We start from the raw sequence: 72,089 nt of genomic DNA, 5'->3' as shown, positions 1-72,089 counted from the left end.
GTGCCACTGGTGGCACAAAAGGAGGCTGAATATGCAGCACTCCCTTAACAAACGTCTGAACTTCAGGCGGTGAAGCCAGTTCTTTTTGAAAGAAAATGGATAGGGCCGAAATCTGGACCTTTATGGACCCTAATTTTAGGCCCATAGTCACACCTGACTGTAGGAAGTGCAGGAATCGACCCAGCTGGAATTCCTCTGTAGGGGCCTTCCTGGCCTCACACCAAGCAACATATTTTCGCCATATACGGTGATAATGTTTTGCTGTCACGTCCTTCCTAGCCTTTATCAGCGTAGGAATAACTGCTTCCGGAATGCCCTTTTCTGCTAGGATCCGGTGTTCAACCGCCATGCCGTCAAACGCAGCCGCGGTAAGTCTTGGAACAGACAGGGCCCTTGTTGTAACAGGTCCTGTCTGAGAGGCAGAGGCCATGGGTCCTCTGTGAGCATTTCTTGCAATTTCGGGTACCAAGTCCTTCTTGGCCAATCCGGAACAATGAGTATGGTTCTCACTCCTCTTGTTCTTACAATTCTCAGCACCTTTGGTATGAGAGGAAACACGTAGACCGACTGGAACACCTACGGTGTCACTAGTGCGTCCACAGCTATCGCCTGAGGGTCCCTTGACCTGGCGCAATATCTTTTTAGCTTTTTGTTGAGACGGGACGCCATCATGTCCACCTGTGGCAGTTCCCGTCGATTTGCAATCTGCGTGAAGACTTCTTGATGAAGTCCCCACTCTCCCGGGTGGAGGTCGTGTCTGCTGAGGAAGTCTGCTTCCCAGTTGTCCACTCCCGGAATGAACACTGCTGACAGTGCTAGTACGTGATTCTCCGCCCACCGAAGAATCCTGGTGGCTTCTGCCATTGCCACCCTGCTTCTTGTGCCGCCCTGGCGGTTTACATGGGCCACTGCCGTGATGTTGTCTGACTGAATCAGCACTGGTTGGTTTCGAAGCAGAGGCTCCACTTGACTCAGGGCGTTGTATATGGCCCTTAGTTCCAGGATATTGATGTGCAGACAAGTCTCCTGACTTGACCACAACCCTTGGAAGTTTCTTCCTTGAGTGACTGCCCCCCACCCTCGGAGGCTTGCATCCGTGGTCACCAGGACCCAGTCCTGTATGCCGAATCTGCGGCCCTCGAGGAGGTGAGCACCTTGTAGCCACCACAGAAGAGACGCCCTGGCCCTGGGGGACAGGGTGATCATCCGATGCATCTGAAGATGCGATCCGGACCACTTGTCCAGCAGATCCCACTGAAAGATCCTCGCATGGAACCTGCCGAAGGGAATGGCTTCGTATGACGCCACCATCTTTCCCAGGACTCGCGTGCAGTGATGCACCGACACCTGTTTTGGCTTTAGGAGGTCTCTGACCAGAGTCACGAGCTCCTCAGCCTTCTCCTCCGGGAGAAACACCATCTTCTGGTCTGTGTCCAGAATCATGCCCAGGAAGGGCAGACGCGTCGCAGGAATCAGCTGCGACTTTGGAATGTTCAGAATCCAGCCGTGCTGACTCAACACTTCCTGAGAGTGTGCTACGCTGATCAGCAACTGCTCCCTGGACCTCGCCTTTATGAGGAGATCGTCCAAGTATGGGATAATTGTAACCCCTTGCTTCCGAAGGAGCACCATCCTTTCCGCCATCACTTTGGTAAAAACTCTCGGTGCCGTGGACAGGCCAAACGGCAACGTCTGGAATTGGTAATGACAGACCCGTACCACAAACTTGAGGTACTCCTGATGAGGCGGATAAATGGGGACATGCAAGTAAGCATCCTTGATGTCCAGAGACACCATAAAATCCCCTTCCTCCAGGCTTGCAATGACCGCTCTGAGCGATTCCATTTTGAACTTGAATTTCTTCAGTTAAATGTTCAGGGATTTTAAATTTAGAATGGGTCTGACCGAACCGTCCGGTTTCGGTACCACAAACATAGTGGGATAGTAGCCCCTTCCCCGTTGAAGGGGGGGGACCACTACCACCACCTGCTGGAGAAAAAGTTTGTGAATTGCCTCCAACACTATCTCCCTTTCCATGGGGGAAGTTGGTAAGGCCGATTTTAGGTAACGGTGAGGGGGCATCACCTCGAATTCCAGCTTGTATCCCTGAGACACAATTTGTATAGCCCAAGGATCCACCTGTGAGCGAACCCACTGGTGGCTGAAAAGTCGGAGACGCGCCCCCACGGCTCCTGGCTCCGCCTGTGGAGCCCCAGCGTCATGCGGTGGATTTAGTGGAAGCCGGGGAAGACTTTTGTTCCTGGGAACTAACTGCATGGTGCAGCTTTTTTCCTCTACCCCTGCCTCTGGCAAGAAAGGACGCACCTCTGACCTTCTTGCTCCTCTGAGAACGAAAGGACTGCATTTGGTAATACGGTGCTTTCTTAGGTTGTGGAGGGACATAAGGCAAGAAATTTGACTTCCCAGCCGTAGCTGTGGAAACTAGGTCCGAGAGACCGTCCCCAAACAATTCCTCACCCTTATAAGGTAAAACCTCTATGTGTTTTTTAGAGTCGGTATTCCCTGTCCATTGCCGAGTCCATAAGACCCTTCTGGCAGAAATGGACATTGCGTTAACTCTAGAGCCCAGCAGGCAAATGTCCCTCTGGGCATCCCGCATATATAGGACCGCGTCCTTGATATATGCCAGGGTCAGTAGAACAGTGTCCCTGTCCAGGGTATCTAACTCCTCAGACAGAGAATCCGTCCATGCAGCTACCGCACTACACATCCAGGCCGAAGCAATTGCTGGCCTCAGCAGTGTGCCAGAATGTGTATAAACAGACTTCAGGATAGCTTCCTGCTTTGTATTTGCAGGATCCTTTAGGGCGGCCGTATCCGGAGACGGCAGGGCCACCTTCTTGGACAAGCGTGTCAACGCCTTGTCTACCCTAGGGGAGGATTCCCAGCGTAACCTGTCCGTTGGCGGGAAAGGATACGCCATAAGTAATCTCTTGGAAACTATCACCTTCCTGTCAGGGGAATCCCACGCTTTTTCACATAATTCATTTAATTCATGTGAAGGGGGAAAAGTCACTTCATGCTTTTTCTCCCCATACATATAAATGCTCTTGTCAGGGACAGGATTTTCCTCAGAAATGTGTAATACATCCTTCATTGCTACAATCATGTAGCGGATGGCTTTAGTCATTTTAGGCTGCAACTTTGCCTCATCGTCATCGACACTGGAGTCAGATTCCGTGTCGACATCTGTGTCAACTATCTGGGATAGTGTGCGCTTTTGAGACCCTGAAGGCCTCTGCGCTGTAGGATCAGGCATGGGTTGAGACCCTGACTGTCCCCCGGTTACAGTTTTATCCAATCTGTTATGCAAGGAGTTTACATTATCATTTAACACCTTCCACATATCCATCCAATCAGGTGTCGGCACCGTCGGCGACGACACCACACTCAGCTGCACTTGTTCTGCCTCCACGTATCCTTCCTCATCAAACATGTCGACACGGGCGTACCGACACACAGCACACACACAGGGAATGCTCTGACTGAGGACAGGACCCCACAAGGGCTTTTGGGGAGACAGAGAGAGAGTATGCCAGCACACACCCCAGCGCTATATAACCCAGGGATTACACTGTACCTTAGTGTTTAACCTGTAGCTGCTGTTAATAAATATACTGCGCCTAAATTTATGTGCCCCCCCCTCTCTTTTTTACCTTTTAATGCACCTGTATACTGCAGGGGAGAGCCTGGGGAGCGTCCTTCCAGCGGAGCTGTGAAGAGAAAATGGCGCTGGTGTGCTGACACTGCTGAGGAAGAAGGCCCCGCCCCCTCAGCGGCGGGCTTCTGTCCCGCTTTAATGTGTAAAAAATGGCGGGGGCTCGGGCATATATACAGTCCCAGACTGTATATATACCTCTTTTTGCCAAAAAGGTACTTAATTGCTGCCCAGGGCGCCCCCCCCTGCGCCCTGCACCCTACAGTGACCGGAGTGTGCGGTGTGCTGTGGGAGCAATGGCGCACAGCTGCAGTGCTGTGCGCTACCTTAAGTGAAGACAGGAGTCTTCAGCCGCCGATTTCGATGTCTTCTTGCTTCTGCTGCTTCTGTTCTTCTGGCTCTGCGAGGGGGACGGCGGCGCGGCTCCGGGAGCGGACGATCAAGGTTAGGTACCTGTGTTCGATCCCTCTGGAGCTAATGGTGTCCAGTAGCCTAAGAAGCGCTACCTAGCTGCCGTGAGTAGGTTTGCTTCTCTCCCCTCAGTCCCTCGTAGCAGAGAGTCTGTTGCCAGCAGAAGCTCTCTGAAAACAAAAAAACCTAACAAAATACTTTCTTTTCTAGCAAGCTCAGGAGAGCCCACTAGGAGCACCCAGCTCGGCCGGGCACAGATTCTAACTGAGGTCTGGAGGAGGGGCATAGAGGGAGGAGCCAGTGCACACCAGATAGTACTAAATCTTTCTTTAGAGTGCCCAGTCTCCTGCGGAGCCCGCTATTCCCCATGGTCCTTACGGAGTCCCCAGCATCCACTAGGATGTTAGAGAAATATAGGGGGTACAAGGTCAGAGGCAGATCCAGCTGTGGTGCTAGGGAACACCAGCCAAAATCTTGCCTAGGGCATCATATTAGTTAGGGCCGGCTCTGCACCAATCGTCTGTCACAGAGAAGATGTTAACTAATCCAGGCTCAGAAATTTTTAGTGAGCCACCTGTGTCTTATGCTAGCTCTGTGTATAGAGGGGTTTGGCACCTGTCCAGTGCAGTACTACAGGTTCCTAATATTGTCCTGCAACGCCAGTTTTGTCTGGTGTACAGTCCCTGATATTGATCCTCTGCATGGTAATACAGACGTTGTGCATTTGCCACTCTGCTACCTGTGACAATCACACCTCTTGAAGAGTACTGTGCCGCACAGATGCCCCAGAAGAACCTACCCCTCCCCCCTGCCCAAGGTAGGTCTATTTCAGAAGCTGTTTCCTTATATATAGGAGAGTAGCACAACAGCACGTTTTTCATTAATTAGTAAACAAACTCTTTCCCACCATAAACAAATTGCATATTATAGATCGTCAGTTGCCACATATTTCAGCCCTTTGAACACGGATATGGCAAAATACAGCGTAAAATTGCAGGGGAATTAAAATCCGCTATTACATGTACATGAAGCCATACTGTAGGAGGGCCCTACAGATGGGCATTTGCCTTGTAGCCCCATACTTTGGAGGTCATATTAGTGTAAGCTCTAACTTATTGTTACTGTTTTATATCTTAAACTGATTACGTTGTATATTTATACAATGAAATATTGGGTATGCGGTTAGCATACCGTTTGTCGGGATCCCAGCTGTCACAATACCCCCACCATGATCCCGATGGGGGTACCATACCGCCGCCGGAATACCGGCAAGGTAGTGATTCTCCCTCTATTGGTGTCCATGACTCCTATAGAAAGAGAATAAAACCTGTGGCGAACTTAGTTCGCCACAGAGCTCGCAGCGTGGTGAGCGCAGCGAGCCCGCAAGGGGCTTCGTTACGCTCGCCCCTCTGCCAGCATTCTGCCACTCCGGATGCCATGTTGGTATACTGACATTTGGCATCCCGGGCAGCGGTAAAACATACCAAACCCAAATATTGGAGGGCGTATACTTATTGTGACAAATTATTAATATTGTAATCACCCAAGCCTAGATAGAGGTGCAAACCAAGCAAACTTGGGTAACCTATCGAGCACCTCGCTAAGCCCTACAGATTTCTTGCAGTCACCTCTGACCGGCTGCTAGACAAGGGTACAAATGTGTCCTTTTTGCGGCACAAAACGCCTGGCGCGATTCCTGTGCTGTGCGCTTTTTATCCTCAATTCTACATCTTAAGGGGCATACACCCTGTGTGATACACTCCATGGGTGATACCGCACAGTGTGTTCCCTTCCCTGCCGGGCCGCCCGACATAGTACGTACACACTGAGCGATTACGCCCGTACATGCAGTTTTGGCAGACATAGCCAAATGTGAGCTGCATGCAAAGACGACAGGAGGGCTCGTTAACGACCCCGGGAACGCTAATCGGGTGTCATTTACAGTATACACACTGTACGATATTTTAGCCAATATCACTCAGAAGGTGGAAAATGAGCAATATTGACTAAAATATTGCAGTGTGTATACATCTTTAGCTAGCATATAGGCCCCGATTCAGGGGTAGAGGCAGAACACACACATTGTTCGCACAGTTGAGCGATTATTTGCTAGCGCGCATGCGTGAAATATTCCGGAAACCCCTTTGGTGCCTTCATTACCAGAACTGCACACACTAATGAGATGTGACATAGGGAGGTGCGGGCATCAAAAATTGGAGATGGCCTGAAGGGGGGCGCAAACAAATTTGCCACATTTGCATGTTATGGGAGTGTCACAGGCATGTCACTGCAAGTAGCCGCTTCCACAGAGGTCATGGTCACATGCAGACACCTCACCTGCCATAGGCATCTGCAAGTGTAGATGGTGGATGCAAAGGTGCACCGGTATAGGACTGTCCAGGACCACTGGCAGTGTTACAGCGTGCAGGGGTGCAGAAAGTGGGCATCTCATGGCTTGCACATTCCGGGGAAGGCAGAAAATAAGAATTTACTCACCGGTAATTCTATTTCTCGTAGTCCGTAGTGGATGCTGGGAACTCCGTAAGGACCATGGGGAATAGCGGCTCCGCAGGAGACTGGGCACAACTAAGACAGATTTAGGACTACCTGGTGTGCACTGGCTCCTCCCTCTATGCCCCTCCTCCAGACCTCAGTTAGGATACTGTGCCCGGAAGAGCGGACACAATAAGGAAGGATTTTGAATCCCGGGTAAGACTCATACCAGCCACACCAGCCACACCGTATAACTCGTGATACTATACCCAGTTAACAGTATGAAAAATAACTGAGCCTCTCAACAGATGGCTCTAAACAATAACCCTTTAGTTAGGCAATAACTATATACAAGTATTGCAGACAATCCGCACTTGGGATGGGCGCCCAGCATCCACTACGGACTACGAGAAATAGAATTACCGGTGAGTAAATTCTTATTTTCTCTGACGTCCTAGTGGATGCTGGGAACTCCGTAAGGACCATGGGGATTATACCAAAGCTCCCAAACGGGCGGGAGAGTGCGGATGACTCTGCAGCACCGAATGAGCAAAAGCAAGGTCCTCCTCAGCCAGGGTATCAACTTGTAGAACTTAGCAAACGTGTTTGAACCCGACCAAGTAGCAGCTCGGCAAAGTTGTAAAGCCGAGACCCCTCGGGCAGCCGCCCAAGAAGAGCCCACTTTCCTCGTGGAATGGGCTTTTACAGATTTAGGATGCGGCAGTCCAGCCGCAGAATGTGCAAGTTGAATCGTACTACAGATCCAGCGAGCAATAGACTGCTTTGAAGCAGGAGCACCCAGTTTGTTGGGCGCATACAGGATAAATAGCGAGTCAGTTTTCCTGACTCCAGCCGTCCTGGAAACATACATTTTCAGGGCCCTGACTACGTCCAGCAACTTGGAATCCTCTAAGTCCTTAGTAGCCGCAGGCACCACAATAGGTTGGTTCAAATGAACAGCAGATACCACCTTAGGAAGAAATTGGGGACGAGTCCTCAATTCTGCCCTATCCATATGGAAAATCAGATAAGGGCTTTTACATGACAAAGCCGCCAATTCTGACACACGCCTGGCCGAAGCCAAGGCCAACAGCATGACCACTTTCCACATGAGATATTTTAGTTCCACGGTTTTAAGTGGCTCAAACCAATGTGACTTAAGGAAATCCAACACCACGTTGAGATCCCAAGGTGCCACTGGAGGCACAAAAGGGGGCTGAATATGCAGCACTCCTTTAACAAACGTCTGAACTTCAGGCAGTGAAGCCAGTTCTTTTTGGAAGAAAATCGACAGGGCCGAAATCTGGACCTTAATGGAACTAATTTGAGGCCCATAGTCACCCCTGACTGTAGGAAGTGCAGAAATCGACCCAGCTGAAATTCCTCCGTTGGGGCCCTTCTGGCCTCACACCACGCAACATATTTTCGCCATATGCGGTGATAATGGTTTGCGGTCACCTCCTTCCTAGCTTTAATCAGCATAGGGATGACTTCCTCCGGAATGCCCTTTTCCTTCAGGATCCGGCGTTCAACCGCCATGCCGTCAAACGCAGTCACGGTAAGTCTTGGAACAGACAGGCTCCCTGCTGCAGCAGGTCCTGTCTGAGCGGCAGAGGCCATGGGTCCTCTGAGATCATTTCTTGAAGTTCTGGGTACCAAGCTCTTCTTGGCCAATCCGGAACCACAAGTATAGTTCGTACTCCTCTCCTTCTTATTATTCTCAGTACCTTGGGTATGAGAGGCAGAGGAGGGAACACATAAACCGACTGGTACACCCACGGTGTCACTAGAGCGTCCACAGCTATCGCCTGAGGGTCCCTTGACCTGGCGCAATATCTTTTTAGCTTTTTGTTGAGGCGGGACGCCATCATGTCCACCTGTGGCCTTTCCCAACGGTGTACAATCATTTGGAAGACTTCTGGATGAAGTCCCCACTCTCCCGGGTGGAGGTCGTGCCTGCTGAGGAAGTCTGCTTTCCAGTTGTCCACTCCCGGAATGAACACTGCTGACAGTGCTAACACATGATTTTCCGCCCATCGGATAATCCCTGTGGCTTCTGCCATCGCCATCCTGCTTCTTGTGCCGCCCTGACGATTTACATGGGCGACCGCCGTGATGTTGTCTGACTGTATCAGCACCGGCTGGTGTTGAAGCAGGGGTCTTGCCTGACTTAGGGCATTGTAAATGGCCCTTAGTTCCAGAAAATTTATGTGTAGGGAAGTCTCCTGACTTGTCCATAGTCCTTGGAAGTTTCTTCCCTGTGTGACTGCCCCCCAACCTCGAAGGCTGGCATCTGTGGTCACCAGGATCCAGTCTTGTATGCCGAATCTGCGGCCCTCTAGAAGATGAGCACTCTGCAGCCACCACAGTAGCGACACCCTGGCCCTTGGAGACAGGGTTATCAGCCGATGCATCTGAAGATGCGACCCGGACCACTTGTCCAACAGATCCCACTGAAAGAGCCTTGCATGGAACCTTCCGAATGGAATTGCTTCGTAAGAAGCCACCATCTTTCCCAGGACTCGTGTGCAGTGGTGCACCGACACCTGTTTTGGTTTTAGGAGGTCTCTGACTAGAGACGATAACTCCTTGGCCTTCTCCCTGGGAGAAACACTTTTTTCTGTTCTGTGTCCAGAACCATCCCCAGGAACAGTAGACGCGTTGTAGGAACCAGCTGCGACTTTGGAATATTCAGGATCCAGCCGTGCTGTTGTAGCACTTCCCGAGCTAGTGCTACTCCGATCAACAACTGTTCCCTGGACCTCGCCTTTATAAGGAGATCGTCCAAGTACGGGATAATTAAAACTCCCTTTTTCCGAAGGAGTATCATCATTTCGGCCATTACCTTGGTAAATACCCTCGGTGCTGTGGACAGACCAAACGGCAACGTCTGGAATTGGTAATGACAGTCCTGTACCACAAATCTGAGGTACTCCTGGTGAGGAGGGTAAATAGGGACATGCAGGTAAGCATCCTTGATGTCCAGTGACACCATGTAATCCCCCTCGTCCAGGCTTGCAATCACCGCTCTGAGCGATTCCATCTTGAACTTGAACCTTCTTATATAAGTGTTCAAAGATTTTAAATTTAAAATGGGTCTCACCGAACCGTCCGGTTTCGGTACCACAAACATTGTGGAATAGTAACCCCGTCCTTGTTGAAGGAGGGGTACCTTGATTATCACCTGCTGAGAATACAGCTTGTGAATCGCCTCCAGCACTGCCTCCCTGTCCGGGGGAGCTGTCGGCAAGGCAGATTTGAGGAAACGGCGAGGGGGAGACGTCTCGAATTCCAGCTTGTACCCCTGAGATACTACCTGTAGAATCCAGGGATCCACCCGTGAACGAGCCCACTGGTTGCTGAAGTTCTTGAGACGGGCCTCCACCGTACCTGGCTCCGCCTGTGGAGCCCCAGCGTCATGCAGTGGACTTAGAGGAAGCGGGGGAGGACTTTTGTTCCTGGGAACTGGCTGTATGTTGCAGCTTTTTCCCTCTACCTCTGCCTCTGGGCAGAAAGGACGCGCCTCTAACCCGCTTGCCTTTCTGGGGCCGAAAGGACTGTACCTGATAATACGGTGCTTTCTTTGGCTGTGAGGGAACATGGGGTAAAAATGCTGACTTCCCAGCTGTCTCTGTGGAAACTAGGTCCGAGAGACCATCCCCAAACAACTCCTCACCCTTGTAAGGCAAAACTTCCATGTGCCTTTTAGAATCCGCATCTCCTGTCCACTCCCGAGTCCACAATCCTCTCCTGGCAGAAATGGACATTGCGTTTATTTTAGATGCCAGCCGGCAAATATCCCTCTGTGCATCTCTCATGTATAAGACATCGTCTTTAATATGCTCTACGGTTAGCAATATAGTGTCCCTGTCTAGGGTATCAATGTTTTCCGACAAGGAATCTGACCACGCAGCTGCAGCACTGCACATCCATGCTGAAGCAATAGCCGGTCTCAGTATAATTCCTGAGTGTGTATATACAGACTTCAGGATAGCCTCCTGCTTCCTATCAGCAGGTTCCTTTAGGGCGGCCGTGTCCGGAGACGGTAGTGCCACCTTCTTTGACAGGCGTGTGAGCGCTTTATCCACCCTAGGGGATGTCTCCCAACGTGACCTATCCTCTGGCGGGAAAGGGTACGCCATTAGTAACTTTTCTTATCGGGGGAAGCCCACGCTTCTTCACATACTTCATTTAATTCATCAGAAGGGGGAAAAACCACTGGTAGTTTTTTCTCCCCAAACATAATACCCTTTTTCGTGGTACCTGGGGTAATATCTGAAATGTGCAACACATTTTTCATTGCCGTAATCATGTAACGGGTGGCTCTATTGGAATGTACACTAGTCTCATCATCGTCGACACTGGAGTCAGTATCCGTGTCGACATCTGTGTCTGCCATCTGAGGTAGCGGGCGTTTTAGAGCCCCTGATGGCTTTTGAGACGCCTGGGCAGGCACGAGCTGAGAAGCCGGCTGTCCCACATCTGCTATGTCGTCAAACCTTTTATGTAAGCAGTTGACACTGTCACGTAATTCCTTCCACATGTCCATCCATTCAGGTGTCGACCCCGCAGGGGGTGGCATCACATTTATCGGCCCCTGCTCCGCCTCCACATAAGCCTCCTCATCAAACATGTCGACACAGCCGTACCGACACACCGCACACACACAGGGAATGCTCTGAACGAGGACAGGACCCCACAAAGTCCTTTGGGGAGACAGAGAGAGAGTATGCCAGCACACACCAGAGCGCTATATAATGCAGGGATACACACTACACAAGTGATTTTTCCCTATAGCAGCTATATATATATATTATATGCGCCTAAATTTAGTGCCCCCCCTCTCTTTTTTACCCTATGTAGTCTGGAAACTGCAGGGGAGAGCCTTGGGAGCGTCCTTCCAGCGGAGCTGTGAGGGAAAATGGCGCCAGTGTGCTGAGGGAGATAGCCCCGCCCCTTTTCCGGCGGACTTCTCCCGCTTTTTAAATGTATATTTGGCAGGGGTATTTTACACATATATAGTCTTTATGACTATATTATGTGGTATTTGCCAGCAAGGTACTCTTATTGCAGCCCAGGGTGCCCCCCCCCCCCCCCCAGCGCCCTGCACCCATCAGTGACCGGAGTGTGTGGTGTGCATGGGGAGCAATGGCGCACAGCTGCAGTGCTGTGCACTACCTTGATGAAGACCGAAGTCTTCTGCCGCCGAATTCCAGGAACGTCTTCTTGCTTCTGGCTCTGTAAGGGGGACGGCGGCGCGGCTCCGGGACCGGACGACCGAGGCTGGGCCTGTGTTCGATCCCTCTGGAGCTAATGGTGTCCAGTAGCCTAGAAGCCCAAGCTAGCTGCAAGCAGGTAGGTTCGCTTCTCTCCCCTTAGTCCCATGTAGCAGTGAGTCTGTTGCCAGCAGATCTTACTGAAAATAAAAAACCTAAAATATACTTTCTTTTCTAGGAGCTCAGGAGAGCCCCTAGTGTGCATCCAGCTCGGCCGGGCACAAAATTCTAACTGAGGTCTGGAGGAGGGGCATAGAGGGAGGAGCCAGTGCACACCAGGTAGTCCTAAATCTTTCTTAGTTGTGCCCAGTCTCCTGCGGAGCCGCTATTCCCCATGGTCCTTACGGAGTTCCCAGCATCCACTAGGACGTCAGAGAAACTAGCATTTGCATATTATCAGAGCTGTGAGTCCGCCAATGGGCACTAGGGTGGACGTAGCCGCTTCTAACTCAGAATCAGGCCAACAGCGTACTAGTTACTTCGGGGTTATATTTTTGTTGCAAAGGAATTGGTATAAAGTCGCAGATAAAGCATAACGATGCAGGTCCTTTTTACAGACTTAGGAGTAAATTTACTAAGGTGGTGGTTTTTTTAGAACTGGTGATGTTGCCCATAGCAACCAATCAGATTCTATTATCTTCTAGAAGCAGCTAGATAAATGTTAAGTAGAATCTGATTGGTTGCTATGGGCACATAACCAGTTCTAAAAAAACTCCCACCTTAATAAATTTACGCCTTAGTGTATATTCTTGCACCCTAAACCGGTCACAAGCCGTACAGTTCCTCTTTCCTGCCTGGGGTATCACTCTCTGCTCTGGTGCTTCTAGCACACTCTGCTCTGAGGAAACTGAGGAAATAGTGCACAATCTGAGGTAAAAAGGCGTCAGCAGTGAGATACAGTCCAGAGTGTGCTAAAAGCACCAGAGCAGAGAGCGACACCCTAGTCAGGAAGGAGGAACTGCACGGGTTGTGACAGGGGCAGAATGCTAGAATAAACACTACACAGACTGCATACTTATTCCTCAGTTTTGCGTCTTAGTGTACATTGCTTACAGTGTGCTAGGTACTTAGGAATTAGTATTATTGTAAGAAAGGAGTTGGTACCAAGTCACAGAATAAACATAATGACGACTTTGTACCCCAGACTGTGCACTTTTTCCCTCAGTTTCGCCTCTTAGTTCGCTTATAGTGTACTAGGTACTTAGGATTAGTGTTTTGGTTCGGATAAGTCACAAAGTTCTGGCACGCTAATTGGGGCTATTTGGCACGAGTGGAAGATAAGTGTATGTGGACTTATCTGTAACCATGAAAATGCCACCTGGCCATGCTACACACACACAGTAGTTACCAAATAGACTTACCAGCTAATGGCCCTCATTCCGAGTCGTTCGCTCGGTAATTTTCATCGCATCGCAGTGAAATTTCGCTTAGTACGCATGCGCAATATTCGCACTGCGACTGCGCCAAGTAATTTTACAATGAAGATAGTATTTTTACTCACGGCTTTTTCTTCGCTCCGGCGATCGTAGTGTGATTGACAGGAAATGGGTGTTACTGGGCGGAAACACGGCGTTTTATGGGCGTGTGGATACAAACGCTACCGTTTCCGGAAAAAACGCAGGAGTGGCTGGAGAAACGGGGGAGTGTCTGGGCGAACGCTGGGTGTGTTTGTGACGTCAAACCAGGAACGACAAGCACTGAACTGATCGCAGATGCCGAGTAAGTCTGAAGCTACTCTGAAACTGCTAAGAAGTGTGTAATAGCATTATTGCGAATACATCGTTCGCAATTTTAAGAAGCTAAGATACACTCCCAGTAGGCGGCGGCTTAGCGTGAGCAACTCTGCTAAATTCGCCTTGCGAGCGATCAACTCGGAATGAGGGCCAATGAATTAACACACGTTATTCACAGGAACCATAAACAATACAGTGATTGTATTAATAACACAGTGTGCTATACAGAAAGACAATCACAGCTGGTGCAGCTAGTACGTGGGCTGCACACACAGAGAACGCAGCCTTTTGCTAGGAATTGCTTATATCACTGAAGAAATAGGGTATTTTGTGCTGGATACATACGCGTGACAGTAATGCACAACATTATTTTTTTTAATTATTAAAATAGATTGTTTGAAAACTTGACACAAATGTATTCACGCTTCTAGCTGCCAGCACCTTAGCATCCAAGCAACCCTGCAACAGTCAGTGAGAGATGCTGTACTACGTTGTATACGGCGAGACAGCAAATGTCACTCTTTACCGTAATATCTGTAGCTTTACTTTACCTTTTAGTCAATATAAGGCCTTCTATACTCGGACCCTACTCTCGAAGCATGCTGAGTGCTCGGCCGCGCCGATCGTACAGAGGCATTGTCAATGACACAAGCGTTCAATTTGCATAGATTTCTCTATTGTCTGCACTGAAAGGGTTAACGCCAAGTAAAAAAATACAAAGGGGCTCTGCGAGAGCGCTCTACAATATCATAGTACGCTCTGCTGCTGGGAAACTCAGAGATGTGTTAACGGATGTAGAAAGTGAGGACTATGGGGATTATTCAGTACCGGTTGCAGATTCTGCAATCCGTTCTTTCACGTTGGGGTCCGCCCATCGCAGGGAAAGGCTGCCCAGCATGCTGAATGGCCTGCCCAACTGCTGCGACCGCAATTGTGGACGACCCCCTGCAGCCGCAGCTAGGCGTGGAGTGATGTCATGCATCCCAGATAACCCGCCCCCGTGTTCCCCCATGCCGCCCCTGGAATGCTACGTCGCCACCCAGCGAACGCCTCTGCCTGTCAATCAGGCAGAGGCGTTTGCAGCCGTTGTGTTCACATAGCATTCCGCGGATGCGCAGTATGGTACCTGTGCGTGCGCAGTGCTGCCGTTGGGGTTATTGCGGTCGCATCGCTACCTGAATAACTCCCTATACCAGCAGCGGTTGTGGATATGTCGCACATGCAAATACCCAAATGTGCTGTTATTAGCTTTAATCGGTGTAAACTAGACTAATATGTGGCAAATATGTGGTTGAATCCTATTGGTTGTGGAACATTTTGGATAGAAATACTGTACTACGTTCTTAAAGCAGCAATCCCACAGAGGTTTGTTTATTTATTTTTATTTAAATAGCAAGTACCCTTTAAGCATGAATATGGCTTTCCGTCAACAAATCATTATCTCTTATTTCAAAACGTAACGGGAGATGACAAAATATGTCTGCCACAGACACATAGCTCTCAGCACGTCATGTGAAGGCAGAGGGTAAGAGAGGAAGGTGATGACTTTACACTAGACAGCACAGACAGAGGTTAGAGGGGCATCCCAAAGCCTCTCTGCTCACTACACCATGTGCCATGTGACTGTAGTCGTCATGGTAGTCCATGACACCGTGCAGAATTATGAATCAGTAATAGCAGCATTAAGAAACAAAGAAAGGAACATGGTAAATAGGATGATCCTTCTTATATTCTGCCAGAGTGATTTATATTATTAAAAAAAATAAGAATTTACTCACCGGTAATTCTATTTCTCGTAGTCCGTAGTGGATGCTGGGAACTCCGTAAGGACCATGGGGAATAGACGGGCTCCGCAGGAGACTGGGCACTCTAAAGAAAAGATTAGGTACTATCTGGTGTGCACTGGCTCCTCCCTCTATGCCCCTCCTCCAGACCTCAGTTAGGGAAACTGTGCCCGGAAGAGCTGACATTACAAGGAAAGGATATTTTGAATCCAGGGTAAGACTCATACCAGCCACACCAATCACACCGTACAACTTGTGATAACCTTACCCAGTTAACAGTATGAACAACAACTGAGCCCCACTCAACGGATGGCTCATAACAACAACCCTTATTTAAGCAATAACTATATACACGTATTGCAGAAAGTCCGCACTTGGGACGGGCGCCCAGCATCCACTACGGACTACGAGAAATAGAATTACCGGTGAGTAAATTCTTATTTTCTCTGACGTCCTAGTGGATGCTGGGAACTCCGTAAGGACCATGGGGATTATACCAAAGCTCCCAAACGGGCGGGAGAGTGCGGATGACTCTGCAGCACCGAATGAGCAAACACAAGGTCCTCCTCAGCCAGGGTATCAAACTTGTAGAACTTTGCAAAGGTGTTTGAACCCGACCAAGTAGCCGCTCGGCAAAGCTGTAAAGCCGAGACCCCTCGGGCAGCCGCCCAAGAAGAGCCCACCTTCCTTGTGGAATGGGCTTTTACTGATTTAGGACGCAGCAATCCAGCCGCAGAATGAGCCAGCTGAATCGTGCTACAGATCCAGCGAGCAATAGTTTGCTTTGAAGCAGGAGCACCCAGCTTGTTGGGTGCATGCAGGATAAACAGCGAGTCAGTCTTCCTGACTCCAGCCATTCTGGAAACATATATTTTCAAAGCCCTGACTACGTCCAGCAACTTGGAGTCCTCCAAGTCCCGAGTAGCCGCAGGCACCACATTAGGTTGGTTCAAATGAAACGATGATACCACCTTAGGGAGAAATTGGGGACGAGTCCTCAATTCTGCCCTGTCCATATGGAAGATCAGATATGGGCTTTTACATGACAAAGCCGCCAATTCCGACACACGCCTAGCCGATGCTAAGGCCAACAGCATGACCACTTTCCACGTGAGATACTTTAGTTCCACGGTCTTAAGTGGCTCAAGCCAGTGGGATTTCAGGAAATCCAACACAACGTTAAGATCCCAGGGGGCCACTGGTGGCACAAAAGGGGGCTGAATATGCAGCACTCCCTTAACAAACGTCTGAACCTCAGGCAGTGAAGCCAGTTCTTTTTGAAAGAAAATGGATAGGGCCGAAATCTGGACCCTTATGGACCCCAATTTTAGGCCCATAGTCACCCCTGACTGTAGGAAGTGCAGGAAACGACCCAGCTGGAATTCCTCTGTAGGGGCCTTCCTGGCCTCACACCAAGCAACATATTTTCGCCATACGGTGATAATGCTTTGCTGTCACGTCTTTCCTAGCCTTTATCAGCGTAGGAATAACTTCATCCGGAATGCCTTTTTCCGCTAGGATCCGGCGTTCAACCGCCATGCCGTTAAACGCAGCCGCGGTAAGTCTTGGAACAGACAGGGCCCTTGTTGCAGCAGGTCCTGTCTGAGAGACAGAGGCCATGGGTCCTCTGTGCGCATTTCTTGCAGTTCCGGGTACCAAGTCCTTCTTGGCCAATCCGGAACAATGAGTATTGTTCTTATTCCTCTCTTTCTTACTATTCTCAGTACCTTGGGTATGAGAGGAAGAGGAGGAAACACATATACCGACTGGTACACCCACGGTGTCACTAGGGCGTCCACAGCTATCGCCTGAGGGTCCCTTGACCTGGCGCAATATCTGTTTAGCTTTTTGTTGAGGCGGGACGCCATCATGTCCACCTGTGGCAGTTCCCATCGCTTTGCAATCTGTGTGAAGACTTCTTGATGAAGTCCCCACTCTCCCGGGTGGAGATCGTGTCTGCTGAGGAAGTCTGCTTCCCAGTTGTCCACTCCCGGAATGAACACTGCTGACAGTGCTTGCACGTGATTCTCCGCCCACCGAAGAATCTTTGTGGCTTCCGCCATTGCCATCCTGCTTCTTGTGCCGCCCTGGCGGTTTACATGGGCGACCGCCGTGATGTTGTCTGACTGAATCAGCACTGGCCGGTTTCGAAGCAGGGGCTCTGCTTGACTTAGGGCGTTGTAAATGGCCCTTTGTCCCAGTATATTTATGTGTAGAGAAGTCTCCAGACTTGACCACAGCCCTTGGAAGTTTCTTCCCTGAGTGACTGCCCCCCATCCTCGGAGGCTTGCATCCGTGGTCACCAGGACCCAGTCCTGTATGCCGAGCCAGCGGCCCTCGAGAAGGTGAGCACTCTGCAGCCACCACAGAAGAGACACCCTGGCCCTTGGGGACAGGGTGATCAGCCGATGCATCTGAAGATGCGATCCGGACCACTTGTCCAACAGATCCCACTGAAAGATCCTTGCATGGAACCTGCCGAAGGGAATGGCTTCGTATGAAGCCACCATCTTTCCCAGGACTCGCGTGCAGTGATGCACCGATACCTGTTTTGGTTTCAGGAGGTCCCTGACCAGAGATGCTAATTCCTGGGCCTTCTCCACCGGGAGAAACACCTTCTTCTGTTCTGTGTCCAGAATCATGCCCAGGAAAAGCAGACGCGTCGTAGGAATCAGCTGCGACTTTGGAACATTCAGAATCCAGCCGTGCTGTTGCAACACTACCTGAGAGAGTGCTACGCTGATCAACAACTGCTCCCTGGACCTCGCCTTTATGAGGAGATCGTCCAAGTACGGGATAATTATAACTCCCTTCTTCCGAAGGAGTATCATCATTTCGGCCATTACCTTGGTAAATATTCTCGGTGCCGTGGACAGACCAAACGGCAACGTCTGGAACTGGTAATGACAGTCCTGTACCACAAACCTGAGGTACTCCTGGTGAGGTGGGTAAATGGGGACATGCAAGTAAGCATCCTTGATGTCCAGCGACACCATAAAATCCCCCTCTTCCAGGCTTGCAATAACCACTCTGAGCGATTCCATTTTGAACTTGAATTTCTTTATATAAGTGTTCAAGGATTTTAAATTCAGAATGGGTCTCACCGAACCGTCCGGTTTCGGTACCACAAACATTGTGGAATAGTAACCCCTTCCCTGTTGAAGGAGGGGGACCCTGATAATCACTTGCTGGAGGTACAGCTTGTGAATTGCCACCAGTACTACCTCCCTTTCCATGGGGGAAGCTGGCAAGGCTGATTTGAGGTAACGGCGCGGTGGGGGAGTCGCTTCGAACTCCAGCTTGTATCCCTGAGATACAATTTGTACAGCCCAGAGATCCACCTGTGAGCGAACCCACTGGTTGCTGAAGTTTCGAAGACGCGCCCCCACCGTACCTGGCTCCGCCTGTGGAGCCCCAACGTCATGCGGTGGACTTAGTGGAAGCAGGGGAGGACTTTTGTTCCTGGGAACTGGCTGCATGGTGCAGCTTCTTACCTCTACCCCTGCCTCTGGCAAGAAAGGATGCACCCCTGACCCTCTTGCCTTTCTGAGAACGAAAGGACTGCATTTGATAATACGGTGCTTTCTTGGGCTGTGAGGAAACCTGAGGCAAGAAAGTCAATTTTCCAGCTGTCGCTGTGGACACGAGGTCCGATAGACCGTCCCCAAACAATTCCTCACCCTTATAAGGCAAAACCTCCATGTGTTTTTTAGAATCAGCATCTCCTGTCCATTGCAGAGTCCATAAGACCCTTCTGGCAGAAATGGACATAGCATTAATTCTAGAGCCCAGCAGGCAAATGTCCCTCTGAGCATCCCGCATATATAAGACGACGTCTTTTATATGGCCCAGGGTTAGCAAAACAGTATCCCTGTCGAGGGAATCTATGTCGTCTGACAGAGTATCAGTCCATGCTGCTACAAAACTACACATCCAGGCTGAAGCAATAGCAGGTCTCAGTAGAGTACCAGAGTGTGTATACACTGACTTCAGGATAGCTTCCTGCTTTCTATCCGCAGGCTCCTTTAGGGCGGCCGTATCCTGAGACGGCAGGGCCACCTTTTTAGATAAGCGTGTCAGCGCCTTGTCCACCCTAGGGGATGTTTCCCAACGTAACCTGTCCGTTGGCGGGAAAGGGTACGCCATCAGTAACCTCTTAGAAATCACTAGTTTCTTATCAGGGGAACTCCACGCTTCTTCACACAATTCATTTAATTCATCAGATGGGGGAAAAGTCACTGGCTGCTTTTTCTCCCCAAACATATAAACCATCTTGGTATTAACAGGGTTAATCTCAGAAATGTGTAATACATCTTTCATTGCAATAATCATGTATCGGATGGCCTTGGTCATTTTAGACTGTAAATGTGCCTCATCATCGTCGACACTGGAGTCGGACTCCGTGTCGACATCTGTGTCAACCATCTGAGATAGAGGGCGTTTATGAGCCCCTGACTGTTTCTGAGTCGCCTGGGCAGGCGCGGGCTGAGACCCCGGCTGTCCCAAGGCTGCAGCGTCATCAAACCTTTTATGTAAGGAGCTTACATTGTCATTTAAGACCTTCCACATATCCATCCAATCAGGTGTCGGCCCCGACGGGGGCGACACCACACTTATCTGCCCTTGCTCCGCCTCCATGTAACCCTCCTCATCAAACATGTCGACACAGCCGTACCGACACACCGCACACACACAGGGAATGCTCAGACTGAGGACAGGACCCCACAAAGTCCTTTGGGGAGACAGAGAGAGAGTATGCCAGCACACACCACAGCGCTATATAACACAGGGATTTTCACTAATAATAAGTGATTACCCAATAGCTGCTTTATATGTCTTATTTGCGCCTAAGTTTATGTGCCCCCCCCCTCTCTTTTTTACCCTTCTTGTACCTGGATACTGCAGGGGAGAGCCTGGGGAGCTGCTTCCAGCGGAGCTGTGAAGGGAAAATGGCGCTGGTGTGCTGAGGAAGAAGGCCCCGCCCCCTCAGTGGCGGGCTTCTGTCCCGCTTTCTGTGTAAAAAAAATGGCGGGGGTTTTTACATATATACAGTGCCAGACTGTATATATGCATTTTAATGCCAAAAGGTACTTCAATTGCTGCCCAGGGCGCCCCCCCCCCCCAGCGCCCTGCACCCTACAGTGACCGGAGTGTGTAAGTGTGCTGGGAGCAATGGCGCACAGCTGCGGTGCTGTGCGCTACCTTAAATGAAGACAGGAGTCTTCAGCCGCCGATTTCGTCGTCTTCAAGCTTCTGTTCTTCTGGCTCTGCAAGGGGGACGGCGGCGCGGCTCCGGGAACGGACGATCGAGGACAGGTGCCTGTGTTCGAACCCTCTGGAGCTAATGGTGTCCAGTAGCCTGAGAAGCACAAGCTAGCTGCAAGCAGGTAGGTTTGCTTCTCTCCCCTTAGTCCCACGTAGCAGTGAGTCTGTTGCCAGCAGAAGCTCACTGAAAGTAAAAAACCTAATAAATACTTTCTTTACTAGTAAGCTCAGGAGAGCCCACTAGGAGCACCCAGCTCTGGCCGGGCACAGATTCTAACTGAGGTCTGGAGGAGGGGCATAGAGGGAGGAGCCAGTGCACACCAGATAGTACCTAATCTTTTCTTTAGAGTGCCCAGTCTCCCGCGGAGCCCGCCTATTCCCCATGGTCCTTACGGAGTTCCCAGCATCCACTAGGACGTCAGAGAAACACTGTTTTAAATAAGTTGATGTATACCCCACAGATGACGGCACACATGGTACCTCAGCTGATACCTGCAACACAGACAAAATGGCTGCTCCATACATTTTAAGACTGATGATATAGTGTAAATACAAGTTTGCACCATTGTCTTAAAAAATAATTACGTGCAGTTGGGCAATGGTAAAAGGAAATTAAGAGCGATTTCATTTAGGGGTATAATGTTATTAAGAAACACTTTTTTCAACCTCATTCTTCTTTCCAGTTGTACATTGCAATGCCACACATTACTGTGGTGTCAGATAACTACGTCACTCAGCTCATGGGCTACTAGAGATCACTGATACTGAAGACTTTGTGACCCCAGACAGAGGAGAGATCTACAAAGCTGGATTTTAGTGTTTTGTATTGTTGTTTCAGGTAAAACAAGCCTAGACGCAATCCAGAAACCTAAGCATAGATATAGCAGCATATAACAAAGTCCAATGCTGTAGAGAACACTTAGCTGGCTGGTATAGTACACCAAGCCCACTGTATTAAGTGGATGGTCCCATCAATTTTTATTACAGAGCAGTTTGACCATTTTCTTCCGGCAACAGTAAGGTGGTGGGAGGTTCGCTGGCAAGACTAGGGTGTGCCAGGCCAAGGCATTCCATGTGTGGCAGCTCTTACATAGCAGAGTCAGCCTCACGCCAACAAGAACTGCAAGTTGGTAAGCAAGAAGCGAATCCCGCTGGTCACTGTCACCACAGAGGTGGCCGGGTTTAGTTTGAAGGTGTTGGCGTCCCCTTTCTTGTAGTGATCTCGGAAAACGTAAATGCAGCCATTGCAGCTGGCGATTTTCCAGAGAGACGGCCGGGAGCTCCAGACCTCGGGCAGGCAGAGCCGCGTGAAGCTGTCCAGAAGTGGGTTGTAACAGACTAGCGAGTCTCCCTCTGCCACAATGAACACTAAGTCCTTGTGTACAGCTGCGTGCATGCGCCCGGCGAAGGGCAACAGGTAGGGTTTCACGTGGCACTTCTCTGTGTTCGTGTCAAAGCACTGGATAAGACGCGAGGGCTTTGTGAAGAAGTCCAGGTCATTCTCCTCGCCCCCCATCAGGTAGATAAGCCCATTAAGATTCACGCCCGCCGCCCCGGAGATGGAGACCTCCAGCTGGCTGGTTTCCGTCCAGACATTGTCTTGTACACGATAGTAAATGACCACGTTGGAGAGCGTGTCCTGTAGCGTCTTTCCACCGAGAGAGTATATAGCGTCCTTGCTTTGCACAGACACAAGCGTGTGCTGCAGGCGGTCTCGGGGCAGAGGTGCGCATCGCTCCCAGTCCATGGTCTCCATGTTACATTTCCACATCCGCCGCGGGATGGAGCCTCCCACCACGTACAGGTCAGCGCCATGCTTGCAGGCCGCTGTGATCTGGTGGCACAAGCTATTCTGCCCACTTACACTTATAGAGTCATCCTGCGCACAGTGTAGAGACACTGCAATGGAGTGTGTGCGAGACTCCTCCTTCCCAATCAGGTAGATGTGCACATTTTCCCCAATTTCCTTAAAGACAAAACGGACATTTAAACATTAATACTGTCAGTCATTAAGAAACAATAAGGGGGAGGATTCCACAATTTTAAAAGATCGATGACTGCAATTTTTTTACGGTTGATCCAGAGGAAGGCAACCCCAAGCCAAGATCTGATATTAACATTACAACCCCTCGTCAGTAGTAAAACCATGCAGGTCCTATGCCAAGACCTTCCGCAGATTGAGAGACACTTACCCCCCCGGCTCCTGTCTGTAGCCAATGATAACCAGGCATAATAGTAATCGCATTTTCAATAGGTTTAACTTAAAAGATGCCCTAGAATGTTATACTGCAGACAGCAGGTGGGGTGAGAATCTACGGACCCAAGAGGAAGCCAGGGATGGATCGTCACAATTCCACTGGAGTATATGTACTAAAGTGTGGGTTTATAGAAGTGTAGATGTTGCCCATAGTAACCAATCAAATTCTAGCTACAGGTTGAGTATCCCGTATCCAAATATTCCGAAATATGGAATATTCCGAAATACGGAATTTTTGGAGTGAGACTGCGATAGTGAAATCTTTGTTTTCTGATGGCTCAATGTACACAAACTTCGTTTAATACACAAAGTTATTAAAAATATTGTATTAAATGACCTTCAGGCTGTGTGTATAAGGTGTATATGAAACATAAATGAATTGTGTGAATGTACACACACTTTGTTTAATGCACAAAGTTATTAAAAATATTGGCTAAAATTACCTTCAGGCTGTGTGTATAAGGTGTATATGAAACATAAGTGCATTCTGTGCTTAGATTTAGGTCCCATCACCTTGATATCTCATTATGGTATGTGATTATTCCAAAATACGGAAAAATCCCATATCCAAAATACCTCTGGTCCCAAGCATTTTGGATAAGGGATACTCAACCTGTATTATCTTCTAGAATGCGCTACATAAATGAGAAGTAGAATATGATTGGTTGCTGTGGGCAACGTCTCCACTTCTATGAACCTGCACTTTAGTAAATATACTCCCATGAGATAAACAGATTCTGCAGGGAATTCCTCTCTGAGGTTGGTGTTGTACTTTGCATTGGGTAATCTCAACTTTATCCACTACAGTTTTATAATGACATCAGGAGCCTGAATATCTAATGGTCACACTCTAGGTGGGTGACGTCTTGCAGGCTATGTTATAGGAGAAGCATCAGAATAAAACAGAACAGGCATTGGGGATAGATATGAAAGCTGGTGCGTGTCCCAGATCTGGTCATTTTCAAATACAGATTAAGGGGGCCATTCCGAGTTGATCGTAGCTGTGCTAAACTTAGCACAGCTACGATCATGAACTCAGACATGCGGGGGGACGCCCAGCACTAGTTCGCCCCGCATGTCAGTGCCGCCCCCCCCCCCCCCCTCCTGCAGAAGTGCAAAGGCTGCCTTTGCACTTCAAGAGTAGCTCCCGGCCAGCGCAGCATTAGAGTGCTGGCCGGGAGCTACTCTTTGCTCCCTGGCCCGCAGTGGCTGCGTGTGATGTCACGCAGCCGCTGCGGGCCACTCCCCACACGGTCCGGCCACGCCTGCGTTGGCCAGACCGCGCCCCCTCCCGCCCATCGACCACCTCTGCCTGTCAATCAAGCAGAGGCGATCATAGCACAGCTACGAGCGGCCATGCACCGGCGCACTGCGGTGCTGGCGCATGAGCAGTTCTGACCCGATCGCTACGCTGCGAAAAACTGCAGCGTGCGATCGGGTCAGAATGACCCCCTAAGTCTAAAACATAGATCTTATATGTCGCTATACATCAGTTCTCATGTGCCCCATATAAGAATCTAACAAGTACATCGGATGATAATGCTATTTTGCTATATCATTGTTGTACAGGCAGAAATAGCCCAAGATCATTTACCTTTAAGCTAGAAAGCAGTACTGCCGAGTATTCCTCCCGCTCTTCCTTATTGAAATTGATCCAGTTTTTGATAGCTATGGTGGGATTCTGTGAGCAGGGCACTCCATCTGATGGGAAAGGACAACAGTTACCATGGACTACCAAGCTATGAATAGTCTTCTGAACATTCTAATGATCGGATTGGCTACAGCCAAGCGAACATTCTAATTTTGTGACTGGCAGTATGATGGGATATCCCTGTGAGCATACTAATGATATGCCTGTCTTCAGGTTGCTGTAGCCATGTGAACATTCTAATTTTATCACCCTCTATACAATGAAATATTCCTGTGAACATGCGAATGATATGTATGTCAACATGCTAGTCTAATGATGCGTATACCCGGCGAGCGCGAGCTTGCTAGCGACAGGACCCTGCGGGATGCACTTGCCGATGTTGGCCCCAACGGAGCGACGGCAGGGGGAGGATCGGGGCCCTGCGGCGTTCAGCAGCATGGAACCGCGGGTGAGATGCCGAGATTGAGCTGTATGTTCAACCGACTGGGGATGTCGCAAGCGACCCGTGGGAGCGCGCATCTCTGACGATCTAGTGCAGTGATGGGGAACCTTTGGCGCTCCAGCTGTTGTTGAACTACACATCCCAGCATGCTCTGCTACAGTTTTGCTATTTGGCCATGCTAAAACTGTAGCAGGGCATGCTGGGATGTGTAGTTCAACAACAGCTGGAGAGCCAAAGGTTCCCCATCCCTGATCTAGTGGGTACACACTGGACGATAAAAATGATGGTCGTTATCTGCAAATTCGTTTGAAATGTCGTCTAGTGTGTACCCAGCTTTACACCATGAACCTTGTAATGATCTAATTGGCTATAGAAGACTATAAAAGGCAACCCCGAGCAAAAGTCTGATATTAACATTACAACCCCATTGACACTAGTAAAACTACGGAGTTTCTATGCAAGGACCTTCCGCAGTTTGAGAGATACTTACCCCCCGGCTCCTGTCTATAGCCAATGATAACTAGGCATAAAAGTAGTTGCATGTTCAATAGGTTTAACTTAAAAGATGCCCCAGGCTGTTAACACTGCAGACTGCAGGTGGGGTGAGAATCTACGGAACCAAGAGGAAGTCAGGGATGGATGGCTATGATACTGGTCATACATTTTTCCACTTGACATTGTTTTACTGCTGCCAGACTGCTTTGCCAACTGACCTGCAATGATGTCCGTCAGCAACCGCAAAGGCAAGTTCAGGAACTCCTCTGTGTCACATAGCTGGGACAGGTGGGTTTTGGTGCAGTGTTTAGCTGCAGTGTAGAGAGAGGTATCGCTGTGCTGGTCCGCCAGCCACATGATCTGCAGACAGTTTTTCACCTGCACCGTCCTCACCAGAAAGCGAGAGCATTCTTCAAACAAGGCCATCAGCTGGTACATGTCAGCCACCTCGTACGTCTCCTGCAGCTCCTCCAGCCGCAGCTTCACTGTCCCATGGTAAATGTAATCCACCAGCAACTGGAAGACACTCTCACTTACATCCTGCAGCTGGATGACACGGTTACGTCCCTCCTTCAGATTGGAGGCGAACATGGAGCGGAAGAAGCAGCTTTGGGCAGAAAGGACCAACCGGTGCAGCTGGAACTCTTTTCCTTCAACTAGAATAGTGACATCGGCAAATAATTCCTCTTCCATGCACAGCTTCATGATGCTTTGTGCCACGCGGCTGCTGTGAGAGCGATCTGTAAATGTGTACGTCACAAAATAATTCTCCTCTGCGGTACTTGCTACGTTCTGAGAAGCGGCCTCCTCTGTAGGGTCCATGTTCTGTAATGAGCCTGAGTTTTGGGGGTGCCTGGGAGATGTAAGAAATCACATATGTAGAAGTGACACTTGAAAAGATGTACCCTACCCGTCAAGAACAGTTCACCAAGGCCAGGAACCAGCCACTTAGGAGGGCAACGCCATGGGGTGATTTAGGGTTGAATGTAAAAGTTACCCATTTGCACATGGAGAAAGATGCACCTGCACACTTGTGTTTCCACCTTTGTATTTTCAGTGACACACAACTTAAGATACATTTAACAAAACTGGAGCCAACCAATCACAAGTTTGTTTGCAAAGCTGCACTAGAATTACAACAGGCAAAATTTGATTGACTAATACGGCCAACAGCACTTTTCCTTTGTGTAACTTTTCATGAATATTCCATTAGAATTCATGTATATCAGTATGAATTATGGAATTCATGTTACACTTCTAGTATTCAATTCTACATATATAAATAAATGTCGCCAACAAAACGTTATAACACATTTTAATTGTGTGTAGTTGGTTCCACTCCAGACCTTCACTACGGGACATGAAGATGTTCAAGAAAATAACTTGCAGGCACGGGGAAAATATACAAACTCCACACAGTTAGGGCAACAGTGGGTATCGAACTCATGACCTCAGTGCTGTGAGGCAGTTATTTTTTCTTAGGACAGAAACAAAAGCTGCATAATACACGGTGATCTGTTTAAATGTTGGTGCAATGTCCCAAGATGTTAGGCACCACCTATAAACTTCAACCACATGACTTGTTTCAGTACTGTGTGCGTGATTCTGAAGAATCCTACAGCGTGTCATGATACAAAATACTAAAGGGGACATTTACTAAGCAGTGATAAGAGCGGAGAAGTGAGCCAGTGGAGAAGTTGCCCATGGCAACCAATCAGCACTGAAGTAACATCTATAATTTGCATACTATAAAATTATACAGAGCTGCTGATTGGTTGATGGAGCAACTTATCCACTGGCTCACTTCTCCGCTCTCATCACTTCTTAGTAAATGTCCCCCTAAATGTAAATTGTATGGCAAATATATATATATATAATATATATATAGAGGCAAAAAACAGCGGCACTCAGGGTCTTGTGGAGAAGTAGATTGTATTTAGGACATCAATGTAATAACCATCAACGTTTCGGGGAGTTAAACCCCTTTGTCAAGATGTGACAAAGGGGTTTAACTCCCCGAAACGTTGATGGTTATTACATTGATGTCCTAAATACAATCTACTACTCCACAAGACCCTGAGTGCCGCTGGTTTTTTCCTCTATTTTGATCTCACACTGAAGGCACCAGGGCAATTTTCTCTTATGCAAAGAGGAGTGCTGGGCTGTGTTTACAAGAGATATATATATATAGATCATGGGTCTTCAACCTGCGACCCTCCAGCTGCTGTGGAACTACATATCCCAGCATGCCCTGCCTCAGTTTTAGCATACCTTAATAGCAAAACTGTGGCAGGGCATGCTGGGATGTGTAGTTTCACAGCAGCTGGAGGGCCACAGGATGAAGACCCATGATATAGATATATATATATATATATATACACACATATACATATATATATATATATATATATATATATATATATATATATACACACACACACACACACCCACAGGTCCACAGCGCTTGTGTGTCAAGATCACCGCCACCCTGACTTTCTGGAAGGTGTCTGATGTTTTCCCCACTAACTATATAACTGCGTTTGGCTCCAGCTAAATTAAATGTTCAGATTTATTTTTATGTTAACGTCAACCACCAGATGTAGCCTCCTGGTGAGTGCAACTGGAAAATAAGTTGGCAAAGAAGAAGCAGACCATTACCACAATGTGGTAGAGAGTTAAGATGATGGGGTTGAGGCAGAATGTGCAGCCTGGTGGCATTATATCCTGTATATATGAGTACATGGATAACATACAGTTGGAGGTAGGAAGAGCACACACTGGGGCACATGCTGAGTAATACTCAGTATCACTATAATGTGGCTATGGATATGACCCCTTCTGAGCACCCTCACGCCGGATACAGGAACTCTGGCAGGCTCAAGATGAGGGGCTCGGTGTAATTCCCTACCCCAGGCTCCCCCAAAGTGCTGCCCGCTCCTCTTACCCTCTACATCCGGAACTCACCTTTTCTCGCTCTCACGTACCGGAAGTTACCCGGAGCGCATTGGCAGCTGGACCTGACACAGGTGGTGACGTCAGAGCTGCCCTGCTTGCCCTTGCTGTCTGGTTGTCCCGGGGAATGATGCTGGCTGGTGTGCGGGGGGCAGCCCGGGGCCTGCTCCGGAGAGGTGAGAGGGGTGGGGACATCCGGGAGACAGCTAGGAGATATGTAGCACTACAAGTCCAAGCATGCACTGCCAGCAACGGCTATGCAGCCTAGTGTGGCGGTTTGCAATTGAACTACTAGTCCCAGCATGCCCTGACAGCCAGTTTCATAAATAAATGAATAAAATCCACTCTGAGTAGCTTATTTTTTTTCCCCCCAAGGTGATTTGTGACACTACAAGTCTAAGCATGCACTGCCAGCAACGACTATGCAACCTAATGTGGCTCTCTGGCGGTCTGCAGTGGAACTACAAATCCCAACAAGCCCTGACAGCCAATAGTATATTATATAAAAGCTAATTTGTTCTAAAAATGATGATCCTCTATCTATATGTGATTTGAAAAAGCAGATTATTCCACTGAGGTATATGTGAGTAGTTGTGTTCAGGTAGCAGTAACTAGTCATATTATACTGAGGTATATATGTGAGAAGTTGAGTATCCCATATCTAAATATTCCGAAATACGGAATTTTTTGAGTGAGACTGAGATAGTGAACCCTTTGTTTTCTGATTTATCAATGTACACAAACTTTATTTAATACACAAAGTTATTAAAAATATTGTATTAAATGACCTTCAGGCTGTGTGTATAAGGTGTATATGAAACATAAATGAATTGTGTGAATGTACACACACTTTGTTTAATGTACAAAGTTATTAAAAATGTTGGCTAAAATGACCTTCAGGCTGTGTTTATAAGGTGTATATGAAACATAAATGTATTCTGTGCTTAGACTTAGGTCCCATTGCCATGATATCTCATTATGGTATGCAATTATTCCAAAATAAGGAAAAATCCGATATCCAAAATACTTCTGGCCCCGAACATTTTGGATAAGGGATACTCAACCTGTAGTAACTAGTCATGTTACACTGAGGTATATTTGTAAGCAGTTGTGTGCAGGTAGTAGTAACTAGTCATGTTACACTGAGGTATATTTGTGAGTAGTTGTGTGCAGGTAGCAGTAACTAGTCATATTATACTGAGGTATATTTGTGAGTAGTTGTGTGCAGGTAGTAGTAACTAGTCATGTTACACTCTGAGGTATATATGTGCGATGTTGTGTACAGGTAGTAGTGACTAGTCATGTTACACTGAGGTATATTTGTAAGCAGTTGTGTGCAGGTAGTAGTAACTAGCATTCAATTTGTCCAGCTGTATGCACTTTGCTATTCTATAATGTCACATTGCGTCTATCGGCGTTGCAAGTTTACTCTCTCACCCATTTTACATTGTGAGTAGAGCAGCTGAGTATATACTAAGCTGGTATATATACAGTATGTTGTTGGATCGTAGTACCTCCCTCCCTGTTTACATACATGCAGTCAGATGTGAGTAGTCTAGGATTATAAACTGATAAAAAGAATCACATTGATCTAATTCTGCTAACATCTAGATGTGTGATAACGCTGCTGTGTGGGTGCCAGCACTGGACCATACATGATACATCAACTATTGCCTTAGATGTGTTTTTAAATCTCTTCTTGGTGTATGTGATGTTCCGGATGACACTAGCTGGCTTCTGTTACGGCTGTGTGGACTAATATCCTGCCTTTTCTCTTGCAGCCTGCGTTCTCCAAGTGCAGCCACAAGTCCGATGTGAGGGCACCACAGTAGAGACCAGTCGTAAGTTGCCATTTTTACTTGTCCGTATGCAGGAAAAAGCAGCATTTAAGTCACATAAGGACCCTCTTCAGGCTGCATCACTTACATGAGTATAACATGCTTTGTTGGTAACACAGAAGTCCCATCTCTGCTCTGTAAGAGGGTAGATTTACTAAAGCCTCTAATACAGACAAGTGGTGATGTTGTCCTTAGCAACCAGTCAAGTTCTTTCTATCATTTTCTAGAATGCAGCTGAGAAATGTTAGTTAGATTGTGATTGGTTGCTATGTGCAACACCACCGCTTGTCTGGGGGGTTTACATGTTTTTCCACTTTTGCTTGATTTACCATCCATGTGGACTATGATTGGGAATGATTACCTGGCCAAAACGTGGTGAGCTAAGCCAGCCCGCGAGGGTCCACTTTTACACCGATTGTGGTCACATATGATGAAATATACAAAATGACGCTCAAAAACTTAAAAAACTTGTCGCCTATTGTCATGTCGACCTTACCCACTGCCGACCTTTAAACTGTTAAGCTTTTGACCTTGTTGACCATATGGGGGTGACCTAATGACTGTATTTAGTTACTGTAGATCTTGTATACCACACCCGGATGGATAAACCTTACATATACAACTCGCACCAGATCACATGTAACTGATTTTTGTGCGATGGTGTCAGTAAGGTGGAACTCTGATTTTAATGTGGAGTTTCCATATAATAAGCACAAATGAAAACAAGGTGAATGGATGAACTTTGATTTCATATAGTGATGAGTAATGACAGCATCGTGTTCCCACATAAGCGTAACAGGAGCAGCACATTGCTACAGTGTGCTGCTGGGGACCCTGCTCCTTCCACTATATAACTCTGTCTGTGGTTTCCTTCTCACACCATAGCACAATCCATGTCACAATGACATGCCGTATGAGCAGGAGATGCAGATTGTTTATAGTAGGTGTTGTCACTAATCAAATACACATTAATGTGAAACTTGACCCGAACATCAGGGAACATGTGCTGACTCTCCATACCTGTATGTCTTTATGCAACAATTGAGGTTTTTTTAGCATCCATAAGGGATATTGGGGACAGATTAGTACGATGGGGTATAGACGGGTCCAAAGGAGCCAGTGCACTTTAAATTTCTTCAACTGGGTGTGCTGGCTCCTCTCCTCTATGCCCCCTCCCACAGGCAGTTTAGAAAAAAGTGCCCTCAGGAGAGGATGCACACTCTGCAAGCTCCCAGAGTTTTTTCTTCAATTTCTTTTAAACTTTTATTTCTTTCGGTATGCTGTTTGGGCAACAGCATACCTGCACCGTGGGAGTTAGGGGGGAGGGAGTGGGGATTACACCCTCAGGTGTTTCAACAGATCGTCGACAGGTGGGGATGCCCACAGATCGACATGATGGCGTATCGTCTCAACAAGAAGCTTCGCTGCTACTGCTCGTGAACCAGAGACTCTCAGGCGAGCGCAGTGGATGCGCTGACATCGCCTTGGCCTTACCAGCTGGTCTACCTATTTCCTCCGATTCAGTTGATCCCAAGGGTGCTCAAGCGGATCAGACATCTCGGAGTACAAGCAATCTTGATTGCACCGGATTGGCCCCGGAGAGCGTGGTACGCGGCTCTTCTGGACATGTCCATACACATGCCACTTATAGGCCCTACACACTGGCCGATCCGCCGCCAAGCTGCCCGACGGCGGATACGTCCGGCGGGCGACCCGGCGGCGGAGGGGCAGTGACGGGGGGGAGTGAAGTTTCTTCACTCCCCCCGTCACCCGGCTCCATTGAAGTGCAGGCAAATATGGACGAAATCGTCCATATTGGCCTGCATGTACAGCCGACGGGGGACCAGCCATGAACGAGCGCGGGGCCGCGCATCGTTCATCGCTGGAGCCACCACACTGCACGATATGAACGTTATCTCGTTCATTAATGAACGAGATCGTTCATATCGTGCAGTCATGTCGGCCAGTGCGTAGGGCTACTAAGAAGGGATTTTCTTCAGCAAGGACCGTTCGTCTACCCGGACTTACGGCAGCTCCGTTTGACGGCATGGAAGTTGAACGGAACATCCTAGCTCACAAAGGGCTTTCCAAAAAGGTCTTTGCCACTATGTTGCAAGCCGGAAAACCTGAAAGTCAAGACACTATTATCATATCTGGCGGAGATATGTCCCTTGGTGCGAGGAACGCACATATCCATCTGCAGAATTCCACTTGGGAAGATTCCTTTGTTTCCTACAGTCTGGGGTGGATAAAGGCTTATGTCTTGGATCCATTAAGGTCCAGATTTCTGCTCTTTCCGTCTTCTTCCAGAAGAAGTTGGCTATCCTGCCAGAAGTTAAGACCTTCTTGCAAGGGGTGCTTCACATACAACCTCCGTTTGTGCCATCTACGGCACCTTGAGATTTGGATGTGGTGTTACGATTTCTACAGTCCTCCTGGTTTGAACCTCTGATGACAGTAGAAGACAAATACCTCACGTGGACGACGGTGATGTTGCTGGCCTTATCGTGTAAAAGTCCATACTAGCAGCCGTTCCTGCAGGAGATGGTCTCTGCGTTTCACTTGAATCAGCCTCTTGTGATTCCGTCTAGTTCTGGCTCTTCTGCCCCTCCGGAGGCATTGAATGCTGTGCGAGCCTTGAAGATGTATGTCAAGAGGACTGCTTGGATCAGAAAGACGGATTCCTTGTTCGTGCTGTATGATGCGCAGAAAAAGGGTTGCCCTGCTTCAAAGCAGTCCATTGCTCATTGGATGATCGGTGGGCTCCTCCTGGGTGGCTGTCTGTGGAGTCTCGGCCTTGCAACTATGCCGAGTTGCTACCTCGTCGAGGAACACCACCTATGTGAAGTTCTACAAATTTGAAACCCTGGCCAAAGAGGATACCCAGTTTGGGCAGGCGGTGCTGCAGATGTCTCCGCCCGTTCCCGCCCGTTCTGGTAGCTTTGGGACATCCCCATTGTACTAATCTTTCCCCAATATCCCTTATGAATGCTAGAGAAAATAGGATTTTTAATACCTACCAGTAAATCCTTTTCTCGTAGTCCATAAGGGATATTGGGCGCCCGCCTCTGTGCGGTGACTTTCTGTAGGTTCTCTGTTGTGTTACCTGTTCAGCTGTTTCTGTTGCCAGCCGTTGCTGGCCCGGTTATGTTATGTTATGGTGTGCTGGTGTGTAAATCTCACCACACTTATTGTTTTCATGTTCCTTCTCTCAAGTATGTAATTTCTCCTTCGGGCACAGTTTACCTATACTGCCTGTGGGAGGGGGCATAGAGGGGAGGAGCCAGCACACCCAGTTGAAGAAATTTGAACTGCACTGGTTCCTTTGGACCCATCTATTCCCCATCGTACTAATCTGTCCCCAATATCCCTTATGGACTACGAGAAAAGCATTTACCGGTAGGTATTAAAATCCTATTTTGTTTGTTATAGAGGGAAAGTTACGGTACTCCTTTGCAAATGATCCCTGTGTCTTGTACTTTTCCCACTTACAGCAACTGTTCGTCCCAAAGATCCAGTGCTGAAGAACCAGCTCTCTGTATTTGGCGAGTATGTGGGAGAGATTCTACCCAAGTACGTTCAGCAGGTCCAGGTAAATTTGAGATTAAAAGTGCCCTATCCAGGTGCAGCAGCGTGACATCTATGTACATGTACATGATAATTGTTCATTAATAATGTCCAGTTATTTCAGTCAATTTGAAGTGTGTACTCTGCCCCTGAATGACCAGTCCTAGGGGTAGATTTACTAAAGCTGCGTGGTGGTGTTTCCTATAGCAACCAATCATATTCGATCTATCATTTAATAATAATAAATCTTTACCTACATCACTGCCAAGACTTCAGTTTATCCATTGTTCTTGGCTTCTTACCACTAGATGGCGTAATCACACTGTTACTCCCATACATCCCGTTCAGCTGCTCCAATCCTATAAACAGGAGAAACATTAGATTGTCAGCTTTTTTGCAGCTGTTGTATATTTGCAATAAGGTTTTATTTTACTGGGGAACTTCTCGCTCACTGAACTGACAGAATCATTGGAGCCCATCCGTTCTGGAGAAGCGAACACCTTTCTGCACTGGAAACTGTCACTGTCCCAGTGCTGACATGACCAAGTGGGAATAAATATCCTGCTCAGTGCATTGTCGATCAGCTTGATTGGATTGCATGAGCTTTATCGAACTATAACACATAGCCATTACCATTACCACCAGAAGACCGTTTCTCCGGAACTCGTCATGGAAACTCTATGGTTTTGGCCATTTGGGGGTGATTTGGTTAAGTGGCCATCTTTTCTATTTTTTTATGAGCGTTTCTGATAGGACTTATATTGCCGCAACGCCTCTGCCTGATTGACAAGCAGAGGCGTTCACAGGTCGGGAGGGGGAGTCACGGCAGTGTTAAAGTCGTGTTCGAACCATTTGCGGGGTGGGCCGCTCTGACCTGAATAAACTTGAACGTGTGGGGGTGGATTATAAAATAGTTAAATGGATAAGAACCTGGTTGCAGGATAGGAAACAGACAGTTATAGTCAATGGAGTGCAATCTATGGAGGGAAATGTTACCAGTGGAGTACCCCAGGGATCTGTACTCGGACCAGTTCTCTTTAATATCTTTGTTGGTGACATTGCAAATGGTATTGAAGGGAAGGTATGCCTTTTTGCAGATGATACAAAGATATGCAACAGGGTAGACACACCAGGAGGGGTAAAACAAATGATTGATGACCTAGCTAGGCTTGAAAAATGGTCAAGAACATGGCAACTACAGTTTAATGCTAAAAAATGCAAAATCATGCACTTGGGTCTCAAAAACCCAAAGGCTAAATATAGTATCAAGGGTACTATAATGGAAACTACTGAGGAGGAAAGGGATTTAGGAGTCACTATTTCAAGTGACTTGAAGGCAGGAAAGCAATGCAACAAAGCAATGAGAAAGGCAAGTCAGATGCTTGGTTGCATAGGAAGAGGAATCAGTAGCAGGAAAAAAGAAGTGATAATGCCACTGTATAGGTCATTGGTATGGCCCCATCTGGAATACTGTGTCCAGTTCTGGAGACCATATCTCCAGAAGGATATAAATACATTAGAGTGTACAAAGAAGGGCAACTAAAATGGTGCATGGCCTACATCACAAAACTTACCCGGAAAGGCTAAAAGATCTTAACATGTATTGTATGGAGGAGAGAAGGGAAAGGGGAGACATGATAGAAACTTTCAAATATACCAAAGGTTTTAACAAAGTTCAGGAGGGAAACATTTTTCAAAGGAAGAGAAGTATTAGAACTCGAGGACATACACTGAAACTGGAGGGGGGGAGGTTCAGGGGAAATTTAAGGAAAAATTATTTCACAGAAAGGGTAGTGGATAAGTGGAATAACCTCCCATCAGAGGTGGTAGAGGCTAAGACTGTAGAGCAATTTAAACATGCTTGGGATAGGCATATGGATATCCTTACAAAGAATTAAGGTTCAAAAAGGGTTGAGATTACCTAAAGGATAAAAAAAAATGGGCAGACTAGATGGGCCAAGTGGTTCTTATCTGCCGTCAAATTCTATGTTTCAAATTCTATGACCTGAAACATGGCGGGTAGCAGAGAGCTACCCTAAACATGCGAAAGCATCGCCGCCATGCGATGCTTTCACATGCTTGCGCGGATCCGGCATGCAGGGCGGATTTGCTTTGTGCTGGGCGTCCCCCCGCATGTCAGAGATATTGATCGTAGATTTGCGTTTTTTCGCACATCTACGATCAATGCTGAATTAGGCCCACCGTTCAGTAGCAGCTGCGATGGTTGTTGTTGTAGCCACTATTGCTAAATTATTAAAATATATAAAAATTGCGCCACCCCCTCCCCACCCACAAATGGCCACAGCTTATCAATCACGCTGCAGCTTTTAGGGCACTGCATGCGACAAAGCAGGATCCGTTCTGTACATTCCCAGTCTCCCCACCACCAGAGTTGTATGCGAACCACCGTATTTGCGTAACTCATACAGATTCAATGGATGAGAGGCCTGAATCAGGTTGTGACCACACAAATAGCACACACACATTCCATAGGTAAAGGTAAAACACATTCATCAGTATCACCCTGACCTTCCAACTTCCCAGTTGGACATCCCCAGACCTTTGCGAATAGTGGAAACCACATCACCCACCTTAAAGACAGTGTCCTGATATGCTCTTTTGAAGGCATTTTTACAGTCGGCAAGCTTGTCATCCGCACTGCCGGCTCACATGCCAACCCGCTGTGGAAATAGAACACAAATGGACACATGTAGTTTATTTAATGATCTCAGTTATTCCAGGCATAATATTCAGCTCAGTTATACGAGTGTCTGGAATAAATAAATATGTATGTAAATAGCTCTCCTTACATTGTCTTTTCTTTAGTAGCAAACAAGCCTCCCAACACTAAACCAGGACCAGCGCTAATTTCTGTAATTCATCTGCTTCTTGCTGCATTCTGTGTGGTGTTCTATGTCTGATAAATGGTGCATTTAATAGGTAACGTGCTATGGAGAATTGGAGATCATGATCCATCCGGATGGGGTCATACCAGTCATGACATTTCTCCGTGATCACACAAATGCCCAGTTTAAATCCTTGGCGGACCTGACTGCAGTTGATATCCCGACAAGGGAAAACCGCTTTGAGGTAAGTGCTGGAGTGACTCACTCTCCCCTGTATAATATGCACCACCTGTAGCAAAAGACAAAAACATCTGTCGTTAAAGGTAAACTTACTGCAGGATTACGATTGCAGTTTTATTTGTTTACATCAGGGTAGGGGTGGCCAATCATCAATTCCGTATTGATATTCCGAATAGATACAAAATTGGCTTGTGTCAATCATTTAGATATGCAGATTTACCGTCACAATGCGCAGTAGCAATTTCCTGTGGGGCTGAGGGTGGTAGGTAAGAGCTACTGTGAGGCACCTAAAAACATCTGTTGCATTTAGAATCAGTATGCATAATGTATCGTCCAGCATATATTGGGTGGAGAGTCGCATCAAATCATAACGGAAGTATTTATGTTTCAGAAACATTGGGAATAGATACCCATCCCTACTTCAGGGTGCCTTGTACATTTTATATATCATTACATATTTAAATAATAAAACATGGATTCCCTAATACTGTGGCTTGTGAGTCGTCTTCAGGGTGCTGGCTTTGTCCACACAGCGGGAGAGCACTATGAAATTTCTTTCAACGATTACTGGGCACCATTCAATTAAGCGCGTATGAATAGCTTCCGGTGCTATTCAATTCAGCGCCCTGTCATGTCTGGGAAGGGCGATGCTCGTGGACTAAACTGTGTTTTTCTCGAGAACCAGCATTCTGCCAGACGCAATGCTGTATCCACTGCATTAAGGGCAGAAATCAGCATTGTGCCAACGCTTTCTGTTCACACCCCTGTCGGGGGTCACAGCGCGCTGAATTAAATAGCAATGGGAGCTAATTCCTAGTGCTATTCAGTCCCCACTGAATTGAATCAAGCCCATTGATATCTAATGCAATGCTAGGAAATATGTAGATGACAGATACAAGGGAGCAATAGATCTGCATCTAACCAAGGCACATTATTCTGGTGTCCTCGCTCCCCGTACCCGGAGGGCTTCTACATTACTCGTCTTCCCAGGGCTCTGCTGGTTCTGTGAAGTAGTAGAGTAAGAATATTTGTATGCGTTGATTGCTGTGTATTTGCATTTGAAAATAATATGGGTAAAATAAAACAAAATATGGCTATGGTTCTTTGAGGACTCCAGGTAAAATGCAACAGCTGTGACTTCTGGGAGCCGGTGAGTTCCGGCGAGATCGTCACTATATTTAAAGCGGCAATTTGTTTAGGTGTACTGGGTTGGTTTTTTGCTTTAAAGTAATTGCCGCTGTTTAAATCTAGCGACTGTGTTTGGCGGAATTGTTCCGGCACCCACAAATCACATGCTAGTACATTTGGCCTTTTGGACGTGTTTGGCAATCCAGAATTTGATAAATGTGCTGTGTTCCCTTCTAACTAGGGCGGACGTCAGAGATCCTTTTTCCTTTCATTAGGCGTCTGATGCCTGTACGGGGGAGGCATAGATTTCCAAACACCTGCTGCCCTGTTCTGAATAGTTACACATTGTGCTTTTGCTAATCGTGGCTCTTGTGTAACGGAATGAGGACATTCTATGGCTTGTAGTATCATATTTTGATTTTTTTTTTTTCGACAACATTTCCCCCCCCCCCCCCCCAGATTGTTTACAACTTGCTGTCATTGCGCTATAACTCCAGGATCCGCGTGAAGACTTACGCAGATGAACTTACTGCGGTTGATTCACTTGTGTCCGTCCACCAAGCTGCAAACTGGTATGAGAGAGAGGTGAGTGTCTGGTTCACGTTGTTTCTCCTGTCTGATCTCCCTATCATCCGTATGCAGCAGGGCTGGTGTTCATCCTGTTCATTATAGTGCAGCTTCAGTGTAATTATTTCATACAGAGAGACAGAGATTTATCAACGCTTGGAGAGAGATAAAGTACCAACCAATCAGCTCCTGTCATTTATCAAACGCAGCCTGTAACATAGCAGAGTTGATTGGTTAGTACTTGATCTCACTCCAAGCTATGATAAGTCTCCCCCGTAATCATGGAGCAGCGTTCCCTACTACGGTCACTGCTTAACATTTTCATTGATTAATTTCTCCTTCATCCCCAACATTATTGCTACAGCAGCCTACCAGTTCACTAGGACCTGGTGACATTACATGACTGAATCTGAGTATTACATATGTAATTCAGTATATGGACATTCGGTGTAAAACGAGAGTCTGTTCTACCTCTTACTCCATTCTGTCTGCCCGATAGTAAATCTGTGCCTTGCCATGCTGGGAGATAGGACAGTAGGGTATAGATCTGTTCACTGTATACTTGGTAAACAGAAACTTTCCTCCACCCTGCAGTGACTGGAACTCACCCATTACGGACAACCTCAGGTGCCAGTAGTGTACCAGGGCATACGATCAGTAAAACAGACAAGTATTGGGAGCTGTGTCTCAGATATGGCTGTGGCACTTCTATATTAGGGGTTTTGTAGAAACCCAGCAAGATTATAGTGATATCACTGTTTTATCTAGAGATTTGTTGACTGGGTTGGGCCATGATCTAGGTTCCCCTGTGCCCAAACTCTAGTGACTGGCTAGTATTAGGCCACTATAACTAGTTATTTAACATTGTTAGGTTGTAAAGGCTCCCGCGTCTCATCCCCCTTCCCGCGTCCTACCACCTCGATGAACTCATCACCATCTCTCCTTACTCGTACCGACTATGTAAACTTTCTGGAGATTTTCCCAATATATAATGTTTTCCAGTATATTATTGATTCATTGCAACAGTGATGATATATTTCTTAAACATGTGCTTGCTCGTTAGGTTTGGGACATGTATGGAGTATTTTTTGCTAATCATCCGGATCTAAGAAGAATTCTCACAGATTACGGGTTTGAGGGGCATCCATTCCGGAAGGACTTCCCTCTCTCAGGCTATGTGGAGGTAAGTCCTCTTTAAGGAATATTAAACTGGTCATTCTTCCTATGAAAAAGATAATTGTTCTTAATGGGTAAAGTACGATATTTGGAAATACTGTAGTTTTTCATGATTTTGTAGGAATGATTATATTTGTAGATATTTAATTACCTTAACCTACCAAGCAACATGGCAGAATGAGCTGGTGCTTCTCCACATGTGAAGTGTGCTGCCACCTGGTGGCATAAAAGGCTTAAAGACTTGTATGGTCTCTAAAAAATATTCTATGAGCCAAACCCCTGTATTTATGGCAACTCTTATGTTAATAAATATAGTAATAATGTATAATTAATACCATATGCCCATATGTTTCTATAACAGATTTTATTATTATGATCAGGTGACAGTTGTAAACCTAGTGGTAGAGGATGTCAGGAGACATAAAGACAAACCCACGGAGCAGGATCCTGGGTAGACAATGTCTGGGAACAGGGAAGCAGACCCACGGGACAGGATACCGGTAGAGGGAATCTGGTAACAAGGAGAGGAATGCATGTGACAGGATCTGTCAGAGGGAATCCAGGGACAAGGAGAGGAGCGTATGGGACAGGATCTGGTAGAGGAAATCCAGGGACAAGGAGAGAAATGTATGGGACAGGATCCCGGTAGAGGGTAATCCAGGAACAATGAGAGGAACACATGGGACAGGATCCCAGTAGAAGGAATCCAGGGACAAGGAGAGGAACTCGTGGTACAGGATCTAGTAGTGTTGATTATAGCACCCTGCACCTAATCAGTGAGGAGGACGTATTTTAATTTTTAAAGGCAAAATTTTATATGTAATGTTTCACTACAGTAGCTGTAGCGACACATCAAGTCTAAAATTTTGCCACTTCAAAATAAAAAATATGCCCTCACTGATTAGGTGCAGGGTACTAGAATGAACACTAATCTGGTAGAGTGAATCCAGGGACAAGGAGAGCAACTCATGGGACAGGATCTGGCAGAGGAATCCAGTGACAAAAAGAAACACAAGGGACAGGATCTGGTACTGTGAATACAGGGACCAGGAGAGGAACGCATGGGACAGGATCTGGTGGAGGGAATCCTGGGACAAGGAGAGGAACACATGGGACAGGATCAGGACGAGTGAGTCCAGGTTACAACAAGAGGAGTGCATGGAACAGGATTTGTTAGAGGGAATCCAGGAACAAGTAGGGGAACCCATGGGGCAGGATCTGGTAGAGGGAATCCAGAAACAAGGAGAGGAACACTGGACAGAATCAGGGCGAGTGAAACCAGGTCACAAGGAGCGGAACGCACGTTTGTGACGTCAAAGCAGGAACTAAACAGACTGAAGTGATCGCAAGGAAGGAGTAGGTCTGCAGCCACTCTGAAACTGCATGAAAAAATTTCAGCACTGTTCTGCTAACCTTTTGTTCGCACTTCTGCTAAGCTAAGATACACTCCCAGAGGGCGGCAGCTTAGGATTTGCACTGCTGCTAAATGCAGCTAGCGAGCGAACAACTCGGAATGAGGGCCAATGTTAATAGTCTTCCCATTATGATGGTAATCACATCAGCCAGTACAAAGACCAGTGGGTACTCCTTTTCAGGTCCTGAGGCAGAAGTAATGCCACTTCAGTGGGGACTCCAGAGGAAGAATAAGCCCCTCCCTTCCCCCTCTCTGTCAATAGTGACAATGCTAAATTCCTTTGTCGTATAACAACCCTTTATGAAGCTAAGAACACTGTACGCTGTTTGCTTAAGAAGTACCGTAATGGTACGCTATTGGCGTAGCGATCGCTCAGCCGTAGGCGAGACGCTCAAGCGTCACGTTCGCTCACGGCCCAGTGATCACAGGACACGTTATTGGCTATGACTAGAGTAATGATTCGCTATGGCGTAGCTTACGCTCGAGACCACGAGGAGGTCACCAGCGGCGCAGACGCTCACAACGCTATACCTTAATGTTTAAACCTTATACCAAAGAAATACAAAGAATACCTTAATGTGAGTACAGGGTGTAAGTGCAACCTTGTGTAACCTGACTAACTACAAAGCTGCTTGAGCGTCACCGACGCTCAAGTGAACACTTAACACTATAGAAAACACACAGATACTGGTTTAGGTTCCAAAGCCTATTAACTGTATTATATCTAATATACTTGTAAAAGGGGATAACAGTACAAATGATACACTACAATATAACAGAGACTTCCTAACCACAGAACTAAAATACAAAAAGACAATACTACTCTGACCTAAATGAAATACAATACAATACTATAATACTATGGGAGATATAAGAGAAAAGAGGAGAGAGAGAGAGAGAGAGATAGAGAGAAATTGGCTCACAGAAAGACAATGATTACGGAGAGAAACTTACGCACAAGGGGAAACGATCGCATGCGCCTGGACATCCAGCACCCGATTTTCAGCAATGAGAACCGTTGAAGAGTGAGAGCTGGATGTGGTCGGCCTGCCTATTTATGCCCCACACACAATGCAATCTCATGGTCCTACAATCCCATTGTCCATTGGCCGAAGGAATTCGGCCCTGCATCATAACAAAAGGTCATAGGGTGATTCATACAGGTGGGCTGTGACGATTTCCAACAGCTCAGGTGGGTGGGAAACTGGGTTTCCCGCCGCATACCTGAGTATGTGTAAATAATAGAAATGGACATAAACTTCTTATGTCCATAACTATTCGCACGAGCGATTAATACGCTCCAAACCAACACCGGAATATTACTAATTAAATACTCTTCCGATGGGTACCAAACACTGCTGTATGATTCCTGTCAGACCCTTCGTACAATACAAAGAGGGATTCCTTTAACCAGGGACCTTCTATTTTAACCAAACTTTCAGAATCTATCAAAGGGACCATGATCTATAAACTACATTAATTGTGAACATTTGTAACGAATGAGTCGCACGCTACGACTACATAAACTCTACCGTAAATACGCATACCGCGCCTGCGAGTGCACGCTATTGCGGGTATGCGCCTCCACGGGAGAGCGTACGCACGCGCAGCGCGGACCAGTGTGCGGTGCAAATATGGCAACGTGCATTGAGACATTTTTCTGACTTTGACAGTCCACCCTTTGGCAGTCAATAATAACTGCCACAAAACATTTAAGGAGAAAAATGCAAGTCAGGGGTTAATTGATTTCCATGGTTGGGTAAGGGAGGAGAGAGGAGAAGGTGTGAAGAGGGTATGACCTAGTGAGATAGCAGAAGCATGTGTGTATGAATCCATGTTTGGGGGGTCATGTATCATCGTGCCGTACGTGTTGTAAATCAAGCTTCGAGGTATTGCGAAGTATACATTTGAATTCCTTCTTATCCTGTGGTACAGGTCTGTGGATGGGCTGTCAAACTTTACCGAGCTCATTTCGGCTGTGGTTGTAACAAAATGGGGGAGCACATTTTAGTTGATGATACATGAATGGGGGAGGTATGTGGTTGCTGATATCTGTGCCTGTATTCCCTATCGACTATGTGTGTCATTACCTGAGGGTTGTAGAGATGAAGATAAAGAACACTTATGGAAAATGCAATGATATTCTGTGTCAGGTAAATGTACATCTGTCGTCGAAGTTTTGTTCGGTATCAGTTGAAAGTCGTCTTCTTTGCGCTGTTTTGCTCCTTAGGCATGAGCAACAAGCTTTGTCAGTGCCATCAGATTTACAAAAAATGTTGGGCTAGCGTGAGTTTAAAAATACTAGGGAAACTGGGGATCCATGGCAAAGTTCATCAAGTGTCCATATCATAGGTTGTCAAAACTTCATCTTTGGTGCTTGTCTGTTGTCTGTATAGCGTCTCGTCAACTTCCTCGTCCAAGGGGGTCTTTGTATCTTGGAGAAAAGCAGAAAAACAGGTGAAAGAAACGGACCTTATAATCGCATTTTCATCACATCATGGTTTCTATCATTGGGTCATAAATCAAATCCAGGTTAATTACAGTTTCCTCACTCCTCAGGCTCATCACTTTTGTACTTTGTTTGCACCTCATTAAAGCCTGCCCGCATCTAAATATCAATCCAATCGATATAACGACACCCAAGATACATAGTAGAAACTTTCCAACATCCATTATGACTCCTTGAGCCCAGTCTCCCAAACCGGAGAACCAATTTCGCGGGTTCAACCATGACACCCAACCAGTCAGCTCATTATCTACAGCAGCAAGGGTGAGATTGTGTTTTCGACGAAATTCCCACTTCAATTGGAGAATATCGTCCATCTTTTGGTCTATGACCTCTACCGGATCCTCGGTGCTATTTGTGATATACGTGCAACACTTTATGCCGTACTGTGTTGCCAATGTAACACAATATCCGCCTGTTACTGCTGTAAGATAATTAAGAACCATCCTATGCTGAACTAGTTCTGTTTTGTAAGCTTGAAGTTCTCTTCCAGTGTATCTAAACGTGTCATCATACATTTCAGTGATATTATCTAACAAATTGGCGAGTGCGGAAATGTATCTATAATTCATCACTCCTCGAGCGGTACGAGTGAAATCTAACGCTACCAGAACCTGAATCCCGGTGGATTCATGGATAAGATCAGAGGCCGGATGCTCTAACCTTTCTGACAGTTGTCTTTTAACTCGGTGCTCGTAATGAGTGTGAGTATAAGGAGCTTGGGCACCACGGTGTATGTCCTTCATTTAGTCATGTGTAACAGTCATCACTTCAGGCAATACTTTTCCAATATAACACAATCCTTCAGAGTTTGGGGCAAGCCACTTGTACGCCTTTCTCCCGCATATGAAATATGCGTCATCGGGGAGAACATATGGGACGGAGAAGGACATGACCATGTTACAAACCTTCCAGGTGAAATCTCCTGACCCTAATTCTTCCATCTGCTTAAGGCACGTATCAGTTTGTACGATATGTGCACAGTATCCTGGTGATACTTCTCCAACTCTCGTAATCCTATTTCCTAAGGTATACCTATACCGGAAAGATTTTCCTCTACTGGCTATGTGGCGTACAAGCTCTGTATCTGTAGGCATTCTATCTGCTCTATGCGAAAAGGTCATGGTTTGGTTGCTCCATGACACTTCCCAATTTCCCGGCTTTCGGGGATTGGAGATGTTAAAACATAATAGGGACCTATCCACATGGTATTGGTGGAGCTTCAAACTAGGAGGGCTGGAGATATTAAACCTCCGGTCCACCGGTCTCCCACCACTTAGCTCAAGTACCTCCCCTAACGTTAAAGGAAATGGTACTAGCCCTGATTTACTATGACCCTGAGGTACTTGAGAGCATACCCAACAATCTGTTTTATTTAACACACTACCCACTAAGGAGTGATAGTCACTCAATGGATGCCGGTCCATATGGACATTAAAACTGGACTGGCATTTCTTTATGCATCCATCCTCTACCAGATTGTCACAGAGCCTACAGATACAATTTTCTTTTTGAACTAACAATCCTTCACAATTGTTTACAAATAACATGGTTGTTAGATCGTGCCCGGTACTCGCCTTTGCTTGGTGATTGGGTTGCTATTGGAAATTTACACCTCCGTCTCAGTCATCAGGACCTTTCTGGATCCTTTCTCGACCTCACTGGTACTCTCGCCGGAACAGACTGCTCTGGTCAACATCATGGTTAACATCAAAATCCGGATCACAGTCTCTTGGGGCAAGTCCATCTTTGAGGAGGAAATAGAGAAGAATGAGAAGGGGGAAAAAGAAATTTTAAGGGAGAGGGGCTGGGAAGTGGAGAAAAACAATAAAAGGGAGAAGGGAGTCGACAACTGCTTTCGGTCTTCAAGGCTCAGGTGCCGCCTCAGTCCTCCTGGAACAGACACTCCAGTGATACAACCTCTACCGTCTGTTCCTTATCACGGGACTTCTCTGGATCGGCAACCTTTTTGCAGTGGGATGAATGGACCCAAGTCTCTCTCTCAGCAACCTTCAATGCTGTGGTGCTAGTCAATAAGACCTGGTATGGTCCTTCCCATCTATCAATAAGACAACCTGAGCGTAGAAAATTTCGTATCATTACATAATCCCCAGGTTCAATGTCATGACAATTACTATCTGGTAAATCAGGAATCACCAACTTCAGATTATCATTTTGATTCCTCAACTGTTTACTCATGTTAATCAAGTATTTTACAGTTACTTCATTGTTACATTTCAAATCATCCTGAGGGTTAATCATGACATGCGGTTGTCGACCAAACAGAATTTCAAAAGGGGACAGGTTAAGAGGGGACCTGGGAGTGGTTCTGATGCTATACAAAACAATGGGTAAAGCTTCTGGCCACGTCAATCCTGTCTCTGCCATTACTTTACTCAATTTATTTTTAATAGTGCTGTTCACTCTTTCGACCTTCGCACTCGCCTGTGGACGGTACGGAGTGTGCAGCTTACTATCAATTCCCATCAACTTACACATTCCTTGAAAGACATCACCTGTAAAATGGGTACCCCTATCACTTTCAATGATTCTAGGGATACCATATCTACATACAAATTCCTGCACAATTTTCTTAGCTGTAAACATAGCGGTATTTGTAGCTGCTGGAAAAGCTTCGACCCAATTCGAGAAAACATCTATACAGACAAGTACATATTTCAAATTTCTACATGGGGGTAATTGAATGAAGTCAATTTGTATTACCTGGAAAGGGCCGCCGGCAGGTGGGATATGGGATGGTTCTGTAGGTATTGCTTTTCCAATATTCTTTCTCAGACAGGTAAGGCATGACATTGCTCTTTTACCCGCATGAGAGGAGAATCCTGGGGCGCACCAGTATGCTCTTACCAATTTGCACATCCCCTCCTTGCCTAGATGAGTCAGCCCGTGAGCTGCTTCAGCCAGACATGGAAGGTATGCCCTGGGGGCCACCGGTTTACCATGTCCATCCGTCCAGAGCCCTGAGGACTCCTGGCCATATCCCTTTGCCTTCCAGACTGCTCTTTCCTGTGTGGAACACAAATTCTGCATCTCACACAACTTCTGTGAGTTGATGGTATTAAATACCATCAGTTGTGTGGTGTCTGTCTGTGTGGGGGTAGCAGCTGCAAGCTTTGCGGCTTCGTCTGCTCGGCTGTTACCAAGGGATACTGGGTCTTGGCTATATGTATGTGCTTTACATTTGATAACAGCCACTCTATCGGGTTCCTGTATCGCTGTTAGAAGCCTTTTTATGTGAGCTGCATGCGCTATCGGTGTACCAGCTGCCGTCATGAAATTTCTGAGACGCCATAGCGCTCCGAAGTCATGTACTACCCCGAACGCGTATCTAGAATCGGTGTAGATATTGGCAGACTTACCCTTAGCCAATTCACATGCTCTGGTTAGGGCGACCAGTTCAGCAACCTGGGCTGAGTGAGGTGGGCCTAGCGGTTCCGCTTCTATGGTGTCTTGGTCATCTACGACTGCGTATCCAGTATCGCGCTACCGTATCTAGCTGAGCGCTGTAGTATGCAATTGGCCTGCTGGCATCACCGTGTTTTTGTGTTAGTACACCTGCTGCGCACCCAGCACTTTCTGTTCCGTATAGTTCAAAGGGTTTCCCATAGTCTGGCATACCTTGTGCTGGTGCCTGCGTTAGACACTGTTTGAGTCTCTCAAATGCTGTTTCGGATTCGTCTGTATGCGAAATCCGATCAGGTTTGTTTGAGGAGACCATTTCCTGCAAAGGTAGCGCCAATATGGAAAACCCTGGGATCCAATTACGGCAATACCCACACATTCCTAAAAACGTCCTGATCTGTTGCTGGGTTTGTGGCAGTGTCATGTCTCTAATGGCTTGGATTCTATCAGCGGTCAGGTGTCTCAGTCCTTGTGTTAGACAGTGTCCCAAATATTTTACCTTAGCTTGGCATAATTGCAACTTGTCTTTGGAAACCTTGTGACCTGTGTCTGAAAGATGAAACAGGAGCTGTTTCGTATCCTTCAGGGAAGCTTCCAATGAATCAGAACACAGTAGTAGATCATCCACGTACTGTATCAACACTGATCCACTCTCCGGTTGGAAAGACTGTAAACAATCATGCAAAGCCTGAGAAAATATACTTGGACTGTCTATGAAACCTTGGGGTAACCGAGTCCACGTGTATTGGACTCCTCTGTATGTGAATGCAAACAAATATTGGCTGTCAGGGTGCAGAGGTACCGAAAAGAAAGCGGAGCAGAGGTCAATAACAGTGAAAAATTTGGCAGTGGGAGGAATTTGCATTAGGATGACAGCTGGATTAGGCACTACGGGGAACTGACTCTCAACTATTTTGTTAATCCCCCTTAGATCCTGCACTAGCCTGTAACCCCTCCCCCCACTCTTTTTAACAGGGAAGATGGGACTATTTGCTGTGCTGGACGTTCTTACTAGAATGCCCTGTTGTAGCAAGCGCTCTATTACGGGAAAAACTCCTAGCTCCACCTCTGGCTTCAGAGGATACTGTGGGATTTTTTGGAGCTATCCTACCATCTTTTACTTGCACAACTACTGGAGCTACGTTTGCCATTAATCCAGTGTCCTGTCCATCTTTTGTCCAAAGCGACTCTGGTATCTGAGATGTCATCTCTTCTACTTGGGATGGATTCCTATTTGTCATAATGGAATGTGACATTAATTTTGATGGGGAGTCTAGCATGTCTCGTACTTCCTGAGCGTGATTCTCAGGAATGTCCAAGAATACACCTTCAGGAGTACAATAAATGACGCAACCCATTTTACATAGTAAGTCTCTTCCCAGGAGATTAGTTGGTGCAGATGCAGCCAGCAAAAAGGAATGCTTGGTATGCAAAGGCCCTATTGTAATCTCGGCTGGTTTGCTAACAGGGTAGTGCTGGACTACTCCTGTTACTCCCATGGCTGGAATTGTCCTACCAGTGGTTCTCATGCCCACTGTCGAATTTATCACTGACTTGGCCGCCCCTGTGTCTACAAGAAAGTTTAACGTTTTACCAGCCACATTGATTGCAATCTCTGGTTCGCTTCCAAGACTGGCAATCAACTTAACTGGCTGCAGATTACAGGTATGGCCATACCCCTATTGGGTATGCTGACCTCCCTGAATCCCATTGGCAGCAACTACTTGTGGGGGAGTTAGCTGGGAACTACCAGAGGCATGCCAATCTCTGTTCGGGGGATATCTTTTTGTTTCCCCTGTATGTGGCTCAAAACTCCGCCTCTGTGGACCCTGCTCCCAATGTCGTGTGTTGTGTTGTTGTCTAGGGGGTTGAAAAGATCTTTGTACATTCTTTGTTCTACATTCTCGTGCATAGTGTCCCGGTCTGTTACAAGAAAAACATGTTATTACACTTGCCTTACCCACAGGATTCGGTGGTACATACGCAGGCTGCCTTGTGGTCAGCGCCTGTATACTTACGGACATCAACTTATCACTTTGCGACTCTCTGTGCCTAGTGATGTTTCTGTCGTGATCAATAGCAGCCTCTCTCAAGCCGGACACTGACAGACCTCGCCAGCATGGTTGCGTGGTCTGAACCCTAGTCTTTAATGTTTCCTTTAAACCATCCATCAGTACAGATACTGCTACTTCCCGATGGTTTGGGTTGGTCTTTATGTCTTCTATACCCGTGTACTTTGCCATTTCTAATAGTGCCCGGTGAAAATATTCTATTGCCGTTTCGGACTCCTTTTGCTTAATGGAAAATATTTTATTCCATTTAACAACGGCTGGGAAATACTCTTTTAGCTGTAAATTTATCCTTTTTACATTATCCTTGTTGTACACGTCTGTAAGCGGTACATCTTTATCCAATGCACAATCAGCTAAAAATTGAGTTGCGTCAACATTGGAAGGTAAACAAGCTCTTAGCAGTATCTGCCAATCCTTGTTGTTGGGTTCTACAGTGTTACCTAGATCCCTGATGTATTTTTGGCTAGCAACTAAATCCTTCCTGGGGTCAGGAAATTCGGACACTATTGTTCTTAATTCCATTCGGGAAAATGGAGTGTACATGGCAATGTTCCTTATGGGAGTGGCTCCAGACACATCTGTTTTTCCATTGGGAACTGCTATTACCCTTACAGGAGCAATTCTAACAGCCTCTTCCTGTGTAGATTCTACTGCTTGTTGTGGTACAATTGTTTCAGTGTAGTGCATGGTGCCGTACTTACCCGTTGACACGACCTCACCTATCCCTCCGCTAGGGGCTTTCACTAATCTCGTGGGTGTCGCTGTGCCTACTGTGGTCTCTGCTATGGTGGCTGCAAGAGAGAGAGCTGAAATTGTTGCTGAATCGTCTTCTTGATCACACTCCTGAGGAAGGTTCAAAACAGGGTACATCTTGCACGGGTTAATACTTGCATGAGTTATTTGGTTAACGTCATTAACATTTACAGGGTTACTAAGAGTTTGTGTTTTACAACCCAGTGCGTTTCTCTCCGCAATCAACTTCTCTCCTGCAATGTATGGTGGAGGAGGAGCTGTGGCAATCAACTTCCTGACTGCCCCAGATCCTGCCGCCAGAGCCAAACCTCTCTGTATCTCACCTTCCTGGTGCCATAACTGTAAACAATCATGATGTTGAATTCGTCTCTTTGTTGATTTTACGAGACATATCCTCCTCCTTAAATTTTGTAACACTTCTGGACTGAAGCTACCTATTCTTGGGAATTTGTCCCTGTCTTGTACAGTCATTCTCTCCCATTCATCACATAAAACCTCTGTGTGTCTACCGTATTTTTCACACATTACATATCGTGCCGACCCAACTGGTCGGTTCTCTGAATCAACCCGAACCGAGGTTGATCGCCCCCTACCTGAACAAATGGCCCCCATAATCTGCAGGCGTTGCTTATTCCTCCTTGGATCTTTATCTCAAGGTTTTCAGCGAACCCTTACAAACAAACCAAGATGTCCTTGGGCAGGCCGGCGGTGGTGGTTTATCAAGTACCCCACTTACTTCTCGCCCACGTTGGCCAGTACTGCAATCACTGTAACCAGAGCTGCTGTACCCAACCTAGGGCCCCTGTGAACCTTTATTTACTGGGGCGCGTTCCCCAGCAAGTATCGGTTGTTGGATAGTTCCTGAGTGACCAGCGAACTTCCCTTCCAAAAATAAAAAATTACACAAATCACGTCAGAATGTACAAATAGCGTTTGTGACCACTTTACTCTAATGGTATTAGGTCAGATTACTAACTACTGCACACAATTACGTGCGGTCCAATCGTTCAGTACACGAGCACTACTTGTCATGTACTGAAAGATCAATGGAATCGATGTTTCCGGCCGCGATTCCTTCAGCAAGAGCTTGTATGGCCTATATGGGTTCTGCACCAACACCCCAGGCGTTGTGCCACTGGACTTTTATAGCGGACCTCTTTGTCTATTTTACCTGTTACCTTATGACCTCCTGGTCTGTTACCTTATGACCTCCTGGTCTTGTTACCTTATGACCTCCTGGTCTTGTTACCTTATGGTCCGCTATACTCTAATGCTCAAATATTATTTAACCAGGGATGCCTCCCTAGCCACCGTATATGTCACTTACACGTATGTCCCTTGACGAGTACCCGGCTTTCCTTTTGGTTCCACCTTAAAGTTATATAAACTTTTGTATACAAAACACACTCACTCAACACATGTACACTTTTGTTTCTATATCTATTTCTGCGCAGAAATTGTCTTTAGGCCAAAAGTGTTACCAATTAGGAGCAGGATCTGTTAAACTAAATTTCAGATTTTTCCAAAAATAGATTTGCGTTATTTACCGCGTCGCGTTATCTACCGCTGTGCGTTAATTATTGCCTTTGCGTTACTTCACTTTATCACAGCTTGAGCTACGTGGGCGTAACCGGACGCTACGTTGCGTAATGAACGCTGCGTGCGTCTGCCTTTGGATTGCGTACGCTAGTCTTTGTTAGCGACACGTGTACGCAATATAAAGATCCACCGTAACACAATTTCTATTTTTATCAATGTAAATGATCCCTGATCATCTACCGCAATCCACACTGACTGCCTTGTATCTCAGACAAACCGTGTGTTTGTTCTATACTTTAACTATTACCTTTATTATGAAATAACAGCAAATCTCTTTTTAGCACTTTCTATCAACTATAAAAAATTGGCAAACGGGAATAGTGATATACGAAAATGAAACAGAAAATGCAGATATATGTATGCGTGCGTGTATACGCAAGACAGAAGAGAAATAAACAGTTTTAAAAGACACAAGCGTTTTGTTCTTACTTCCGGTTCCCGGATTCCTTCAGCACTCTTTATCTAAGCGAAGCAGACGCTTATCCCGTCAGCACTGTGAGACAACCTCCCACCCTTTGCTGGAGGGATAATGTCTGCTGATCTACCTAGTGCAGATATGAGAAGGATAGGACGAGTCCCCAATTGACAATGCTAAATTCCTTTGTCGTATAACAACCCTTTATGAAGCTAAGAACACTGTACGCTGTTTGCTTAAGAAGTACCGTAATGGTACGCTATTGGCGTAGCGATCGCTCAGCCGTAGGCGAGACGCTCAAGCGTCACGTTCGCTCACGGCCCAGTGATCACAGGACACGTTATTGGCTATGACTAGAGTAATGATTCGCTATGGCGTAGCTTACGCTCGAGACCACGAGGAGGTCACCAGCGGCGCAGACGCTCACAACGCTATACCTTAATGTTTAAACCTTATACCAAAGAAATACAAAGAATACCTTAATGTGAGTACAGGGTGTAAGTGCAACCTTGTGTAACCTGACTAACTACAAAGCTGCTTGAGCGTCACCGACGCTCAAGTGAACACTTAACACTATAGAAAACACACAGATACTGGTTTAGGTTCCAAAGCCTATTAACTGTATTATATCTAATATACTTGTAAAAGGGGATAACAGTACAAATGATACACTACAATATAACAGAGACTTCCTAACCACAGAACTAAAATACAAAAAGACAATACTACTCTGACCTAAATGAAATACAATACAATACTATAATACTATGGGAGATATAAGAGAAAAGAGGAGAGAGAGGGAGAGAGATAGAGAGATAGAGAGAAATTGGCTCACAGAAAGACAATGATTACGGAGAGAAACTTACGCACAAGGGGAAACGATCGCATGCGCCTGGACATCCAGCACCCGATTTTCAGCAATGAGAACCGTTGAAGAGTGAGAGCTGGATGTGGTCGGCCTGCCTATTTATGCCCCACACACAATGCAATCTCATGGTCCTACAATCCCATTGTCCATTGGCCGAAGGAATTCGGCCCTGCATCATAACAAAAGGTCATAGGGTGATTCATACAGGTGGGCTGTGACGATTTCCAACAGCTCAGGTGGGTGGGAAACTGGGTTTCCCGCCGCATACCTGAGTATGTGTAAATAATAGAAATGGACATAAACTTCTTATGTCCATAACTATTCGCACGAGCGATTAATACGCTCCAAACCAACACCGGAATATTACTAATTAAATACTCTTCCGATGGGTACCAAACACTGCTGTATGATTCCTGTCAGACCCTTCGTACAATACAAAGAGGGATTCCTTTAACCAGGGACCTTCTATTTTAACCAAACTTTCAGAATCTATCAAAGGGACCATGATCTATAAACTACATTAATTGTGAACATTTGTAACGAATGAGTCGCACGCTACGACTACATAAACTCTACCGTAAATACGCATACCGCGCCTGCGAGTGCACGCTATTGCGGGTATGCGCCTCCACGGGAGAGCGTACGCACGCGCAGCGCGGACCAGTGTGCGGTGCAAATATGGCAACGTGCATTGAGACATTTTTCTGACTTTGACAATAGAATACCCCCAACCTCCAGTGGCGATGATACCTTTTGCTGAATTAAACAAGTGAAGGAGAAGGAGGAGATTTGTTCTGTACATGTGTAGAATGAATATCCTCTGAAATCACCTGGGCACGGAGCAGCAGACACTGGGGCAGATGTATTAACCTGGAGAAGGCATAAGGAAGTGATAAACCAGTGATATGTGCAAGGTGATAACGCACCAGCCAATCAGCTCCTAACTGTTAATTTACATATGGGAGCTGATTGGCTGGTGTGTTTATCATCTTGCACTTAACACTGGTTTATCACTTCCTTATGCCTTCTCCAGGTTAATACATCTGCCCCACTGTCTTATGGCATACTGCCCAGCCTGTATGCGATTAAATAATTATATGGGGAATTCACTTTTGTTCTTGATCTGACAAAGTCCATTACAGTCTGTGCTAACCCATCTGATCCCAAGAAAAAAAACATGCTTATGAATAGGGTTGATTGGGTTCAGATTTACTCGGATCTCAAAAACTGCACCTTATTGGCTGTCTGCTCTCACGTGTTTTGGATGGCCAATAAGATAAATCCGAATTTGCACTAGTTTGGCAAAAAGAGATCCAAGTAAATTTGAACCCGCTCCTCTCTACTTATAAACCCCCCAATGTAAATTGCCACCGTGCAGCTTTGTATAAAAAAAGAGACTCCCATTGGTTATCATGTTTTTGAAGAACCATTCTAGGACTTGCCATTCTAAATAGCTGGAGAGTAACATGTTGCTATGTAACTGCAGTTTTCTGTGTATCTTAGGTATCCTTTGGCTGCTAACTTGTGAAACTGTAAGACCCAGCAAAGTACTTGCAGCTATGAAATAGAATCTGGATAGTAGATTACATGTGTTTTTTGTAACCCTATTTATTTTTTATTTAGACAGCCTTTGACCGCCAAGCTGCTGTAGAACTAGAAGACCAAGCTTACTTTAACCGCTTATGCTCTATATAATACTGTTAAGCAATCTGTGACTCGTATTCCAACAACATTTGAGCCACTGGTTGCTTACTTCTACATTATACCCCCTTCCTGTACTGTCTGTTATCACTGTCCTTATGTAACAGAAGATAATGTCATTGGCTTCGGCAAGTTGTATTAGCTCTATTCTCTTTCAGATAGTGCACTTCAATTATACCTTGTCTGGGTAGGTGGGAGGGATACTGAGCAAACAGAGACAGTATGAGGGGTCCGGCTGTGCAGGGCAGTAGAGAGCCTGGACGGGCCCAGGTCTTTTTCAGGAGGTGTGGCCTAATTGTGGGAGGTGTTGCAGCAAAAATAGCACTTTAAGCACCTCACTGAACACACTGCAGTGCTGGGCTGAGGAGAAGATCTGCAGCTGCTGCTGCCGGGTAAGGGCACCCCCTGGGAACCTACACTTCCATTTTATCAGACTTGTTCTTTTGCGTGAGCATGTAGTACGGATGGTGTAATGGTTAGCATTACTGCCTCACAGCACTGAGGTCATGGGTTCGATTCCCACCATGGCCCTAACTGTGTGGAGTTTATATATTCTCCCCGTACTTGTGTGTGTTTCCTCCGGGTACTCTGGTTTCCTCCCACAATCCAAAAATATACTGGTAAGTTAATTGGCTCCCAAAAAAATTAACCCTAGCATGAATGTGTGTATATGTGATATGGAATATAGATTGTAAGCTCCACTGGGACAGGGACTGATGTGAATGGCCAAATATTCTTTGAATGTAAGCTCTCACGAGCAGGGCCCTCTTCCCTCATGTGCTTATCCTTTCTTACTTTAATAATCTTCAACTGCACCAAATCCAGCAGTCTTCCAGTGTCATCTGCTGATGTAACTATGTTTATTTACCCTGTACTTGTCCTATACTGTCATCAACTGTAAGTTGCTGTTTTCCTGTTTGATTATTCATGTACTCTGTAATTGGGCGCTGCGGAAGCCTTGTGGCGCCATATAAATAAAGGATGATGATAATGATATTCTCTGTAAAGCGCTGTGGAATACATGTGTGCTATATAAATAACTGATAAGAAATAAATAACATGTAACTGTAGATACATGCAGTGTGCCTCTTGTGCTCGTTGTTCTTGGAGATAATTACATGCAGTGTCCTCTCATCTCCCAGGTGCGTTATGATGATGAAGTGAAACGCGTTGTGGCAGAACCAGTGCAGCTGGCACAGGAATTCAGAAAATTTGATTTGAGCAGCCCGTGGGAGACCTTCCCAGCTTACCGGGAGGAGCCAGCGAGTCCAAAGCTGGAGTCAGGAGACACCAAGAAAGAGACAAAGTAGAGGCAGCATAGGATGTGCCGTTCTGTGTTCTTGTAGGCAGCCTGTAAAACCTATTTATGTACATAAAATAAACACCTACTGTAAACATCAGTGTCTGCTTCTACCAGCAAATATGTCTGAGAATTAATGGGAAGGCTAAAGGATTTGATACTTGCTTACCACTGGCTATGCTCTGCATACACATTTCTTCTCTTTACATTACATGTCACTTTCTATATAACAGCACCCTCATTAAGACACTTATTTTAGTCCGTGCTTGGAAAAAAGCCAAAAGCACAGCTATCCCGACAAGAGCTGTCCTTTACGATACAAGGACTTCCTTCAGTACATGCGTCGGATGACACTGGGAGGGATCCGATTGAATCCGTCACAGTGCACATTGTGAAAAATAGCCCATTAGCTTCTATTATGCATTGGTGTTCCCTAACGGGTCTAAGCACCGGAATGCTTGGTGCATGTGAGAAATTCAGCCAAACCTCCAAAATCGGTATTTTCGGAGCTTTGCCCGCAAAATTACCTTTTCTGCATCCCGCCCAGAGTCTTTATCGTTTTTAGGATGATTTTGGTCACACGTATATCATTATTCAGTCTCGTGAATCCGCAAGGCTACTGGTGTGCGACCCGGCATGGCCACTGGCGTTGTGCGACCCGGCATGGCCACTGGCGTTGTGCGACCCGGCATGGCCACTGGCGTTGTGCGACCCGGCATGGCCACTGGCGGTGTGCGACCCGACATGGCCACTGGCGGTGTGCGACCCGGCATGGCCACTGGTGTGTGACTCTCCAAGGCCACTGGCGGTGTGCGACCCGGGAAAGGCCACTGGCGGTGTGCGACCCGGCATGGCCACTGGCGGTGTGCGACCGGGCATGGCCACTGGCAGTGTGCGACCCGGCATGGCCACTGGTGTGCGACTCTGCAAGGCCACTGGCGGTGTGCGACCCGGCATGGCCACTGGCGGTGTGCGACTCGGCAAGGCCACTGGCGGTGTGCGACCCGGCAAGGCCACTGGTGTTCTGGATTCTCAAGTTGGTTTATTTTGTAAGTTTACAATGTTTTTCCCTCCCGTTGTCATTATGCCTACATTTCAAGCACCAGAGATGTCCATATTTGTCCGTATAATGCTGCTATAGTATATTATTTTAAATATATTGTTTACTTGACTGGAATACGGGAAGGCAACAATTGTCCTCTGTTATCTAGCCACAAGGCATGATTGTGGGTGCCCAATGGATGGGATATTCAACATTACTTGATCTACAGTGTCTCCCATGTACCGGGAATACCTCATGGAAGGCATGGACAGTGCAGTGGCAGACCACAGGTGCTTAATGATCATGACCAGCAGCATCTGGCCATAATGGTCCGTGTTAATAGACAAGATACACTGGCTCAAATAACATCCACATTCAGAACAAGAGATACCAGACGTATATCTAGCAGGTCAGTTTAGCTTCCATGGGATAAGGTAGCTGAAGACCCACCAGAGTGCCCTGTTAACACGATGACAGCAGACACAGCGCCTCACCTGGGCTCATGGCGATGCTAATTGGACCCTGGGCAATGTTGCATGGTCCGACGAATCACGGTTACAGTTGTTCCGAGCTGATGATAAGGTTCGTGTAAGACGCAGATTCCATGAGTCCATGGACCCCAGTTGTCAGCAAGGCACTGTGCAGGCTGGTGGTGGTTCCATAATGCTGTGGGGTATGTTCAAGTGGCATGGTTTGGGTCAGCTGGTCCGCCTTAATATGTTGTTGAACAGTAACTGCTACATTCTAATGCTTGGTGACCATTCGCAACCCGGCATGAACTTCATGCACCCCCACAACGCTGGAATATTCCAGCAGGGTAACGCACCGTGTCATCTGTCCCAAGTCGTCTAGAGTTGGTTCTATAAGCATGCTGGAGAATTCCGACAAATGGTGTGGCCACCACGTTTGCTTGCCATGAACACAATAGAGCATTTATGGGAATTGATGGAGAGGTCCACTCGCCCCTAAGATCCTGCTTCAACAAATATCAGGGAGCTGTGGGTAGCTATCGAGAGAATATGGGTCAACATCTCTCCAGAGTTCTTCCGTTCATTTGTGTAATCATTGCCATTTTGAGTTGCTGCACTTTGCCGGGCTAGAGTACTGTACTAGGCACCCCTCAAATGACTTTTGGCACTTGTGTATTAGTCCATCACAGGTGCTTATAAGGGAGGGGTTAATTTAGACTATCGCTGGCTATTGAAAATCTTGTTAAAAGACAATCCTGCTGGGTAAGTTTGTACAGTAACTTCTCCTACTGAGAGCCATCTGTAGCTGGACCTAACAACCAGCGTGTAACAAGATATGGTAGGGAAATGGGAAGCAGCTGCAAACAGTGTGGTGAAAATGTCGCTGTACATTGTGAAAACAGCGTGAAAATGGGTATGTTATAATTAGTGTACATGTAATCGTTCTTTACATAGTAACATAGGGTGTCATTCCGACTCGATCGCACTCTGCAGTTGTTCGCAGAGGTGCAATTGGGTCAGAACTGCGCCGGCGCATGCCAGACAGCCGAAGGCCGTCGTTGCCTAGCGATCGCCTCTGTCTGATTGACAGGCAGAGGTGGTCGCTGGGCGGGAGGGAGCGGCACGGCGCCGTTTGGCCTCCGTTATAGGGGCGCGGTCCAGTCAACGCAGACCGGAGCATGCGGCAGTGGCTGGCCGGACCGTGCGTCCGCGTGCCGCAGTGGCTGCGTGACGTCACACCCAGCTGCTGCGACCCAGGGCAGCGACGAGTAACTCCCGGCCAGCCGCAGGAGCTGCGCTGGCCGGGAGTTGCTCTACAAGTACAAAAGCATCGCCGCTGTGCAATGCTTTTGTACATGTGCTGGTGGGGGGGATGGGCGGCCTGACATGCGGGGTGGACTAGCCTTGTGCTGGGTGTCCCCCCACATGTCCGTGTCAGTGATCGTAGCTGTGCAGCTGTCCAGCGCCTATCAGTACCGGGATAGGCGCTGGGTTGTGAGCTGGCAGAACTCCCTCTGTCTCTCTCTTACAGGCTTTGTTGTGGGTCTGTCTCCTATAGCCCCAGTGTGGTTGTGGGTGTTGGTACGTGTGTGTCGACATGTCTGAGGCTGAGTGCTCTTCCCAGGAGTGGGGACAGAAAAAACTGAGAATGACCGTGTCGGCTCTGCCGACGGATGATTGGGTAAATATGTTGAGTGTTTTAAATGCAAATGTGACTCGGTTGACTAAGAGATTTGATAGATCTGAGTCAAAGAACCAGACATGGAGGAAATCCATGGAAGATGCTTTGTCATAGGCCCAGACCCCTTCGGGGTCAGAGAAACGTGCATTTACCCAGATAGCTGATACAGATACCGACACGGACTCTGACTCCAGTGTCGACTATAGTGATGCCAGATGAAATCCAAAACTGGCTAAGAGCATTCAGTACATGATTGTAGCAATAAAGGAATTGTTGCATATAACAGAGGACCCTGCTGTCCCTGATGCAAGGGTCTGTATGTATAAAGGAGAGAAACTTGAAGTAACGTTTCCTCCCTCTCATGAACTGAACGCGCTTTTTGAAAAGGCTTGGGAAAATCCTGACAAGAAGGCACAGGTTCCCAAAAGAATTCCAGTGGCATATCCCTTTCCTTTTGGGGACAGGGAAAAGTGGGAGTCAACCCCCACGGTAGACAAAGTTTTATCGCGTCTATCCAAAAAGGTGGCGCTTCCGTCTCCTGACACGGCAGCCCTAAAAGATCCTGCGGATCGTAAGCAAGATAATAGACTAAAATCCATTGATGTCACTACGGGTTCGCTGCTCAGGCCTGCCGTTGCTTCGGCATGGGTGAGTAGCGCTATTGAAAAGTGGGCAGATAACTTGTCATCTGAGATAGATACCCCAGACAGGGATAGCGTGATTTTGACTCTGGGTCATATCAGGGACGCTGCAGTATATTTAAAAGAATCTGTAAGGGATATTGGCCTTTTGGGATCAAGGGCCAATGCCATGGCAGTCTCAGCAAGGAGAGCATTGTGGATTCATCAATGGAATGCTGATGCTGACTCTAAGAAGGCAATGGAGTCGTTACCGTTTAACGGTAGTGTCCTGTTTGGTGACGGCCTCACTGACCTGGTGTCTACGGCTACCGCGGGTAAGTCGTCATTTTTACCTTATGTTCCTGCACAACAGAAGAAAACGCCTCACTATCAGGTGCAGTCCTTTCGGCCCAATAAATTCAAAAAAGGACGAGGGTCCTCCTTCCTTGCTGCGCTGGGGCTCCTCTGCGGGAGTCCGCACCCGTGGGGGCACGTCTCAGACTTGTCAGTCAGGTCTGGGTGCGCTCGGACCTGGATCCTTGGATAGTAGAAATAGTAACCTAAGGATACAGATTAGAGTTTCAAGACGTGCCCCCTCACCGATTTTTCAAATCGGCCTTGCCAGCTTCTCTTATAGAAAGGGAGGTGGTATGCGCTGCGATACTAAAGTTGTGTCAAAATCAGGTCATCATTGTCACGGTACCCCCGTCACAACAGGGGGAAGGCTTTTATTCAAGCCTGTTTGTGGTCCCAAAGCCGGATGGCTCAGTCAGACTGATTCTGAACCTAAAATCCCTCAATTTCTTTCTAAAAAAAATTCAAATTCAAGATGGAATCTCTCCGAGCAGTGATCTCCAGTCTGGAGGAGGGGGATTTTATGGTGTCGGTCGACATAAAGGATGCCTGCTTACACGTCCCCATATATCCACCACATCAGGCTTACCTGAGGTTTGCTGTTCAGGATTGTCATTACCAATTTCAGACGTTGCTGTTTGGTCTGTCCACGGCTCCGAGGATTTTCACCAAGGTAATGGCGGAAATTATGGTTCTCTTGCGCAAGCAGGGAATCACAATTATCGCATACTTGGACGATCTCCTCATAAAGGCGAGATCCAAGGAGCGATTGCTGAAAAATGTTGCCCTTGCACTGACGATTCTGCAACAACACGGTTGGCTCCTAAATTTGCCAAAATCACAGTTGGATCCGACGAAACGGCTGTCGTTCCTGGGTATGATTCTGGATACAGAATTGCAGAGAGTTTTTCTTCCAGTGGAAAAGGCTCTGGAAATACAGAACATGGTAACACAGATTCTGAAACCAGCAAAGGTGTCAGTTCTTCAATGCACTCGGTTGCTGGGGAAGATGGTGGCGGCCTACGAGGCTATTCCGTATGGCAGGTTCCATGCCAGGGTGTTTCAGTGGGACCTGTTGGACAAGTGGTCCGGGTCTCACCTGGACATGCACCGGAAAATAATTCTATCTTCCAGGACCAGAATCTCCCTTCTGTGGTGGCTGCACAGTTCTCACCTTCTGGAGGGACGCAGGTTCGGGATTCAGGATTGGATCCTGGTGACCACAGATGCAGTCAGATGGGAGCAGTCACACAGGGAAGAAATTTTCAGGGAAAGTGGTCAAGCCAGGAAGCTTGTCTGCACATAAACATTCTGGAATTAAGGGCCATTTACAACGGCATTCTGCAAGCAGAACATCTTCTTCGAGGTCTGCCTGTCTTGATTCAGTCAGACAACGTGACAGCAGTGGCGTACATAAACCGCCAGGGTGGAACAAGGAGCAGAGCGGCGATGGCCGAGGCCACGAAGATTCTTCGCTGGGCGGAAAGACATGTCAGCAGTCTTCATTCCAGGAGTGGACAACTGGGAAGCAGACTTCCTCAGCAGACACGATCTCCATCCAGGAGAGTGGGGTCTTCATAGAGAGGTCTTTGCAGAAGTGACAAGTCGGTGGGGAATTCCTCAAGTAGACATGATGGCGTCCCGCCTCAACAAGAAACTTCAGAGATATTGTTCCAGGTCAAGGGACCCTCAAGCGATAGCAGTGGACGCCCTAGTGACACCGTTTCCGTCGGTATATGTGTTCCCTCCACTTCCACTCATTCCAAGGGTGATAAAGATTATAAGAAGAACAAGGGTTCAGGCGATACTCATTGTTCCGGATTGGCCAAAAAAGGGCCTGGTATCCAGATCTTCAGGAGTTGCTCATAGAAGATCCCTGGCCTCTTCCTCTTCTGGAGGACCTGTTGCAACAGGGGCCGTGCGTGTATCAGGACTTACCGCGGCTGCGTTTGACGGCGTGGCGGTTGAACGCCAAATCCTAGCCCGAAAGGGTATTCCCAGTGAAGTCCTTCCCACACTTCTTCAGGCTAGAAAAGAAGTAACGGCAAAGCATTACCACCGAATTTGGAGGAAATATGTGAATCCAAGAAGGCTCCTACAGAAGAATTTCATCTGGGGCGTTTGCTCCATTTTCTCTAACGTCCTAGTGGATGCTGGGACTCCGTCAGGACCATGGGGATTAGCGGGCTCCGCAGGAGACAGGGCACATCTAAAAAAGCTTTTAGGTCACATGGTGCGTACTGGCTCCTCCCCCTATGACCCTCCTCCAAGCCTCAGTTAGGTTTTTGTGCCCGTCCGAGAGGGTGCAATCTAGGTGGCTCTCCTAAAGAGCTGTTTAGAAAAGTTTTTTTTTTAGGTTTCAATCTCAGTGATTCCTGCTGGCAACAGGATCACTGCATCGAGGGACTTAGGGGAGAGATTTCCAACTCACCTGCGTGCAGGATGGATTGGAGTCTTAGGCTACTGGACACTTAGCTCCAGAGGGAGTCGGAACACAGGTCAGCCTGGGGTTCGTCCCGGAGCCGCGCCGCCGATCCCCCTTACAGACGCTGAAGAGACGGCAGAACGGAGGTCCGGAAAGCAGGCGGCAGAAGACTCCTCAGTCTTCTTGAAGGTAGCGCACAGCACGGCAGCTGTGCGCCATTGTTGTCACACGGCTCACTGACTCAGTCACGGAGGGTGCAGGGCGCTGCTGGGGGCGCCCTGGGCAGCAATATAATTACCTTTAGTGGCAAAATAAATACATCACATATAGCCATTAAGGCTATATGTATGTATTTTAACCCAGGCCAGTTTCTTAAAAACCGGGGGAAAGCCCGCCGAAAAAGGGGCGGAGCTTATTCTCCTCAGCACTCAGCGCCATTTTCCTGCTCAGCTCCGCTGGTGAGGAAGGCTCCCAGGTCTCTCCCCTGCACTGCACTACAGAAACAGGGTAACAAAGAGAAGGGGGGCATAAATTGGCGATATTTATATATTAAGAGCGCATATATAGTAAACAACACCTTCTAGGGTTGTTTATATACATTTATAGCGCTTTTGGTGTGTGCTGGCAAACTCTCCCTCTGTCTCCCCAAAGGGCTAGGGGGTCCTGTCTTCGATTAGAGCATTCCCTGTGTGGCTGCTGTGTGTCGGTACGTGTGTCGACATGTATGAGGACGATGTTGGTGTGGAGGCAGAGCAATTGCCGATGATGGTAATGTCACCCCCTAGGGAGTCGACACCGGAATGGATGGCTTTAGTTATGGAATTACGTGATAATGTCAGCACATTACAAAAGTCAGTTGACGAAATAAGACGCCCGGCTAACCAGTTAGTACCGGTTCAGGCGTCTCAGACACCGTCAGGGGCTGTAAAACGTCCTTTACCTCAGTCAGTCGACACGGGTACCGACACAGATGAATCTAGTGTCGACGGTGAAGAAACAAACGTATTTTCCAATAGGGCCACACGTTATATGATCACGGCAATGAAGGAGGCTTTGCAGATCTCTGATACTGCTGGTACCTCAAAAAGGGGTATTATGTGGGGGGTGAAAAAACTACCTGTATTTTTTCCAGAATCAGAGGAATTGAATGACGTGTGTGATGAAGCGTGGGTTAACCCCGATAGAAAACTGCTAATTTCCAAGAAGTTATTGGCATTATACCCTTTCCCACCAGAGGTTAGGGCGCGCTGGGAAACACCCCCTAGGGTGGATAAGGCGCTCACACGTTTATCAAAGCAAGTGGCGTTGCCGTCTCCTGATACGGCCGCCCTCAAGGATCCAGCAGATAGGAGGCTGGAAACTACACTGAAGAGTATATACACACATACTGGTGTTATACTGCGACCGGCAATAGCCTCAGCCTGGATGTGCAGTGCTGGGGTAGTGTGGTTGGATTCTCTGACTGAAAATATTGATACCCTGGATAGGGACAGTATTTTATTGACTCTAGAGCAATTAAAGGATGCTTTCCTTTATATGCGAGATGCTCAGAGGGATGTTTGTACTCTAGCATCAAGAGTAAGCGCGATGTCCATATCTGCCAGAAGAAGTTTATGGACGCGACAGTGGTCAGGTGATGCGGATTCCAAGAGGCATATGGAAGTATTGCCATATAAAGGAGAGGAATTGTTTGGGGTCGGTCTTTCGGACCTGGTGGCCACGGCAACTGCCGGCAAATCCACTTTTTTACCTCAGACCCCCTCCCAACAGAAAAAGACACCGTCTTTTCAGCCGCAGTCCTTTCGCTCCTATAAAAAGCGACCAAAAGGACAGTCTTATCTGCCGCGAGGCAGAGGAAAGGGTAAGAAAGGGCAGCAAGCAGCCCCTGCCCAGGAACAGAAGCCCGCCCCGGCTTCTACAAAGCCATCAGCATGACGCTGGGGCTTTACAAGCGGACTCAGGAACGGTGGGGGGTCGACTCAAGATTTTCAGCAATCAATGGGTTCACTCACAAGTGGACCCGTGGGTCCTGCAGATAGTATCTCAGGGTTACATGCTGGAGTTCGAAAGGTCTCCCCCTCGCCGGTTCCTAAAGTCTGCTTTACCAACGTCCCCCTCAGAAAGGACGTCGGTTTTGGAAGCCATTCACAAGCTGTATTCTCAGCAGGTGATAGTCAAGGTACCCCTCCTACAACAGGGAAAGGGGTATTATTCCACACTATTTGTGGTACCGAAACCGGACGGTTCGGTAAGGCCTATTCTAAATCTGAAATCCTTGAACCTGTACATAAAGAAATTCAAGTTCAAGATGGAGTCACTCAGAGCAGTGATAGCGAATCTGGAAGAAGGAGACTTCATGGTGTCCTTGGACATAAAAGATGCTTATCTACATGTCCCGATTTACCCCTCACACCAAGGGTATCTCAGGTTCGTGATACAAGACTGTCATTATCAGTTTCAAACACTGCCGTTTGGGTTGTCCACGGCCCCTCGGGTCTTTACCAAGGTAATGACCGAAATGATGGTTCTTCTACGAAGAAAAGGCGTATTAATTATCCCTTACTTGGACGATCTCCTGATAAGGGCAAAGTCCAGAGAACAGCTGGAAGTCGGTGTAGCGCTAACACAAGTAGTGCTTCAGCAACACGGGTGGATTCTAAATCTTCCAAAATCTCAATTGACCCCGACAACACATCTGCTGTTCCTGGGCATGATTCTGGACACGGTTCAGAAAAAGGTATTTCTCCCGGAAGAGAAAGCAAGGGAGTTATCCGAACTTGTCAAGAACCTCCTAAAACCAGGAACTGTGTCAGTACATCAATGCACAAGAGTCCTGGGAAAGATGGTGGCTTCGTACGAAGCGATTCCATTCGGCAGATTCCCTGCACGAACATTTCAGTGGGATCTGCTGGACAAATGGTCCGGATCGCATCTGCACATGCATCAGCGGATAACACTGTCACCGAGAACAAGGTTGTCTCTCCTGTGGTGGTTGCAGACTGCCCATCTGTTAGTGGGCCGCAGATTCGGCATACAGGACTGGGTCCTGGTGACTACGGATGCCAGCCTACGAGGTTGGGGAGCAGTCACAAAGGGAAGAAACTTCCAGGGCGTGTGGTCAAACCTGGAGACGTCTCCACATAAATATACTGGAGCTAAGAGCGATCTACAATGCTCTAAGCCTGGCAAAATCGCTGCTTCAGGGTCAGCCGGTGTTGATCCAGTCCGACAACATCACGGCAGTCGCCCACGTAAACCGACAAGGCGGCACGAGAAGCAGGAGTGCAATGGCAGAAGCTGCAAGGATTCTGCGCTGGGCGGAGAATCATGTCGTAGCACTGTCAGCAGTGTTCATCCCGGGAGTGGACAACTGGGAAGCAGATTTCCTCAGCAGACACGACCTTCACCCGGGAGAGTGGGGACTTCATCCAGAAGTTTTCCACATGATTGTGAACCGTTGGGAAAAACCAAAGGTGGACATGATGGCGTCTCGCCTCAACAAAAAATTGGACAGGTATTGCGCCAGGTCAAGAGACCCTCAGGCAATAGCTGTGGACGCTCTGGTAACACCGTGGGTGTACCAGTCAGTGTATGTGTTCCCTCCTCTGCCTCTCATACCAAAGGTACTGAGAATTATACGGAAAAGAGGAGTAAGAACAATACTGGTAGCTCCGGACTGGCCAAGAAGAACTTGGTATCCGGAACTTCAAGAGATGCTCACGGAGGATCCGTGGCCTCTACCTCTAAGAAGGGATCTGCTTCAGCAGGGACCTTGTATGTTCCAAGACTTACCGCGGCTGCGTTTGACGGCATGGCGGTTGAACGCCGGATTCTAAAAGAGAAGGGCATTCCTGAGGAAGTTATTCCTACTTTAATTAAAGCCAGGAAAGAAGTGACCGCACAACATTATCACCGCATTTGGAGAAAATATGTTGCGTGGTGTGAGGCCAAGAAGGCTCCAACGGAAGAATTTCAATTGGGTCGATTCTTACATTTCCTGCAAGCAGGATTGTCTATGGGCCTCAAATTGGGGTCCATTAAAGTTCAAATTTCGGCCTTATCAATTTTCTTCCAGAAGGAATTGGCGTCAGTGCCTGAAGTACAAACTTTTGTCAAAGGTGTACTACATATACAACCCCCAATAGTGCCTCCAGTGGCACCGTGGGATTTGAACGTGGTTCTAAATTTTCTCAAATCTCATTGGTTTGAGCCTTTAAAATCGGTAGATTTAAAATACCTTACATGGAAGGTAACCATGCTGTTGGCCCTGGCTTCAGCCAGGAGAGTTTCGGAGTTGGCAGCTTTGTCATACAAAAGCCCATATCTGATATTCCATTCGGACAGGGCAGAATTGAGGACACGTCCTCAATTTCTCCCTAAGGTGGTTTCGGCATTTCACTTGAACCAGCCTATTGTGGTGCCTGCGGCTACTAGCGACTTGGAGGACTCCAAGTTACTGGACGTTGTCAGAGCATTAAAAATATATATTTCAAGGACAGCTGGAGTCAGAAAATCTGACTCGTTGTTTACATTGTATGCACCCAACAAGTTGGGTGCTCCTGCGTCTAAACAGACGATTGCACGTTGGATATGTAGTACAATCCAACTTGCACATTCTGTGGCAGGCCTGCCACAGCCTAAATCTGTAAAGGCCCATTCCACAAGGAAAGTGGGCTCATCCTGGGCGGCTGCCCGAGGAGTCTCGGCATTACAACTTTGCCGAGCAGCTACGTGGTCAGGGGAGAACACGTTTGTAAAATTTTACAAATTTGATACTCTGGCTAAAGAGGACCTGGAGTTCTCTCATTCGGTGCTGCAGAGTCATCCGCACTCTCCCGCCCGTTTGGGAGCTTTGGTATAATCCCCATGGTCCTGACGGAGTCCCAGCATCCACTAGGACGTTAGAGAAAATAAGAATTTACTTACCGATAATTCTATTTCTCATAGTCCGTAGTGGATGCTGGGCGCCCATCCCAAGTGCGGATTGTCTGCAATGCTTGTACATAGTTATTGTTACAAAAATCGGGTTATTACTGTTGTTGTGAGCCATCTGTTCAGAGGCTACTTCGTTTGTGTTATCATACTGTTAACTGGGTTCAGATCACAAGTTGTACGGTGTGATTGGTGTGGCTGGTATGAGTCTTACCCGGGATTCAAGATCCTTCCTTATTGTGTACGCTCGTCCGGGCACAGTACCTAACTGAGGCTTGGAGGAGGGTCATAGGGGGAGGAGCCAGTACGCACCATGTGACCTAAAAGCTTTTTTAGATGTGCCCTGTCTCCTGCGGAGCCCGCTAATCCCCATGGTCCTGACGGAGTCCCAGCATCCACTACGGACTATGAGAAATAGAATTATCGGTAAGTAAATTCTTATTTTTTGCAAGCAGGTGTGGATGCGGGCCTAAAGTTAGGCTCCATTAAAGTACAGATTTCGGCCTTGTCGATCTTTTTTCAGAAAGAATTGGCTTCCCTTCCAGAAGTTCAGACCTTCGTGAAAGGCGTGCTACACATCCAACCTCCATTTGTGGCACCGTGGGATCTTAATGTGGTATTGCAGTTCCTGCAATCGCATTGGTTTGAACCTTTGCGTAAGGTTGAGTTAAAATTCCTTACTTGGAAAGTAGTCATGTTGTTGGCCTTGGCGTCCGCAAGGCGGGTGTCTGAGTTGGCGGCTTTGTCTCACAATAGCCCCTATTTAATCTTCCATGCTGATAGAGCAGAGTTTGAGAACTCGTCAGCAATTTCTGCCAAAAGTGGTTTCATCATTTTACGTGAACCAGCCCATTGTGGTGCCAGTGGCTACTGAGGCCTTGGCGGAATCGAAGTCTCTCGATGTGGTCAGAGCATTGAAGATCTATGTCGCCAGAACGGCTCAGATTAGGAAAACAGAGGCTCTGTTTGTCCTGTGAGCTCCCAACAAGATTGGGGCTCCTGCTTCTAAGCAGACTATTGCACGCTGGATCTGTAATACGATTCAGCAGGCTCATTCTACGGCAGGATTGCCGTTACCGAAATCGGTGAAAGCCCATTCTACCAGAAAGGTGGGCTCATCCTGGGCGGCTGCCCGAGGGGTCTCGGCGTTACAACTTTGCCGAGCTGCTACTTGGTCGGGATCAAACACCTTTGCAAAGTTTTACAAGTTTTATACCCTGGCTGAAGAGGACCTCTTGTTTGGTCAATAGGTGCTGCAGAGTCATCCGCACTCTCCCGCCCGTTCTAGAGCTTTGGTATAAACCCCATGATTCTTGAAGCATCCCCAGCATCCTCTAGGACGTATGAGAAAATAGGATTTTTATACCTACCAGTAAATCCTTTTCTCTTAGTCCGTAGAGGATGCTGGGCGCCTGTCCCAGTGCGGGCTGTATCTGCAGTTTGGTTATGGTTACACTCATGTTGCATTGAGTTCAGTCAATCTGTGACTGTTGTTGGTCATGCCGTTGCATGCGTTGTTTATTGAATACCATGTTGTACGGCGTGTTAGTGGTGTGAGCTGGTATGTATCTCACCTTAGTTTAAACTAATTAAATCCTTATCCTCGAAATGTACGTCTCCCTGGGCACAGTTCCTATAACTGGAGTCTGGAGGAGGGGCATAGAGGGAGGAGCCAGTTCACACCCATTCTAAGTCTTATAGTGTGCCCATGTCTCCTGCGGATCCCGTCTATACCCCATAGTTCTTGAAGCATCCCCAGCATCCTCGACGGACTAAGAGAAAAGGATTTACCGGTAGGTATTAAAATCCTATTTTTCCAGTGTAAACATGCCTAGCCTAGCAAGCCTTTCCTCGTATTCTAGCATCTCCAACCCCTTAATGAATTTGGTCGCCCGTCTCTGAACCTTTTCTAGTTCCAGGATATCCTTTTTGTAGTATGTGCACAGTATTACAATTTAGTCTTCGTATTCATTTGTCTGTCCTCTTCATGCTGTTTTCACATTCTACTGCACCATATTCCCCCTATCTGAGACATTTTCCATTAAATATTTTTTTCTTTTTTGCAGAATCCTGATCCCATGTCCTAATTATTCTCCCTTTTTTTCTGATTGTTAGATGAAGCTACATACTGGTCTGAACAGGGAAAGTTTAATTATGACCGCCCTGTATTTCTCCATTTTATAGTTTGAATCGAATGAGAGTTTTCTTGCCTGTATTACTGGGAGTGAGTTATTAAACGCTAGCATGAATATAACGTATTATGTGACAATATGCTGCACATATAAGTAACCCATAAAGAAAAAATACTGTTAAAATAAGCATTGGCCATGTTCTCCAAAATCCACGGCTGCAGACTATCAGTGATTGACTCTATGCTGCCATTTGGGGTGTGAGGAGGGGGCGGTGACGTATCACCACAGTTTTTAATTTGGGGGGGGGTGCCGAGGCCAGGATCTCTGTCAGACAATGTAGATTTCCTGACCTCTTGGTAGGAACTGTGGCAGCCGACTTGCACAACCCCATGGGTCATACTGCTCGGTGATTGTGTCGCAGGTGATCAATGTGGCATCCTAGGATGCAACACGGATCACTAATGCAAGCAGGGGGCGTCTGTTTCTATCAGATGCCTACTGTTACATTACCATACTAGTGTGTCGCCTGATTCTATAGGAGCCACTGGACACTGCAATATGGGATGCTGCCACTATGTGGAGCCGCAGAGTACCAAAAAGGGACAAGCCGGCAAAAGGAAAGGATGGGCAGGAGAGTCTGAGAGATGCCGCAGATCTGAGGAGAGAGCGTGGGCAAGCGCAAAACTGCATTTTCCCTAGTTATAGTCAAAGAGGTGCTGCAGCAGTTAAAATAAAGAAGCCTTTTTAACTATTAGAGTTATTGCTCATTGCCTATTACCATATTGCAAACTACTGTCTTGTATATGTTACATTCCATTTCTGTTGAATTGCCTATATGTAGGTGATTACTATATTTTCTCCATATGGTGACCTGCAATCGATTAGCATCCTCCATCACCCACTTTAATAAGCTACTTGATTATTCTATTTATCAAGGCTGTCACGTTATGTCACTTTACTGTGTGTATCGGGCTAGCCTCTCTGCTACAGCTTAAGGTGGACAAAGTTTGTTGAGTCATTGCCAGAGAAGAAGGAAGATCCACTGGAGCTGCCATCTCAGCTGTGTGGTACCATCCACACCTAACTTATCTGTGCCCACATTAATACCCGGGATACCAAATAAAGATTTCTTGTTGCTCCGAATCACAGAAGGGGAGTGATGGTAACCACTTTCCTGGCATTAAAGTATGGGATATGAGAGCATTACCTGACCAAGTCGCAACCTATACATCAGTGATGCCACTCTGCCGCAGCCGTTTGTATGGATGATATCTGTTCTGCCCATATGCAGAACCGTTCTCCTCCTGCTCCGACCACCAACATCACTCCTAAAATTGCCTAAACTAAAAGTGTTGGGAGGGGAACATAGTACCCCCCCCCCCCCCCCCCAGCAGAAATACGCTGGTCTCTGCATGTGGAGAGCTAAGGGGGCTAATGATCAGTCTCCCCTGCCCCACTGTACTCTGCAATAAGGTGAAGCGGTGGGGCTATGACATGGGGGGGAAAGGAGGTTTGGAGTAATGGCAGGTCTTATCTTGGCACTGGGGGGGAATGTTTTAAATAAAATAAACATTTACATACAGTATATAGTGACACGTGAAAGGGGGGACGGATGGACAAAACATCGACACGGGGTAATGGTGGGGGGCTCTGCCAGGGGGTGGGGGTTGATAATGCTGGGGATCTTTTGCCACTCGGTGGGGGGGGGGAGGTGATTTTACAATGGGGCCTATGAATATTGGCCCTCATTCCGAGTTGATCACTCGCTAGCTACTTTTAGCAGCCGTGCTAACGCATAGTCGCCGCCCACGGGGAAGTGTATTTTCGCTCTGCAGGAGTGTGAACGCCTGTGCAGCCGAGCGGCAGCAAACACATTTTGTGCAGAACAAGACCAGCCCTCTAGTTACTTATTCTGTGCGATGATTGCTGCAACGAGTGACACGGTAATGATGTCAGATACCCGCCCAGCAAACGCCCGGCCATGCCTGTGTTTTTCCAAACACTCCCAGAAACCGGTCAGTTGCCACCCAGAAACTCCCATTTCCTATCAATCTCTCTGCATTCGCCAGTGCGACTGAAAGCGTTGCTAGAACCTGTGCAAAACCATGATGCTCTTTGTACCAGTACGCTGCGCGTGCGCATTGCGGCCCATACGCATGCGCAGATTTGCCATTTTTTTAACTGATCACTACGCAGCGAACAACGGCAGCTAGCGATCAACTCGGAATGAGGGCCATTGGGTAGGGGCGAAAAACACCCCCAAGGTACATATATATTTTTTTTATTAAATATTTAAATACATTTTTCAAAAAGGAATTCTAATCTTTATTAAATAAAAAAAAAATCTGACTTTTTTTGAGGGAGGCGGGAAATCATCTATTAAGTAACTAAAGGAAAGTGGAATTTTACACTCAATGCAACAAAATGTAAAATAAATGTATGCGAGACATAAAAACCCGATAGCATAATAGAGTAAGTGGTGATGTAACGTCTCAGGAAAGGGACATTTAGGCTTCACGAATTGCCCCAGTTGTACATTTAGTTACATCATAATAAACAATAGCACACAGTAGTACTGGGAT

At 47.1% G+C, this 72,089-nt stretch overlaps 2 protein-coding genes across 3 annotated transcripts; one reads left to right on the top strand and one right to left on the bottom strand.

The window, feature by feature from the left end:
• Positions 1-21,448: 21,448 nt before the first annotated feature.
• KBTBD4 (kelch repeat and BTB domain containing 4) lies at positions 21,449-28,533 on the bottom strand. 2 transcript variants are annotated; one of them, XM_063944565.1, is made up of 4 exons: positions 28,451-28,533; positions 25,705-26,339; positions 24,493-24,599; positions 21,449-22,607 (listed from the first exon to the last, which is right to left on the bottom strand). In XM_063944565.1, exons 2-4 carry the CDS (start codon positions 26,306-26,308, stop codon positions 21,747-21,749), a joined length of 1,572 nt encoding a protein of 523 aa, XP_063800635.1. In that variant the 5' UTR covers positions 26,309-26,339; positions 28,451-28,533; the 3' UTR covers positions 21,449-21,746. The 2 variants fall into 2 exon arrangements, with proteins under 2 accessions (XP_063800635.1, XP_063800634.1); XM_063944564.1 differs by lacking the exon at positions 28,451-28,533 and adding an exon at positions 28,240-28,405.
• NDUFS3 (NADH:ubiquinone oxidoreductase core subunit S3) lies at positions 28,530-55,951 on the top strand. The gene is made up of 7 exons (XM_063944566.1): positions 28,530-28,614; positions 30,220-30,279; positions 33,771-33,868; positions 36,784-36,933; positions 38,517-38,642; positions 39,688-39,807; positions 55,694-55,951. Exons 1-7 carry the CDS (start codon positions 28,566-28,568, stop codon positions 55,859-55,861), a joined length of 771 nt encoding a protein of 256 aa, XP_063800636.1. The 5' UTR covers positions 28,530-28,565; the 3' UTR covers positions 55,862-55,951.
• Positions 55,952-72,089: the final 16,138 nt, after the last annotated feature.

This window comes from Pseudophryne corroboree, chromosome 11, assembly GCF_028390025.1.
Source record: "Pseudophryne corroboree isolate aPseCor3 chromosome 11, aPseCor3.hap2, whole genome shotgun sequence".
NCBI classification, from domain to species: Eukaryota; Metazoa; Chordata; class Amphibia; order Anura; family Myobatrachidae; genus Pseudophryne; species Pseudophryne corroboree.
The sequence above is the reverse complement of the archived record's forward strand: the minus strand, read 5'-3'. Positions and strand labels throughout refer to the sequence as shown.

Bases quoted from the DNA above. Each gene is read 5' to 3' on its own strand.
- KBTBD4 (XM_063944564.1), bottom strand. From the start codon at position 28,274: ATGTGCCCCAGTGTGTGCTCTTCCTACCTCCAACT. The intron at 24,600-25,704 runs GTCAGTTGGCAA...CTTTCCCATCAG, and splicing joins GCTGACGGACATCATTGCAG to ATGGAGTGCCCTGCTCACAG. The intron at 22,608-24,492 runs GTAAATGATCTT...TTTGTCTTTAAG, and splicing joins TACTGCTTTCTAGCTTAAAG to GAAATTGGGGAAAATGTGCA.
- NDUFS3 (XM_063944566.1), top strand. From the start codon at position 28,566: ATGATGCTGGCTGGTGTGCGGGGGGCAGCCCGGGGCCTGCTCCGGAGA. The intron at 36,934-38,516 runs GTAAGTGCTGGA...CCCCCCCCCCAG, and splicing joins CAAGGGAAAACCGCTTTGAG to ATTGTTTACAACTTGCTGTC. The intron at 38,643-39,687 runs GTGAGTGTCTGG...CTTGCTCGTTAG, and splicing joins CAAACTGGTATGAGAGAGAG to GTTTGGGACATGTATGGAGT.